General features: G+C 34.3%; 1 protein-coding gene across 1 annotated transcript; it reads right to left on the minus strand.

The window, feature by feature from the left end:
- Positions 1-25182: 25182 nt before the first annotated feature.
- Positions 25183-58881, minus strand: MGST1 (microsomal glutathione S-transferase 1). Its single transcript, XM_044679881.1, has 4 exons — positions 58576-58881; positions 43825-43976; positions 37249-37343; positions 25183-25790 (listed from the first exon to the last, which is right to left on the minus strand). Exons 2-4 carry the CDS (start codon positions 43948-43950, stop codon positions 25544-25546), a joined length of 468 nt encoding a protein of 155 aa, XP_044535816.1. The 5' UTR covers positions 43951-43976; positions 58576-58881; the 3' UTR covers positions 25183-25543.
- Positions 58882-72089: the final 13208 nt, after the last annotated feature.

Consider the following 72089-nt stretch of genomic DNA (forward strand, 5'->3'; position numbering starts at 1 on the left):
TATACCAGTGTTGATGAACCTATGGCACGTGTGCTGAGGGGGCTGCTACCCTCCCCCTCTCCATGCAAGCCTGAGGACATTTCTCCCATCACCCACCCCTCTGCCCAGCAGCCCAATTGGAGTGCTTCCTCCCTCCCCTGTCTGAGGTAATGGGAGGAGTCACATGCCTTGTGAGGGTGCAGTTTGGGCACTCAGTCTCTAAAAGTTTCACTATCACTGCCTATACAAATCACTTAATCTCCCTAGATCTCAGTCTTGGCAACTGTTAAATGAGAAAGTTTGACTGTATGCCCTCTAAGGTCTATACTAAGTTGAAATATTGATGAACTGTGACTTAATACAAAGGACATAGTTTTATGCCTTTCCTCCTAATTCTATTTAGTTCTCCCAATAGTATGTCCCCCTAGAACACATTTTATTGTGAATTTACTAAGAGCTAAGGTAAAGTGGAATCCTAAAGTATGGATCTATTTTGTAAACTTTATTCATCCTTTTCCACTCCACATTAACTCTTACTACAAGTTTACTCTGCTTAGGTCATCAGCTAGAAGCGAGCTAATATTTTGTGAAAAATTTTCAAGGAATCTTTGACCTATAAGATACCACCATCCGTTTAGTGTAATTAGTTTAATTTAACACTAAAATATATTGGTAAACTTCTTCTGTGTCCCCTGACATTTGAAAGCATTCCTTTTGATCTCTATGAATTGTGTTGTTTTATGATAACTTAATATAAAGAATTTCACTTAATGAAATTATAGTTCAGGAGATAGTCAATTCATTTAAATTTATACTTAAGGGACTACGAATTGCTTAGATCCATCATAGCTACTTCTCCTACTATTATCAATGGCACTAAAACAAATTAAAAGTCTTTGTATTGATAACAAATTTCTAATTTTTTTAAATGTTGATTAAAAAGGAGAGTTCTATGTATGAAATTTTACTTTTGACTAAAGTGCATATGTGAGACCTGTTAGGAGGTTACTCAAACAGCCTGGGTTCAAGGTAAAAAGAACCTGAATAAGGAAATGGACAGGATGTAATAAGAAATTTAAGAGATTTAGGGATGAAAGAGATTTTAGTACAACTACCTTATTTTATAGATGAGGAAACTTAGGTCTCAAAATTTAAGTGTCTGCTCTGCTGTCACAGAGGTACTAAGTAGCAGAAATGAGATTTTTAACCTAGGTTAACATGGTGAGAAAGTCAATGCTCTTCCTGCTGTATGGAACTGAGAGGACTTGGCAAATGATTGGCTAATGTCTTCTATAGTGAGTGCCTAGGAGAAGCATATTGTGTTTTTAAAAGAAACAGGAGAAAATTTGAAAGTAAAGGTTGATTAATGTAGCTTGGGATGCATTGATTGCTGTATTGGCAGGAAATATAGATATAGTAGTCTTAAGAGGCAGTAGTAAGTATGGATCTGGGCCTCAAGAGAGAGGTTCAGGCTTGAGATAAAATTTAGTGGGGGCAGAGGGTGGCAGCTGTCCAAGTAGAGGTCAGAACTGAAGCAATGGAAATGGATGAAAATGCCAAAGGTAGAAAGGAGGGGAAAGGTAATGGAAGGAAAGGAGAAGTAACAAGAGGAAAGGGGAAGGGGGAGAGAAGGTAGGGGAGAGAAGGAGAAAGGAGAAAGGGAGGGAATGGGAGGATAAAAGGAAATGAGGAAGGAAGGGAGGAGAGGAGAGGAGAGAAGGAGGAGTGGAGGGGAAGAGACAATTAACATACTTCTGAGGGGTAACTACATTCAGAAATCCAGAAAGGAATATCAGACAAGCAGGAAAGCAATAGGCATTTATTAAACAATTGCTACATTTCAGATAATATGTTAAGAACTTGGGATACAATTACAAGCAAAAAAGAAAGACAGTCTCTGCCTTCAAAGAGCTTTTATTCTAATGGGGAAGAAAAACCCTTAAGAGGGACCTAAAAAAAAAACAGGAGATGGGGAAGGGAGGATGGAAGAAATTATCAGTATATAGTTATGATGATGAATTCTGGTCCAAGGACAACATTGTGAAAGTTTGGAAATTTTGAAGAGTTCAGAGTTACAGAAACCAAGAAATTCAAAAGTATCACACAGAGAGATGGCTAACAACTTCTCTGAACTTGTCACCTCATCCTACAAAAGAGATATAATACCAGCCTCTTCCATCGTTATTAAGTATTAAATATAATAATTTATGAAAAGTCCTTTGAAAACTAGGAAATTATGTAAATATTATATAATTTAATGCTATTGTTAACAATGGATATATGCTCCTTTAGGGCAGTGATTTTGTTTTTTTGACTTTGTATCCCCAGAACCTGGCTGGATAACTTGCATATAATAAGTGATTAATATAATATTATATGTATATATATATTCAATTGAATCATTACTAACCAAGATAATTTTAGGTATCACCATGAACTTTAAATCAGTGTGCTAAGACATGTGGTGCCCCTTAGCCCAACCTCTGACATTCTACGGCAAATTTCCCCATAGGAACACATGGCACAGTAAAATAACTTTGCTGCCCTTGCAGACTAACATCTGTTAATAGCACTGGTTTCCAAAAGAAAAGCCACATAGGGACATCTAGTGGCAACTAAAAAACAGCAATTTGTTCCAACAAAATACAGGCATTTCCAAATCACTAACTCCCCGGGTACTTCAGATACATTTATTGAGCTTTACCTAACACTCAAGCAAATTAGGCTTTCCATTTGAAAACAGGCAAAGGTCAGAGCAAACTGGCAGAGCTAGAAGTCCTGCTCAAACTAGTATAGTAAGGCCTCTGTGGACAAAATAAAGGAGACAATTATGGCAGTAGTGCTGTTTCCTTGGAAAAATCTTAAGTTCAAGGTGAGGGAAGAGGGGACGTTCATTTTCTGAGTAATTGCCTCATTTCTCTGGTCTGAGTTGATTGCAGGCATACCTGACCATTGGCAAGGCAGGAAATATATATCAGGGTTCACTGACTATATTCTAGAAAGTCTTCTAAATTTGGGGATCTATGAATTGGTGTCAACCAAATATCTAATAAGAGTTACTTATAAGCCTTATAGTAATAAGCCAGAGCAAAATTAAAATGATCCAATCAAAGTGACACACCTTAAGTCTTGAGGGGGAAAATGGGCTTTTTCTGAGCTTCAATGGCACCACGGAAGCTGAAATGCTTGTAATAACATCTGATTTTCATTGTCCAAGTAGCGTATTATGTGGTTGGACTTCTAATATCCATATTATTGACTTGTTAAGGACTTTCCCACCATGGTACAGAGCAGAGTATCCTAGAGAAGGAGGTACAAGTAGGACCTAGAACTCTGAAAGGTGGACGATCTCTCTTTCATCTAGTGTGTCCAAGAGGACAATTATAACTATGTACCACACATCAATTACCTGAGTCCTATGGCAATAATCAAGGGTTCAGAACAAATATCACTTGCCCTGATTGTTCTTAGTAAGAGGGTATCAGCTTACTCTCAGTAGCTTGGCTGCCTCCCATTAACTGCTGATTATACTAACAGACTTGCATAGCTCTTATCTAAGTGAAGAGTAAAGGGAAATAGAAATTATACAATAGATTAAATAACAGAATACATTAGAGGAAATGGCCTCTTAAATTTGGGAGTGAGATAAAATTCTATCTTAACTCAGGAAAGAATGATCTAGGTGAGGGGAAGGGTGTCTACTCTGCATTTTCTAGGGTTACTGGCACTGAGGATCAAGACACTGACTTGGAGACTTTTCCTTCATGTCCACAGATCAGGGTAGAACTCTTGTCCAGCATTCAAAAGTTTAGGCTTTCCTTTTGGGCTCTAATTCCTTTCTGAAGTGCCCATCTCTCAAATGAGTCCACAGCATTGTTGGTTCAGATGGGTTCTAAGAGTCATATTTTTCTCTTTATACACCTTTTTTTTTTTGTCCAGTTCCTTGAGGAGCTCAATCTTTTTCCTCCCCTATGTTTTTAATGGCCAAAGTTTACAAAACCAAAAGAAAAAGATTGCACATAAATGAAATCACAAATTTCTTGCATGTTTAGATTATTTTTTCTTTTTTTATATATAATATACCCCAACCACGTCCCACTTTTTTCCCTCCCACAATCACAGAAGGCATCAAAAGGGAAAACTACAAATTCATACAAATTAAGTCTTTCATGTTTTCACCTTTCAATTCACTCTCTGAAGTGACAGAATGACTCTAAAGAAAACAGTCACAAGTTACACTTCTAGTATTAATTCTGTAGCTATGTATAATGTTCTCTTGATTCAACTCATTTCCCTGTTCATTATCCCAAGTGGTCCTTTAAAAGTTTTTTTGTTTGTTTTAATTAGCCTGTTCGTTGTTTCTTATGACAGAGGACTATTCCATCACAATCATACCACAGTTTGTTTAGCCATTCTCTAGTTGATAGGCATTCTCTCAATTTCCAATTCCTTGCCACCACAAAAAGAGCTACTAGAAATACTTTGGAACATATGGATGGATTCTTTTCCTTTTTCTATGATCTCCTTGGGAATAAGACTCTGTAACAGTTGTTTTAGAACTCTGCATGCAAGTCCAAATTACTCTCCAAAATAGTTGGATCAGTTCATAGCTCCCCAATTTTCAACATCCTCTCTAACATTTGTCATTTTTCTCTTTTATCATTTTAGTGAGTCTCATGGTCATGAGATGAAATCTCTGAATTATTTTTGGTTTGGATTTTCCTAATAAATAGTGATTTAGAGCATTTTTTTCATAAACCTACATATGGTTTTGATTTCTTCTTCTGAAAATTATACATTCATATTTTTGTCCATTTATTAATTGGGGATGGCTCTTATTCTGAAAATTTGATGATGTTTTCTATATATTTTATAGATGAGACCTCTGAGAGATTGAATTTTTAATCCCCACACACCAATTTTCTGCTTTCCTTTTAATTTTGGCAATATTTGTTTTATTTATGCAAAAGTTTTTTTATTTTATTGTGCTCAAAATTATCCATTTTCCATTTCACAATGCTATTCATATTTTGTTGACTCAAATTCTTCTCTTATCCATATTCCAATAGGCAACTTGCTCTCTCTTCTTCTAACTTACTTATATTTCCTTTTATATCTAGATCATGTATCCATTTTGATCTTATATTAGTAAATGGCACGAGATATTGATCTATATCTAATTTCAGCCAAACTAATTCCAATTGTTTCAACATTTTTAACCAAATAATAATTTCTTATCCCCCAAACCTGGATCTTTTTGTCAACTCCAAGATTACTATCATCTTTTATTGTTGTGTGTCTGTTCTGTTCCCTTGATTTACCTTTTAATTTCTTAGTCAGTACCAGATAGTTTTGATATCTACTGCTTTATAATACAATTTAAAATCTGGTATTGCCAGACGTCCTTCCTTTATATTTTTCTCATTAATTCTTTTGATATCCTTGATCTCTTGTTTTCCCACATGAATTGTAATTATATTTTCTAGCTCAATAAAATATTTTTGGTAATTTAATTAGGATGACATTGATTAAGTAGATTAATTTATGTAAGATTGCCTTTAATTATATTGGCTCCGCCCATCAACGAATAATTCATATTTCTCCAATTATTTAGATCTAATTTTATTTGTGTAAAAAGTATTTTATAATTATGTTCATGTAGTTCCTGTGTTTGTTTTAGCAGGTATACTACCAGGTATTTCAAACTATTTGTGGTTATTTTAAATGGAGTATTTCTTTATATCTTTTCTTGTAGACTTTTGTTAGTAATATATGAAAATGCTAGTGATTCATATGGGATTATTTTATATCTTGCTACTATGCTAAAATTATTGATAGTTTCAACTAAATTTTTTGTTGAATATCTAGGATTTTCAACATATATGATCATGTTATATGCAAACAAAGATAGTTTTATTACATCTTTTCCTATTCTGATACTTTCAATTTTTTTTCTCATTTCTATTGCTAAAATTTCTATTACCACATTAAATAATATTGGTGACAATTGGCACTCTTATTGTACTTCCAATCATATTGGGAAAGTTACTAACTTCTCTTCATTACAAATAATATTTGCTGATAATTATAGGTAGATGCTTTGAATAATTTTAAGAAAAAAAATGTATATCTATGCTTTCCAGTGCTGAGGATGTGTTTTGTTATGAAAAGCTTTTTCTGCATCTCTGGATATACTCATATCTTTATTACTTTTTAAATTAATATTTTCAATTATGTTGATAATTTTCATTTTATTAAACCATCTCTGAATTTCTGGTATAAATTCTGTTTGGTCACAATTCATTATCTTTGCGAAATATTGTTGTTGTCATCTCTTAGCTAGTATTTTATTTAGGATTTTTGCACCCACATTTATTAATGAGATTGGTCTATAATCACTTTTCTTTTCTTTTCTTTTTTTTGCTCTTCCTGGTTTTGGTGTCAGTGGCTTTGTTTCATAAAAGGCATTTGTTAAAACGCCTTCTTTATGTCATTTCAAATAATTTATTTAATATTGGAATTAGATGATCCTTAAATATTTGTTAGAATTCACTTCTAAATGCATCTGGTTCTGATGTTTTTTTTAAGAAGTTCATTTGTTGCTCATTCAATTTCTTTTTCTAAAATATGCTTATTTAGATATTCTATGTCTTGTTTTGATAGTGTAGGCAGCTTATTTTTTCCATTCTCGTTAATTTTTTTCGTATAACTGAGCAAAATAACTACTAATAATTGCTTTAATTTCATCTTCATTGGTGGCATGTTCACCCTTTTTATTTTTTATGTTAGTGATTTTTTTCCTCTTATTTTTATTAGATTGGCTAAAAAAATTTCATTGATTTTTCTTCATAAAACCAACTCCTAGATTTATTTATTAAATCAATGGTTTCCTTGTATTTAATTTTATTATTCTTACCTTTAATTTTTTAGGATTAATAATTTAGTGTTTAGTTAGGGATATTTAATTTGTTTTTCCCCTATATTTTTAAAACTACATTCTCAATTCATTGAGCATTTCCCCCCCTCTATCTTATTAATATAAGCATTTAGAGATACAAATTGCTCTCTAATAAATGCTTTTGTTTTAGAAGGTTGATTCATTATTATCACTCTAAATTATTTACTGTTTCTAAGATTTGTTCACCAACCTACTCATTCTTTAAGATTAAGATGTTTAGCCTCTAATTAGTTTTCACTTTTTGTTTCCATTTTCCCTTATTATATAAATTTAATTGTATTATAATCTTAAGAGGATGAAGTTAATATTTTCTACATTTAATTATAATGTTTCTGTACACTAATATTTGGTCAATTTTTGTAAAAGTGCCATGTCTTGATGAGAAGGTATACTCTTTTCTGTTCCCATTCAATTCTCTTCAGATATCTATCATTAACTGATCTAAATTCAATTCATCTCCCTGCATTCTTTCTAATTTTTTGTGTTAGATTTATCTAGTTCTGTGAGGAGAAAATTGAAGTCCCTCTTTTTTTTTGTTATATATCTAATTTGTAACCCAATCAGTTTTTCCTCAAAAAAATGGAAGCTATAATATTGGGTGCATAAAGATTTAATATTGATAATTCTTTATTATCTATCTTACCTTTTAACATAATATAGTATCTCTGTTACCTCTTTTGATTATATCTATTTTAACTTTAACTTTGTCAGAGATCATGATTGTTACCCCTGCCTTCTTTTGTCAGCTCAGGCTCTATATATTCTGCTACAGCCCTTTATTTTTACTCTATGTGGATCTCTCACTTTTAAATGTGTTTCTTGTAAACAACATATTGTTGGATTTTGTTTTTTTGATTCAGTCTGCTCTCTATTTTTCTTTTATGAGTGGAGTGAATTCATCCTATGCACATTCAATGTCATAATTTCTAGTTTTGTATTTCCCTCCATTTTCTTTTTCCTCACTGTTTGTCCTTCTTTTCTTTTTCTTACATCCCTCTTTAGATACTAGAATGTCAATCTTAAGGAAAGATCTCCCTGCCAGCCATATGGCCTTTCCAAACCTTACTCCTGACTCTCCAGACTTTCTCTACCATATTTTCTTTCTCTAGAATACCTGCTTCTCCCCCTTTGAGTTTCCTTTATTTCTTTTGCTGAAAGAAGCCTCTAGATAGGGAAAATATATGTGCCTGAATACTTTCTATGATTTTTTTTCTGAAGCAAAATTGCACAAAGTAATTTGCTATCACTATTTCTTTTCTAATGAAATCAGTCAGTCAACAAGCATTTGTTAAGGTGAGAATTATGGTAGTAAGAAATTATGACAAAACCCCCACAGATCTTGTCCTCAAAGGATTAATATTCCAATGATAAGTCCATTATAAAAAATTGTGTATATACAAGATATATGCAATGTAAATGGAAGGAAGGAATCTGGGAGGGAAAGTCCTAGAGATAAAGACCAGGAGAGGCCCCTTTTAAAAGGTAGAATCTGGAGGAAGGCAGGAGTTCCAGGAAGCAGAGACAAGGAGGGAGAAAATTCTCGCCATGGAAGACACTCAGTGAAAAGGTACAGATTCAAGAAATGGTGTGTCATGTGAGAGCAAAAACAAGAAAACCAAAGTTGCTGAAATATTAAGTATATTTATGGAAATAAAATCCAAGGCATCTAAAAGAGGCAAAAAGAGAAGAGGCTTTGAAGGAATTAAAAAATCAAACAGAACATTTTATATTTGATCTTAGAAGTAATAGGGAACCATTCGAATTTATTGACTAGATGTGGGATATCTGTAGATTTGTCCCTTAGGAAGACATTTTGACAGCTGAGTGGATGATGATATAGAGAGGAGAAAGATTAAAGTCAGGGAGACCCAACTGTTCCAATAGTCTAGGAATGAGTTGATAAGAGCCTACAATATGGTGATGGCTATGTGAGTGGAGACAAGAAAACTTATAGAAGAAATTTCTGTTGAGGTAGAAATGAAAAACATTCAACAACTGATTGTATATGTGAGATTAGTGCAAGTGAAAAGTTGAGGATGACATCATGGCTGCTTATATGGGTTATTGGGAGCATAGTGATGAGCTCAACAATAATAGGGAAGTTTAGAAGAAAAGAAAATTTGGGAGAAAGATAATAAGTTCTGTTTAAGATAGGTTGAGGTTGAGATGTCTGTGGTACATCCATTTTAAAATGTCTAATAGACAGCTGGAGATTGAAATTAGAAGACAGGAGAGAAGTAATAACTAGAAGATTTGAGAATCATCTACATGATGATAATAATTGAATCCAGGGAAACTGATTAGATTGCCAAGTGAGATAATATGGAAGGAGAAAGCAAGAAGGTCTAGGACAGGCTTTGGGGTTATTTCCGTAGTTAGTATGACCTAGAGGAAAATCCAGCAAAGATAACTGAAAAAAAGAGTGGTCAGACAGAGAAGAGAACTAAGAGAGAACAGTGTCACAAAACCCTAGAGAATATCCAGGAGTGGAGGAAGTGACACTGTCAAAGGCTACAGAGAACTTATGAAGGATAAAAATTTAAAAGTCATTAAGAGTGGCAATGAAGAAGTCATTGATAACTTTGGAAAGAGCAATTTTATTTAAATGACAAAGTCAGAAGTCAGATTGCACAGGGCTTAGAATTGAAAGAGAGGAAAGTATACACCAATTTTATAGTTTTCTCAAAGAATTTAACCATCAGATTGAGGATAGATATGATGATTGCTCCAACAATGAAAACAAAGACAGCTAGGTGAAGCAGTGGCTAGAAAGCCAGATCTAGGGACAGGAGGTACTTGGTTCAAATCTGAACTCAGACAGTTCAGTATTGTATGATTCTGGGCAAGCCACTCAAACCCAACTGCCTAGTCCTTAAGCTCTTCTGCCTTAGCACTGTTACCTAGGAGTTCTAAGACAGAAGGTAAAGGCTTAAAAAAATCAATGAAAACACAGAAAATGTAAGTGAAACCCTGAGTTTGTCTTTTGTTTCTTTGATTCTTAAAGATAGAACTTGAAAGACCTAGTCGCATTTCCCCCTATTAGTATATATACACTAGATAATTGTTTACCCTTTAATTTGTTCAAAAATGTTTACTTTTAGCTTGACACCAAAACACTATTGGTTCAGGTTTGATTTGTGGATGAAATAAGGCACTCTAAATCGCTGAACAGTTTTAAAATGGAGCATTACTTTGAGCTAACCCAGTAAGGATATACAGAAAGTATACGGTGGCATTTATCATAACATATATATATATATATACATATATGTATATATATATATGGAAACGTTTCTGATATTTTCTTCTTTTTGCTTGTTACACATATTTGATCCACTAATGAATAGACAGCTGAGGCCATAGGTCTTATTGTTGGTTACTTTCTTGAATTTTGCCTTCTATAAATTTCTGCAGTTGTCTGTAATTCTTTGTCCTCATTGTAGCCACCCTGTATCATGTCTTGCATGGTAGATATATGCATCTCTTCATTTTTAGTTTAAAGCTCTTTAAATCAATTTCGCAAGGCTTCAGGCATGTACATTCTAACCAGCTCTTGTTAGACTTATGTCTTCTATTTCTACTAGAAACCATGATTCCCAAGAAAAGTGAATTAGAAAGGAGAAACAAACTACATTCCATATTTCACTGGGCCTGCTCTTTCAAACTACATTCCATATTTCACTGGGCCTGCTCTTGTCATCTTTAAGCCCTGGGCAATGGAGGCCAACACTTGTTTTCATGATTATGATAACTCAGTGGAACACAATGCATTTCTTTCAGTAATTCCAAAAGCTACAAAATGCTTTTTATTTATAAGTCAATTTTCAAATATTTATAACTTTAGAATGGATATATTCTTTACTCTGTTTGAAATTTCCTGAAAGAAGCTAAGGCAAATTTTGATGAAATTTTTAGATGAGAGAAAAAACAATTAATTTTATAAATGTCAGTTAAAATATAGCAGAAAGGTACAGATTAGGTAAAACGGTAAACAATTTGCTACAGCAGGAAGCCTATCCAAACAGCTGTTCCTTTTTCTTTTTTATCTTGAACAAAACATATAATAAAAAGGCATTGTATTATAAGTAATTTAGGAAAGGTTAAGTTTATATACCTTAACCAAGGTAGTATTTAGTTCTTGAACATATTTACAACTTTTTATGCCATATACCTGATCCTATGACTAACATATTAATCTTGTATAATAATGATATATTAAAAGAATCACTTTTTAAAAAAATAATTATTATTAATATCCTTGAACTATCTTAAGTAGGTATAAAAAGAAACATTGTAATTGTGTTATTTAGACTGGAGAAGAGAAGCTTTAGAGAGAAACTGAGAAGAATGTGATTGACAACAGTCTTCAAAAGCTTGAAGGATTATCTGTTATGCGGAAGAAGGATTGGATTTATTCAGCTCAGGCTTAGAGGGGAGAGCAAGGGCCAAAGGATAGAAATTATAAGGGAAGCAGATTTCAGCTCAATATAAGGAAAAGACTATTAACAATTAGAGCTCTCCAGAAACAGAATGACCTGGCTCATAAGATTTCTCATGGTTTTCAGTTTTTACGTCAGAAAGGTTGACTATTTTTCAAAGATTTCAAAGTTATGTTTCACCATTTGGATAAGAAGGAATGAAAGAAAAAAGGAAGTATGTATTAAGTGCCTATTATTATGTGTCACCTACTATGTCAAATACTTTACAAATATTATCTCATTTGTTCTTCATAACAACCCTGGGAAGAGATAAGTGCTATTCTTATCCTCATTTGTAAAACTGAAGTAGACAAAGTTTAAATGACTCACCCAGGGTCACATATGAAGTAAGTCTGAGGCCAGATTTGAACCCAGGAACTGTTCACTCAAGGTTTAGCATTCTATCTGTTGTGTTATCTAAATGTCTTAGGCTAGGCTAGGCTATAGCTACATATCTTCTGGAATCCCTTCTAATACTGAGATTGCATCAGAAACTTGAGAAATGGTATAAAACAGTGTAATATAATAAAAAGGTGTAGGATTTAGGGTCAGAAGAATAAGGTTGGAATAAGAAGCTCTGCTACTTAATAACTGTATGTTTTGGAGTGAATCATTTCCCCCTCTCTGGACCTCAGTTACCTTATCTGTAAATTGAGGGAATTAGATGAGCAGATTTTAAGAGTTGATTTGAAATTTGAATCCTTTGATAATATGGTCCTATATCTTTCCTCTTGGTTTTCACTTTAATTCTGCCCTAATCTAAAGTATTAGAATCCTTTTCTCTTATATATGGCATGTCCTACTTGGGCACATAGTTCCTCTCCATTTTATGGCTAACATTTTATACAGTACTATCAAGGCTTTCTGAATTATATTTCCCTTAGGGCCTGTGTCTGCTGACTAAGAAGGCCCCAAGGTCCAATAGCTTATCTTTATTCCTGCACTTGGGCTTTCAAACATGGGAGATTGAGGACAAATTCAGGCTAACTTCCTAACTTCCTTCCTAAAGCTGCTTTCTACTACTCTGCTTTCTATACTCCTTTCCCTGTTGAATTCTACAGTTATATAAAATGCTTAAGAAATAAAATGTCCTGAGATCCTGTAAGCATAGGGAGGGCCAAAGGGTCAGCTAAATAAAAAATCAGCCAAATACTTCCCACTTGATTCTCATATCTGGCAAGACATGCAAAGGGACTGATGTTAGGCTTTCTTTCCCTATAGTGCCTGGCTTTCTAGTAGTTACATTATAATCCACTGAAGAACTTTAACTTATGCCATTGTCACAAGAGTTATGTGCCGGGGCAGCTGGGTAGCTCAGTGGAGTGAGAGTCAGGCCTAGAGACGGGAGGTCCTAGGTTCAAACCCGGCCTCAGCCACTTCCCAGCTGTGTGACCCTGGGCAGGTCACTTGACCTCCATTGCCCACCCTTACCAATCTTCCACCTATGAGACAATACACCAAAGTATAAGGGTTTAAAAAAAAAGAGTTATGTGCCCTCTAGAGAATGAAACTTGAATCTTTCTGAGTTATTCAGCACTTCTTGGCTTGTACCATGTCTTAGTGAATAGCCATCATCATTCAGGTACTCAAGTCATCAGTCATCCAAGAACAACTTTCCAACATTTTATTGAAAGCACGAATGGATGAATAGAAACACATTTGGAATTGTATTAGGTGTCAGTTAAAAAAAGAAATACATTTCCTGACTTGACGAAACTTACTGTTTTAATAGTGAGAAATACACTCATTCTATTTCCATCTTCTTTGGTAGAAGATTATGTTAGATAGAGACTGAGAAGAATAAAGGGCCTGAAACAAATAAAAAGGGAAAGGTGATTATTAAAGAACTGATGGGACACAATCTTGTGGAATGTCAGTGATTTAACTTGGGAGAAATTGAGGGAAATTAGAAAAAAGAACAATCTCCAAGCCCAGATTCCAGGTCTGCATTCCAGATTTGGAAGAGGAGGTAGTTATATACGTGGAATTAGACACAGGAAATTAATTCAAGTGAGAATGATAATTTATTAAAAGGTGATGATTGGCTCTAAAATTTGTAAACTAGTGTTTGAGGTTGAAGTATAAACATTTTCAAAGCAACAAGGCTGAAAATCTCAGTGGTTAAGGAGTACAGATGAAAGTGTGCAGTGACTTGTATCAACTATACTGTGTTTATATTTCTGCAGTAGCTAAATGATTGTTATCTGTGTTCCAAGTGTAGGCTGATCTTTCTTCTTGAAGAGAAGGTCAAGGGACTGAAAGAATGCTTCTCCATACTCCACATTCTTTCTTGAAGGGAGAATGAAGTATTCTTAAAATAAATAGAAACAAAGTTTCTATGGGAGAAAAAGTGGATATGTTACCTTTGTTTGAATGCTGGAGAATAGAATATTGTAAAACAGAGGATACAATGAAGGAAAAGTAAGCTATAACATTTGAGCTTTAAAATAGGTTTGATAATTTATACAATGACACATTGTGAAGACAAACAATGCTATATCTAACCATGTTGCAGAGGAATGAGACATGTGACATTTAAAAAATTGGTTTGAAGTTTGAGAGGGACAGCTTGATGGCTCAGTGGATTGAGAGCCAAAACTTAGAGATGAGAGGTCCTAGGTTCAAATCTAACTTCAGATATTTCCTACCTTTGTCACATAACCCCCATTGTTTAGCCCTCACTCATCTTCAACCTTGGAACCAATACACAGCATTGATTCTAAGTTAGCACAAAGTAAGGGTTAAAAAATAGATTTGAGGCTCGTCTGGAAGAGGAAATTGCTAGATGTTCTAAGAAGAAAGAAAATTTTTGTCTTCCAAAGAATTAAGTAGTTGAGCCCCAAAAGTTATTTTGGTATGGATCAAATGAAGAGGAAAGTATTAGGAGTAATTGGTGATTTCTTATTCCAGATTAGTAAGGAAACTATTTGTTGATCTCTTTGTTTTTACTAAAAACAATAGAGACATCTGTTGTCTTCTTAGGACATGATACCTAAGGCTTAACAGATAATTTCTCCATACTAGTCAAAATGAAGGACAATTACCAACTTCTGTGGATTATATATAGGCACAAGTGATATTCCCAGAAGGAACCTAAAAACAAGTATTGCCTGTATTTATGAAATCTTTGGCAAGTAACTGAATATCATCAGAGAAAAGGTTATGTATTAATACTTCACTATTTTCTATTGAAGTTGTGGTATAAAGAAGAAAAATTTAAAAATTAGGTAATTAGTAACTGGCTTGAAGATGGTGCCTGAGATTGGAATTTCAATTTCTGGACTATGACTGAAAAAATAGAACTGAATGATTCCTCTTTAGAGATGGAGTAAAGGCTAGAAATGATAGCACGGGACTGTAATCTTTGCTATTGTGGATATGAGGCTGTCACATTGCTTGAGATAGAGGTTTTTTGAGTTTTATTAGCCTAAATCAATTATGTTTCTACACTAATTTCTGTAATGTTATTGCCAGTAGGTTGAATAAGGAGGATTGAACCAGTCCAAATTGGAAATGAAGCAGATCAAAGCTACCATTGTAGCCAGAGAAGAACTGGATTTTGGGTAGCCACTGCAATTCCAACTTGGTTGAGACAGGACCAACCAATTTTAAAATAAAGGTGGGGTACAACAACAAATGCCAGTCAAAATATATTTGTCAGACATCTTCTAAATCTAATTAAAAGGGACATAAGCTAAAAATGAAAGGAGATGGTCAATATAGGTTCCCTCAATTAGATACCTAGAGAATATCCACAAAGAAGTTTCAAAAAAAAAAAAAAAAAACAGGGAGCTGAGACACCCAGATATTCACAAGAGACAAAATCCAAGAAATGCATTAGTAATAAAATCTGACTTCATATGGCTTTACATAAATAACCAAAAACAGTTGAGTCATCAAACAAGAGGAACTAAAGGGTTTAATACAAAAAGGACAAATTTGATCTTGTAATTGTCACTAAGACTTGGGAGGCTGAAACCATTATTTAGGCTTGGTATACATTATTCAAAAGAAAAAGGGTGTGATTAGATAACATATTATATCAAGAAACTACACTTAGTTAAGGAAATATAGTAACTATAGAGAAAAAAAGGAAAGAAATTATTTATGTGAGTTTGAAAGAAAGAAAAAACAAAATAATCCCAACAATGGAGTACACCAAAGACCACTTGGTCAAGAAGAGAAATTGATTGTATTGAGGAAATACATTACAAACCAGGGTAGAGAGGTATTTTATAGTAGTGATAGAAACTTCAGTTATCTAGACATGTTTTAAATATCTTTTCTTACAATAGCAGAGTTGCTAATAATGACTTAATTTGGCTTATTGTCAATTTCACCCTTCAAATGAGAGAAAACAGCAGAGGAAAGGTGGAGAAGAGGGTACATGGACCCATTTGATCTGTACCAAATTACTCTCCCAACAACATTGTTATAAAGCTCCAAATAAATTCTGAGGCAGTAGAACCCACAAATGTATGGGAGTGAAAGAATTTTTCAAGCCAAGATAACTTAGAAGATTGTCATGGGTGTTCTGTCACACTGAGGTGGGAGTGAGGTCCAAATCATAATGCCAAGGCAGGTCCCACCTCAGGAAGCCTGCACATGTGTTGGGGGTGGTTGAATAAGAAGCAAAGACTTCCAGATCTTTCTGACAGCTACAGAGAGTAAGGGGCTCAGAAGAAGATTACGGAGTTTCTTGTGCTGGCTCTAGGAGCAAGACTGTTGCATTGCCCATACAGTGATCCAGGTCACATTCCCAAGTGAGTCGCAGTGGAAAGAGGAACACTAACACACACCAGTACTTGCAGCCAAAGGGCTCATGGGCCTCAATCTTCAGGCTTAAAAAAAGTGCTTGTGGTTGTTCACAGCACAGAGCACAAAGTGGAAGAGTATTAAACAACATCTCTTCAGATCATACCACCTTGGAAAAATTGATCTTACAGATTCTTCTGAACAAGCTCTGAAGGCAAATATGCAAAGACTTTGAAAAGTGCCCACTTCACCACAGGAACAGAGACCACCTGCAATAGTTTTTTAAGTTAAAAGACTAGAAAGAGATTGGACGATGAGCAAACATAAAAAAAAAAAACTCAACATAGAAAGTTACTTTGATAACAGGGAAAACAAAAATGCAAACTCAGAAGACAGTGAAGCCCCAAACCTCAAAGTAAAATATGATGTGGTCTTAAGTTCAAAAGGAATTACTTGAGAAGCTCAAAAGGGAATTTTAAAACCAAATAAGAGAAGTAGAAATAAAATTGGAAATTGAATGGGAATGATTCAGGAAAATCATAAAAAATTAATAACTTGGCAAAAGAGTCACAAAACAAAACAAATAAAAGGACACCTTAAAAGGCAGAATAGGCTTATTGGTAAAAGAGACACAAAAATTCACTAAACGGAAGAATTTCTTAAGAAGCAGAATTGGCCCATTAGAATTACATTCAGATTCTTTCCATTTCTCTAATTAGTATAGCTCACATTTCTGGAATTCTGATAAACAATATTAGTGATAATGAACCCTCTTGCTTTAACCTGATCTTGTTGAAAATGCCTCTATTCTTCATCCCTTACAAATAACATTGACTCCAGCTTTTAGACAAATATTATTATTGTGATAGTGAAATGCTCACTTAATCCTGTGCTTTCTAGTTTTATTAAAAGATGAATATTGGATTTTGCTAAAATTGTTCAGCCTCTCTTGGTATGATAATTTTCATTATTTTTGCCATTAATATCATCATCTATCATGTTTATTATTTTCCTCAAACTGAAACAATATTCCTGTTATGAATCCAAGCTGGTAGTCTCTTACATATCATATTATATAGCCTTTGTCAAAATTATATTTAACATCATGCTTCAGTACTTATTAGGGGGTATTAGCTTTTTGTTTTCCTTTTATTCCCTTCATCTTTTCTCAAGGATCAAAACCATATTTGTCTTATACTGTTTCAAAAGTTCCCTTTCTATTTCTGCTAACAGTTTATATCATGTTGGAGTTGATTGTTATTTTAATGTTTAATATCAGTTACTTATAAAGTCATGGAAATTGATGTTTTATGAGATGAAATAATTTATGGCTTGATTCATTTTTTCTGAGATTATTTTCTATATTCTCTAGTTTTCTCTCTGAAAATCAAGATGTTTTATATGTTTGTAAATATTCATTGATTTCATTTACATGATCAGATTTGTTGGTTGCCTTTATTTAATTTTCTAATATGAATTTGCCTATTGCATTTGGGGGGATGACCCACTTCTCTTATTAATTTACTTTATTATGATATATTTTTATATTTTCCAGATTACATGTCAATACAATTTTTCAATATTCATTTTCTGATATTTTGCAATCCATGCTCTTTCTCTTTGTTCAACTCCTTTCCCCTGTCAAAGAACACAATATGCTATAAGTTGTATTTATATTATCACATACTATGCTTCAATGTTTATCATATTATGAAAGAAGACTCATTTTACTTTAACTAGAGAAAAATTCATGGGGAAAATAAAGAACAGTATTTTTTAATCTGTATTCAGTCTGTTCCTTCTGTGGCAGTGGATATTCTTTTCTTTCATAAGTCTCTTGGAGTTGTTCTGGATCCTTGCCTTGCTGATATTAGTTGTCATTAACAGTTGATCATCATACATTATGGTTGTTACTGTGTACAGTGTTTGCCTGATTCTGCTCACTTCACTTTCCATCACTTTATAGGTCTTTCCAAGTTTTTTTTTTTTTTGCTATTTCTTATACCACAATGAGTGTGAGGTGGTACCTCAGAGTTGTTATAATTTGCATTTCTCTAATCTATCAATTTTATATTTCATAATGTTCTCTGTGCCTTATTTTGGCCTAAATTCTACCCTGGTCCATAAATCTGATAGGTGAACTATTGTATACTCTCCTAATTTGTTTATGGAATCACTCTTTACTTTGAATGTAGCCATTTTTACTTTCCCATCTTATATGGTGTGAGGTGTTGGTCTATGTCTACAGGCTTCTATTTTATTTCCCAATTTTCCCAGCAGTTTTTTTCAAATAGTGAGTTCTTCTTCCACAAGCTTGGATCTTTGGGTTTGTCAAAACTAGATTAATATGGTCATTTACCATTGTGTGGTGAATCTCTAATCTACTCCATTGTTCCTCCACTCTATTTCTTAACCAGTGCCAGGTTTTTTGATGGTTGCTGCTTTATAATATAGTTTGAGATCTGAAACAGCAAAGACACCTTTCTTATATCCTTTTTCTTTAATTATGTTGATATTTTAGGTCTCTTTTCATCCAGCTGAATTTACTTATTTTTTAATTTTATCTCTATGAGATAATTTTTGGGTAGTTTGACAGGTATGACACTGAATAAGTAACTTAATTCAGGAAGAACTGTTATTTTTATTATATTGGCTCAACCTACCCACTAGCAATTACTGCTTTTTCAATTCTTTAGGTCTGATTTTCTTTGTGTGAAAAGTGTTATAATTTTGCTCAACTCTTAGGTATGTGTTGGCAGGTAGATTCCACATGTTTTATATTGTCTATAGATATTTTAAATAAGCTTTATCTTTCTATATCCTGCTGTTGGACTTTATTGGTAGTAAAGAGAAGTGCTTATGATTTTTGTGGGTTTATTTTATATATCCTGCAACTTTGCTAGATTAATTCTTTGGTTGATTCTTTAGGATTTTCTGAGTATATCATCATATAACTGCAAACAAAATAATAGGTTCATTTCCTCATTGCCCATTCTCATTCCTTCAAACTCTTATTGCTAACATTTCTAGTACAATAATAAATAGTGGTGATAATGGGCATCCTTGTTTTACTCCTGATCTTATTTGGAGAGTTTCTAAGTTATCCCTAATATAAATAATGTTTGTTGATAGTTTTAGATAGATGCTATTTATCCCTTTAAGGAAAGTCCCATTTATACCAATAATTTCTAGTATCTTTAATAGGAATGGGTACTGTATTTTATCAAAAGTTTTTCTGCATCTATTGAAATAATCTTTTGGTTTCTATTGATTTTGTTATTAATATGGTGAATTATTTTGATATTTTTCCAATATTGACACATTCTTGCATTTCTGGTTTAAAACCTACCTGATCATCATGTCTTATGTTTATGATATATTGCTATAATCTTGTTAGTAATGTGTTTACTATTTTGCACTAATATTCATTAGGGATATTGATCTATAGTTATGTTTTGTTTTTGCTCTCCTTTTGTTCTTCCTGGTTCACTAATCAATATCATATTTATGTCATAAAAGGAATCAGAAAGAGTTCTTTCTTCAGCTATTTTTCCAAATAATTTATATAATATTTTTTTTACCCCTTAATTTTGGTGTATTGTCTTATAGGTGGAAGAGTGGTAAGGGTGGGCAATGGGGATCAAGTGACTTGCCCAGGGTCACACAGCTGGGAAGTGGCTGAGGCCGGGTTTGAACCTAGGACCTCCTGTCTCTAGGCCTGACTCTCACTCCACTGAGCGACCCAGCTGCCCCCTTTATATAATATTTTGATGTTTGATAGAATTCACTTGTGAATTCATCTGGCCCAAGGGTTTTCCTAAGGGAATTCGTTAATGGTTTGTTCAATTACTTTTATGAAATGAAATTGTTTAAGTATTTGCTTTCCTTTTCTAATAATCTGGACACTTTTTACTTCTTTAAATATTCATTTTTTACCTAGATTATCACTTATTGGCATATGATTGGGCAAAATGCCTCCAATTCATAGCTTTAATTTCTTTTTCATTGGTTGTAATTTCATCCATTTTATTCTTAATACTAATAATTTGGTTTTCTTCCATTCTTTTTTTGATTGAATTAATCAATGATTTGTCTCTATTTTATTGATTTTTCATTAAACAAACTCCTTATTTACTAGTTCAATAGTTTCCTTACTTTCAGTTTTACTCATCTTGTTAATTTCTTAGGATGTATAATTTGGTGTTTATTTGAGGGAGGGGGTCAAATTTGTTATTTTTCTAGGTTTTTTTTTAGTTACTCAGACAATTCATAGATCAGTTCTTACTCCATTTTATTAATATAAGTATTTAGAGAAAGAAAATTTCCCCTAAGTAGAGCTTTGACTGCATTCTCAAAATTGTGGAATGCTGTCTCCTTGTCATTCTCTTTAATGAATTTGTTGATTGTTTCTATAATTTGTTCTTTAAATCACTCATTCTTTAATATCTGTTGTTTGGTTTCTAATTTATATTTAGATAGAAGTCATTTATCACTTTAAGAAAGGTTCAATTTATTACAGTTTTCTAATATTTTTATAAAGAGTGGGTATTGTATTTTGTAATGTGCTTTTCTGCATCTATCAAAATTATTATATGGTTTCTGTTGGTTTTGTTATTGATATAGTCTATGCCAATAGTTTTCCTAATATAGAGACTTCCCTGAATTTCTGGTATAAAACCAACTTGATCATAGCATATGATTCTTGTACTATAATTTTTGTAATTTACTCACTAGTATTTAATTTAATATTCTTTCATCAATGTTCATTTGGGAGATAGGTCTATAGCTTTCTTCTTCTGTTTTAGCTCTTCCTGGTTTAGTTTAGTACCATTATTGTGTCATAAATAGTATTTAGAAGAATTTCTTCTTTCCCTATTTTCCCAAATGGTTTATGTAGTATTGTAATTATTTTTTTTTTGAATGTTAGAATTTGTTTTGAATATATCTAACCCTGGGGCCTTTTTCTTAGGGAGTTTTTTGATGTTAGTTTGATTTCTTTTTCTGTTATGGGGATATTTAAATATTCTATTTCCTCTTTTTTAATTTGAGTACTTCATATTTTATAAATATTCATCTATTTTATTTAGATTTTCAGACATATTGGTATATAGTTGGGCAAAAAACTTTCAGTAATTGCTTTAATTTCTTGTTCATAGGTTGTGATTTTGACTTTTCCATTTTTGATACTGGTAATTTGGTTTTCTTTTTTTTAAATCAAGTTAACCATGATTTATTTATTTTATTTTGTTCCCCTGCCACTCCATTAAACCAATTCTTTTTCTTATTTTTAAGTTCAATGGATTTTTTACTGTCATTTTTATTAATCTCTTCTTTGATTTTTAGGATTTTCAAATTGTTGTTCAATCAGGCATTTTTAATTTGTTCTTTTTCTAGTGTTTTCAGTTTCATGCCTGACTCGTTGATCTGCTTTTTTCTCCATTTTATTGTTGCAAGAATTTAGAGATATGAATTTTCTCCTAAGTATCACTTTTACTGCATCCCATACATTTTGATATGTTATCTCTTCATTATCATTTTCTTTATTGAAATTGTTTCTCTGATTTGTTCTTTGACCTATTGATTATTTAGGATGAGATTATTTAGTTTCCAATTAAATTTTAGTCTTTCTGTTGCCCTTTGTTGAGTGTGTTTTTGTTGCATTATGGTCTGAAAAGTGTGCATTTAATATTTCTGCCTTTGTACATTTGTTTGTTAGGTTTTTATGTCTTATTATGTGGTCAATTTTTGTGAAAGTGCCATGGACCTCTAAGAAAAAGGTGTATTCTTTTTTATTCCCATTCAGTTTTCACCCAAGATCTCTAATATCAAACTTTTCTAAAGGTTGTTTCTTCCTTAATTTCTTTCTTGTTTATTTTTTGGTTTCATTTATCTATTTCTGAGAGGGGAAAGGTTGAGGTCTCCTACTGGATATGTTTTGCTTTTTCTTCCTATAATTCATATATTTTTGCCATTTGGTGAATATATGCTTAATTTTGATGTTATTTTGTTGGCTATGGTGCCTTTTACCAGGATGTAATTTCTTATCTTGTCTCTTTTGATTAGATATATTTTTACTTTTGCTCCATCTGACCAATTTATTTTGTTTTTTTCTTCAAACCTTTGTTAAAGGTAATTTTTATAGCATTGTGATCTAAAAAAAAGATGAATTTAGTATTTTAGCTTTTCCCCTTTTTGTTGTGAGGCTTTTTTTTGTCCTATTATATGATAAAATTCTGTGAAGATGTCATGTTCTGCTGAGAAAATAGTATATTTCTTTCTATTTCCATTCCTGTTCCCCCTTCAGTATTCTTCATGAGTCTATCAAGTCTAACTTTTCAAAAATTTTTTTCATTTCCTTAATTTCTTTCTTGTTTATTTTTGGTTTGATTTATCCAATTCTGATATTTATCTAATGTCCCCTACTAATATAGTTTTATTGTCTATATTCTCTTATAACTCATGCAATTCCTGCTTTAGGAATCTAGATGCCATATAATTTTGTCTATATGTGTTACTTCAAAGTCTGTGGTTCCCCTTATTAATATGTAATTTCCTTCCTTATCTCATTTGAATATATAATTTCATTTTTGTTTTGTCTGATATCATAATTGCTACCTCCATTTTTTAAACTTTATATGAACTTTGTTATATTTTTTTCTAAGTAAGTAGAAAAATGTTACTTGGTAGTTTGATAGGTATGGCACTAAATAAGTAAATTAATTTGGGAAGAATGGTAATTTTTATTATGTTATCTCATCCTACCCATGAACAATCAATGTTCTTCCAATTGTTTAAATCTAGTTTTAATTGTTTGGAAAGTGTTTTGTAGTTGTATTCATATAATTCCTGTGTTTGACTTTTCCTTAGGAAGTTCTTTGATGGCTTGTTCAATTTCTTTTTCTGATGTTGGATTATTTAAGTATTTTATTTTTTCTGCTATTAATCTAGGCAATTTGTATTTTTGTAAATAATCATCCAATGTTTTACCCCTTCTGTCAATTATGCTGTTCTAATATTTCTTTTGAGGCATTGTTTTTCTGTGTTCTTTTGAAAGGATAGTTGGTGTTGTTTGAGCATTTCTTAATTTGCTGATTTTGCCCGATCTACTACTGTCACTGTGGTGGTGCTGCTACTGTTGCTACCATTGTCTATGCCTTCACCATAGACTGTCTTTTGCATTTTTGTTGCAACTAGTTCTACCCTTTTCTTAAAAAGAAATTCTTAAAAACCCACTAGTGTAGTCAGCAAAAGATAAGCAAAATATTTCTAGAAATTTTTCTAATATTTTGTGACTTTTTGTTGCTTCAATATATAGACAATTTTTGTAAAAGTAACATGGAAAATTAAAAATATGGAAATATTTCTGTCCCATTCAGTAACTACCAGAGTTCAATCATGCCCATCTCCCCTAAAATTTTAATAAGTACTCTAACTTTTTTCATTAATTTCTTCATTAGCTTCCTACATTTGAAAATTATACATTTAAATCTCCACAATTTTACTTTCTATTTTTCCCTTCAAGTGGGATTAATTTTTCCTTTAAAGATTTAGTTGCTATTCCATTCTGTACCTATATATAAGTATATATGAATATTTTATATATGCTATATATAATATGTATTCATAAAAGGATATAAAGTGCCAATATTAACTCATTATCTGTGAAAACCTTTAAGCATAATTCAGTTTCCCTACGTATCTCTTTATAGCAGAATTCCCATGAATTTTTTTTAATTGATAAGAAATATATTTTCCTCCAGAATCTATTTACATTGTGAAACTTTATGTTTTGTTTCTTATAAAAAAATTGTTAAATTCTTTCTAATCCCTTTCAGTTTCTTCTATATTGTGTTTAGTTTAATTGTATTTATTTTCATGGTTATGATTGTTAGTGTTCATTTCTCTCTCTCTTCTATCCTCTTGTACCTTTTCATTTCTTTATCCCTCTTTTTCTTTCTGACAAAGTGAAAAAGAAAATTTCTAAATCTGAGAATTCTGACAGTGACCTATTTCTGTTCCTTTTTACCTTTTCTTTTCCTATTACCCATCCCCAAACATAATTACCCTTCTTTCCTTCCTTCCTTGCCTCTCTTTTTTCTATCTCTAATCCTCTCACCCCTTTATTCTCCACTCTTAAGTATTAAAAAATTATTTTTCTTATGGCTACTCCTCCTTCTCTTATCCTGCATTTCCTCTTAAACCCTCTTCTACTTTTTTCATCTCTTCCTATTTACCTGTTTATCTAAATGTATTTTTATATTATACTCTTTGTATTTGAGGGTGAAAATGTGTGTGTCATTTGTACATGAATAAGTGAATGAATTAGTGTTTGTATTTGACCTTCCTTTGTCATATATGTATATAAATAATAAATAAACCCACTTAGAGTGGGTTTAATGGGATGCCATCACCCCCTTCCTACATATTCATATTAGTCATTGCTCTTTTCCTCTTCTGAATATTCCTTTATTCCTTTCACTTCCTTCTTAATTCTATCAAAACAGAATAAATAACTCCCATAAGACCTCTGCCTTTCATATTTAACTTATGATCCTTGAAGGCACTTGGATTCTGAGAGGACATATGTTTTCTCTCCCTTAATGCTTTCCAATCATTCAAATATATTTACTTTCCTGTTTGTTTTGATTCTTATATTTGCATTTTAGATTTTTCCTTGCTTATAGACTTTTTATTAGGAAGCCGTCTTTTTTATTAGGAAGCAGAGTTATATTTAGTATTGCACAATAGGTTATTCTTGGTGGTAAGCCCTTTTTTTAAAAATTTGTAATCTTATAATTCAAGCTCTATTATCACTTTTATTACTTATTGCTAAGTCTTAATTGTTCTTTCTTGTGGTTCCTTGGTACTTTTTTTGGTTCTTTGAATGATTTTTTCTTTGATGCAGAAACTCTACATTTTGTTTATGATATTCCTGGGAATTTTCATTTTGAGTTTTCTTTTAAGGCCATCCTATTTGATTTTTACCACCATAAAAAATGAAAAACAAGTTAGTCTATTTTTAGTTCTTTATTGGCATACTTTGGCCTTAATAGCAATGTAACTCAAACAAAAACCATTACATTGCATGTGAAAAAGTTTGAAAAGTTAATAAAGGTCATGTCATACATGCAATGTTTTAAATTCATCAATCTGATAGTAAAACAAAACAATAAAAAAATGAAGGGTCATTATGGAAAATCTCCAATAAAATGCTAATCTAGAATCAAAGATGCCATTAATGATGATATTCAAAAGAATTATCTCCTCTATTTCTACTTTTAAACCCTTGGAAAAATTATTCCTTTTAGATTAAGAAGAATCATGATTTATATTAAAAGGGTAACCTAAAGGTTGAATCTTGTGATGGTATCTGTTACAAGTATAATGTACTCTTCAACAATCTGTATGCCATTGAAAAAGTAGTTCCATAGCCAATAAAAAAAGCCAACCCACGGTTTGGCTGTGGAAGAGGTGTCAAATATGCAATTGAATGATAGAATCTAGATGCAACAAAGATCCGGAAATGCCATAAGGCTGTGGAGATGTCTGGACCACTCAGGGAATACAGGAGGCCAATAGCAAAGAATGGGATGACATTTTCAAGGTCATTCAGGTGGGTTCTATAAAGAGAAAAGAGTAAAGTCATAAAAATTGTACTTTTGGGAAAAAAGATAGCTAAAGAAAAGAACAACTCATCATTCAAGGTCTGAAACAGATTATATTACTATTTTTTTGATCTAAAGATTTCATGTTAGGAATGATTTATTCTGTTCACATTTTATTGAATCATTTTTTGACTCAAAATCTCTTTCATTTGTTTCCTTTTATTTTTATGTTACAACATAAATAAATAATGTATTAATAACTTCTAAGAAATGAAAAAAATTTTAAACCCTTACCTTCCGTCTTGGAATCAATACTGCATATTGGCTCCAAGGCAGAAGAGTGGTAAGAGTAGGCAATGGGGGTCAAGTGACTTGCTCAGGGTCACACATCTGGGAAATGTCTGATGTCAGATTTGAACCTAGGACCTCCTGTCTCTAGGCCTGGCTCTCAATCCACTGAGCTACCCTGTGGGAGGCCAATAAGAGAAACAGAGTCTCAAATAGATAAAAATCTGAGACTCCTCTTTTTGACCCCTTTTATGATCCACACCTTTTCTTATTAGAAAACTTTAAGCAATTAGCAAACCAACAGTCAAGAGGTTAACATTTTCCCCTTTGGTCAGGAATGCAGCTGCTTGGTTTCAAAAGTTGTTTTAGACAGTCAAGGCTAAAAAATTCAGTGACTTCCTGACCCAGCAAAATATTCCCAGACTTAACTGATGATGAGGCAGCTACAATCCAACCTTGTACTCTTATCTTCACCTTGAAGTTTCTGAGGTTTCTGTGTGTTGTATAAGCTAATTGCAATGTCTGCAAAGCTATAAAACTCTCTGTGCTTTTGGGTGAAAGGGAGTTTGAATTTTCACATATAATAAACTTGTTACTCAATGGCACTTTGGAGAAGTAGCTATGAGTAAACAGTCAAGATTGTCTCCCATGTCCGGTTCCTTTATCAACTAAGCCATCCTTATCAGATTATCAGGAGATGATAAGTAATCTCAACACTACCCAGCTCCCAACTAATAAAAAAAAATTTTGAAGGGCCACAAAACGTGTTTTATAAAATGTGAGTTAAATACTATTTATAAATGTAACATGCTATCTATAAGTAATGTAAAATACTATCTATAAATGTTTTTCTCTGCAAAGAAAGAGAAAAAGATATTCATCATTCTCTCCTAAATTCTGCCATTAGTGATGCATTTTCACATTTACTTTTATCATCAGTAGAGAGCCTTATTATGTCTGTTAAATGGTTTTGGGATGATTCATAATCTCTAATAAAAAGTTTGCAGAGTCTGATATTTAAAATAGTATTATATGAAGAAATTTCAAATTATAGAATATAAACACACACACACACAGTGTGTGTGTGTGTGTGTGTGTGTGTGTGTGTGTGAGAGAGAGAGAGAGAGAGAGAGAGAGACCAGATGCTGATTTGGGAGAGAAAGGCATAGCAAATGCAAGCTTTGGGGGGGGGAGACTGGGGAGGAGGTAACCAGATCTACATAGCCACTATTTTTGTAGTTTTGATTTTTGCAAAACCTGGGATGATTTGAAAGGGAAACTAATACTTTAAAGCAACAGTCGGCAACCTTTTTGGCCATGAGAGCCATAAAAGCCTGCGGAAGGAGGAGGATAGAGATGGAAGGAGCTGGAATATGGGGCAGGGGCTGAAGGGCCCCCTGGGGCACATCCTGGGGTTCTGCCTGGGCTGGCCGGTCAGGACATGGAGCCAGATATGGCTCGAGAGCCATATGTTGCAGACCCTCCTCTAAAGGATAGCATAAGAACAAAGATGGATGACACTCTAAAACTCATATTAGAATTTAAGGTGAGAATCTCTGAGTAGCAACAGCAAAAAAGGAACTTAAAGAACAAACTTAAAATGTATAAGGCCTCTCAAACTAACTGGCTGGTTCTTGATGAAGCATTTACATCACAAAAGAGCTAAAGATGTTCTCTGGAGCTATCAAGAAAATAACTTGACAACTTTCCCTTTCACCATATAGAATTTGAAAAGTTAATATGGTATAAAGAAAATGGAACAATCTCTGAAATCAGAGAGTCTGGGTTTGAAGGCATCTCTGAAATTTACTATCTTGGTTATTTTAGGCAAGATACTTAAGTTCTTTGAGTCCCAGAAGGAAGTTAGTCTAGAAAGTCTCTAAGATCCCCTTTAGCTATAATTCTAGAAACTGTGCTATGTAGAACTAAAAAGATGAATTACTTTCTCTAATGGATGGTTCATAGGCACCATATTTTGTGGAGGGGAAAAAACAAACAAACAAGCAATAGAACATCCAGGAGAATGATGAATGATTTTTTAAGAGTTTCAAAAAATTCCATGTTATTAGAAAAAGATGATTTAAGAGGGGTGTGATATGGTCACTGATTATAAATATAAACATAAGCATAGAATACTAGAAAGATCACTTAACCTGAAGCAAAAAGAATTGAATCCAAGTTTAGCTTTGTCACTAACCACCTAAATAACTTTGGGCAACTATCGACTTATGAAACCTCACCATAACTTAGTTGTCAGGATAATATCATTTTTAAGTTTTACAGTTGGAAATATCTTTAAGTCTATTTTTTATTTGTTGAGTTATCTCAAAGAAGAGAAGTTACAATTTGTTTTGATTGATCTTAAAAGGTAGAAGCTTGGGACAGCCCTCACCCCAACACCTTAGGAACAGAGCCCAACTTTAATATAAAGTTCAAAAATAAAGAAAAAGGGGTGTGGAAAAAATGAGTAAACAACAACAAAAAAACCTGACCACAAAAATCTTGTAGGGTAACAAGAAAGATCAAGATATAAATTTAGATAACAATGAAGTCAAAATGGCGACAAAGAAAACTTGTGAATTGGGCATAAGCCCAAAAAAGAAAACCTGGAACAGCTAAGAAATTTATTTTCAAAATCAAATAAGAATGGTAGATGAAAAATTAGGTAAAGAAATGAAAGCAAAGGAGTAAGTTTATGAAAAGACAATTAAAAAGGTAACTAGATGGCTCAGTGAATAAAGATTCAGACCTGGAGTTAGAAAGACCTAGATTCAAATCTGGCCTTAAAACACTTCCTAGCTGTGTAAACCTGGGTAAGTCACTTAGCCACAATGCTTTGTCTTTCCTATTTTTTTGCCTTAGAGCCAATGTTTGATATTGATTCTATGTCAGAAGGTAAGGGCTTTAAAAAAAAAAGATCAATTAATAGCTTGCAAAAGACAAAAATACTGAAAAAAAAACACCTTAAGAAATAGACTTGGACAAATTGAAAACGAGTTCCAAATGCTGACTAAATTCCAGAGCTCCTAGGTCAAAGAAAAAATACTTCAAATAGTAAGAAAGAAACCAGTCAAATATTGTGGATCAACAGTTTGGATCATACAAAATTCAGTAGCTACCAAGTTAAAGGTAAGCAAGGCTTGGATATTCAAGAAGGCAAAGGAGGTAGGAGGATGACTAAAAATAACATACCCAGAAAAACTGACTATTAAATACAAGATTCAAGAAAAACATAAAAAAGGTAAAGATGAAAGACATCATAAGTGACTCAATAAAGTTAAACTGTGTATATCATGATACATGTAATTTCTAAGAGATTTATCAGCATTAGGTTAGTTAGAAGGAGTCTACGCAGACAGAAGGTATGTAAATGAGTTGATTATGTTGTGATGATGATTTAAAAAACCTGGATGAGCAAGAAATAGAGATGACCTTGGAGCATAGGGAAAGGAGGGGAACCTCCCACATACACCTCGCTCTCCCTCCCTAGTATTGCTTCCCTCCCCAACACTCCATTTGTTACCTTTCTACTTCTCTATAGGGCACGAATCAATTCTCTGCCCCAATGGATCTGATTGTTCTTCCCTCTTTAAGTTAACTTCAATGCACTTAAAAATTAAGTATTTCCTCTCTCCAACCTCTTTACTCTACCAGGGTATTGTCTTCTCCCCTATTCACCCCATGCACTTCTTTATGGAATATAAATTTACTCCATTTTGTCTGTTTTCTGATTTCTCTTAATATTATCTCTCTTTCCCCACCTCCAGTTTTATATATATACTTATACATAAGCACACACAAACACACACACACACATACATACACACACACACACACACATATAGATATATATATCTTGACATTTCATCCTATGCAGTTTGTCTCTGTTCCCTCTAAGTAAACTTCTAGTTACTATGTTGATAATAACAATTTTTAATATTTACCAATATCTTCTTTTCTTCTAGGGAAACAAATTGATTGAACTTGTTGGGTCTGTCCATTAAATAAAAGGGATTATTTTTGTTTGTTTTTTCCTCTGCTCTCTTAATTACCTTATGGTGATTCTCTTGAGTTCTGTGTTTGGGCAACAAACTATCTGTTTAAGTCCAACTTTTTCTTCATGAATGCTTGGAACTCTTCAATTTTATTGAATGATCATACTCTCCCCTGAAAGAATATATTCAGTTTTGCTGGATAGTTGATTCTTGGTTGTAGACCCAGTTCTCTTGTTTTCCAGAATATTATATTCCATGCCTTCTGGTCCTTCAATGTAGATGCAGGCAGATGCTGTGTTATTCTAACTGTGGTTCCCTAGTATCTGAATGACTTCTTCTTAGCAGCCTGTAATATTTTTATCTTGGTCAGGTATTTTTTTTATTTTGGCTATAATATTCCTGGAAGTTGTCAATTGTGGATTAAATGTAGGAGGTGATCTGTGGATTCTTTTAATTTCCACTTTTGACTCTTGTTCAAGAATGTCAGTGCAGTTTTCTTGAATAATTTCCTTTAGGATGATGTCTAGGCTTTTTCTCTTGTCGTGATGTTCCTGTAGACCAATAATTCTTAAATTGTCTCTTCGAGATCTGTTTTCAAGATCTTTGTTAGTGTTAATGAGATGTTTCATATTCTACTCAAATTTTTCATTTTTTAAATTTTGTTTTATATATTCTTGCTGCCTTGTGAAGTCATTTGCTTCTAGTTGTTGAGTTCTGTTTTTTAAAGACAGAATTTCATCCCTGGCTTTTTGGTCATCTTTCTCCTTCTGGTCTGATTTTCTTTGTAGATCCTCTTTCTCCTTCCTTGCTTCATTTTCGAGCTGGGCTATTTTGCCGTTTAACCTTATTTTCTTGTTTTAGTGCATATATTTCCTTTTTCCAATTTTCTTCAGCCTCTCTTGATTGTTTTTTGAGTTCCTGAAGTTCTTGAGTTAATTGGATTTTAAGATCTTCCAAAGCCTGTGTCCAATTCACTGGAGCTTCCTCCTGTTCTCCTATTTCATTTGCTCTTTTTTCACTTCCTGGAAAGAAGCTGTGAAATGTAATTTCTTTTTTCTTTTTCTGTTGTTTACTCATATTTTTCCCTTCTCTGTTCTGCTAGTTTAATCAGATGTATTTAATGATCTTTGATGAAAGATCTTCCTCCAGCTGGCAATGGATATTTGTAGTTACTTTCTCTGCAGTCTATGGGGAGAGATGTATAAGTTTCCCTGCCCTCTGAAGACTTCTCATCTAACCAATTGATGGGATTAGGCCTAGACTGGTTTAGTCTGTAGCTCTTAATGTGCCCTAAGGCCAAAACCTTGAGAGAAAAAGGGGGGACAGGATGGAGTGTTTTTGCTGAGCTGTCCAGCAGTAGGGTCCCCCCTCTGCCCTGTTGTTAGATTTGGTTTTCTTTCCTCTCGAAGCTCTTTGTTTTTTATCTTGGTGTAGTAAAGTATGTAGATCTGAAGTTTTGCTCCATCTAAGCCACCATCTTCCGAACATTGTTTCTGTGTTTCACTGCCTTTCTCCCCCAGCCACCTCCCTGCTGTCTGTGTTCAACTCCTTGAGTCCAGAACCAGCAAGGCCCTCTTTCTGGGCTGACGTGTTTACATGCCCAGAGATTTCAGGGGCCTCTGGAAACAGCGCATAGCCCATGGGGGAGGGGACCTGGGATTCCCCTTTTATACCCTCAGACCCAACAGTTCAAAAATTCAAGCCTTTTTCTTGGTATACCTCTTGAGCTGTCCAGCAGTAGGGTCCCCTTACTCTGTCCTATTTTTAGGTTTGGTTTTCTTTCCTCTGGAAGTGCTTTGTTTTCTGTCTCATTGTGAAAAGGTGTAGTGGTCTGAAAATTTGCTCTAAGTGCCATCTTCCCAGCCAAAGATGAAAATAAAATAATCCCTGTTCTAAAGAATTTTACATCCTGCTGGGGTGGGTTGGGGGGGGTCACATCATGTGTGTGTGTGTATATATATATATATATATATATAGATCATATACAAAATATATGCAAGATTCCTTATGAAAGAGTAGTCAATATGAAATGGGTCAAGAGAGTTATGAAAGACTTGATGCAGAAGTTGTGCTTGATCAAAGTCTTGAAGTAGAATTCTACTTCAAAGGAAGTAACGAAATCTAAGAGGTAGAAGTGAGTAGCAAATACACTCATGGAATAGCAGATAGTAAAAAGTCATGGATACAGAAGAAAAAATATCATATATATATATATATGTATATATATATAAGAAATAGAAAAAAAAAGACTAGTTTGACTAGACCATGGAACGTAGGAAAGGGCATAACATATGAAGCTGGAAAGGTAGATCAGGTAGATCAGGTCTATGCTGTAAAGAGCTCTAGATACTCTCAACAGAGGAGCTTATAGTTTATCCTAAGGGATAAACAGAAGGAGCAATTGAGATTTCTTGAGGATGTTGGGGCAAAGTGACATTGAACATGAAATTTAATAATATTATTTTGACAATTGTATGGCAAAGCAGTGAGGGAGGAGAAAGTCAATGCAGAAAACTAATTGGGAAGCTATTGTGATAAATTAGCAATTCTGGGTCCAGGTGAGAGGTGATGAGGGCCTGAATTTGGGTGGCCATTTAAGAAGAGAAAAAGGATGAGATGCAAGAGCCACTATGAAGATAGAAATAGGGAAAAAGGTAACTTTCTTGATCTATGAGATAAGAGAGAATAAAGAATGAAGGATAATGCCAAGGTTGCAAACCTGAGAGAGTAAAGGATGTTAGTACCTTTAACAGAAAAACAAAATTTAGAAGAAGGATGGGCTCTGAGGAAAAGATAATGAATTCTGTTTGGGATATTGAGTTTGAGATGCCCCTGGGACATCAAATTTGAAATGTCCAAAATGCAGTTGGTGATATAGGAATAAAGATTGAAAAAGAGCTGGGGAATATATAGATCTGAGAGGAATCTGCACAAAAAACATAATTAAACCCACCTAAGCTGATGGGGTAGGTCACCACACAAAAGAATATAGAAATCAATCTAAATATAAGGAAGAAAATGTAACCCCATCGTTATTATAGATACTTGGTAGGATAGAACCCATGATGGGAATTTGGAAAAAGGGGGCAGGATAGAAGAGAATTGCATTTTGAAAATATGTATTAATGAGAAGAAATCTAGTAATTTTAGTGTAGAAACATGATGGAGAGTATTTAGGTGGGTCTCAATACTTAGTAGAAACAGAAGTGATATTATTCTAAGGCTACACTACATATAGATCATGTGGATAGAAATAATTAGATAAGGGCTTAGAAAAATAGACCAGAAACTACACATTAACATCTAATATTACTCTAAGTAAATGCTCCAACTATCCAGTCTGCCTCTACTTCTTTGTCTCTGTTTCTGTTTCTATTTGTGTATGAGCATGAAAAGTAATTGCTAATTTTATGACTTCTTTTAATGATAAATTCATCCTTGAAAAGGTAGAAGTGACAAGTAGAAGTTATATCTGGGCATGTCTTTTTTTTAAATCAAAAGTACTAATAATAGATGTCAAATTTCCATGAGATGACAATCATAGTGGAGAATAAAATTTATAATATAACTATTATAGCATCATCTGTGTTAGTTGTTTCAGCTTTGAGAAAGAGAAAGCAAGTAAATCTCCTAGACAGCTACACACATCTCTCACATCTCTGACTATGATTTTCTATCTAAATTAATCTTTTGGAGAGAAAAGATGGTCAGGAGAAGGGCAGAGGTACTTTTGTCCTGCATATGTTCAATTCAGTTTTTAAAAATATTTTGCACCTAAAATGTGCAAAAATTTAAAACACTAAAAGATAAAGGATAGGATTGGACTTTCTGAAAATAAAGTAGATTTTCTAGTTACATAGAAGGATAAAAAAAGAAATTTATAAATGTCAACTAAGAGTGGGAACATCTGTTATTGGTCCAAGAAAGAAAAGACATGTTATGGTGGTAGGAAATACCTGGCTAAGAAGTAAAAATAGACACAATCAAGGATTTAATGGCTGAAATGGTTTGTCTTCTCCAGAAGTCTTTAGACAAAAATAAATGACTTTATGTCAGCTATGTAATAAAATGGATCTTTGTTCAAGTATTATGGGGAAATAAGTCCCATTCAAATTTGAGCTTCTATGACCTAGGGGTTCTAGTGAACTACAAACTCAATATAACTAAGTAATGGGATGTAGAAGCCAGAAGAGTTAATATGATCCTAAGTATAATTAATAGAAATATGATATCAAAAATGCAAAGCCCTTGATATGATATCAAAAATGCAAAGCCCTTGGCATACAACATATAATGCAGTCTACAATTTGGGGTGCCACATTTTAGAAGGGAAATTGACAAGATCCAGCATATTCACAGTAGACTGGTGAGGGGAATTGAAATGCTTCTGCAAAAATATCTTAGTTATCTTCAAATATTTGTATAGCATGTGGAAAAGGAATGACCTGTTCCCCCTTGGACCCAGAGAATAGAATTAGGGACAAGGGGCAGAAGTGACTGGAAGATAAATTTTCCAGTTCATCAAATGGTAAGGGAAATTAAAAGGCTTAAACAGCTGCTGGTCATAAATACATAATAAAAACAGGAAGGTGGGTTTGCTGGAAGCAACATTACAACTCCCTCCCCTGGATTTAGCTTTTTCCCTATTTCAACATTTTCTCTACCCACCTACTGATATGTGTGGACAGGCAGAATCAGTACTGATAGACCGGGGGACCACAGGACCCCAAGAGACTTGTAAGTTTTATTGGGAGAGCAGGGGTTGATTAAATGCAGTCTAGAAACTCAAGACAAATAGGAATGCATTGAGAATGCTTAAGTTATAGTGAAGCTAAGCTAGAGTAAAAGCTCCAAAAGGAAAATATGAAACTGATGATCAAGAATTTTTGCTTGAGTGAAAAAAATTAGGGCTGGCCACACTTGAAAGACAGACTAGAGAACTTCTGTGTTCTGCAGAGTTTTCAAGCCAATATTATGGGGAAAAAATAAAGACAAACCTGGCCTGGAAGAGGAAAGGTGGGAAGGATTTTGAATTTTGTTCCTTCTTTTAGGAGGTTTCTTATGGTCTATAAATGAATGGAAGGGCTGATGACCTAAAAGAGTCACACCACAAAGTGCATTCTATTTTAGAAGAGAGAACACTAGAGCATCAGCTAAAGCCAAAAGCTGGAAACAGAAAATCTCTACAACCAACCATACCTGGAAATAGCCAGGAGACATTCTTTACTTCCAAGCACAAATTATAAATCCAGCAGAGTCAAAGTATACGGTGGAGACCAGGAGGGTATGCACCCAGGGGAAGTAGTACTTTGTCTTCACCAGAATTTAATGCAGGGCTTATAGCCTCAGAGACTGAAGAATGAATTATGCTTATGTATGTGGATTCTGGCCTCTGATTCTCAATGTACACTCCTTGACTATAGTGTTTAACAACACGTGTTTCCCTCCCCATGTGTTCCCTATCTCCATGTCCTCCCATAATATGCCTCAGTGACATATGTGCTCTAGATGTTTGCCTTTCTGTGTTTGTCCTTCCATCCTTGTCCTTTGGGTATATATGTTCACTATGTTTCTGCTTCGATGTCTGTTCTGTGCAGGTATCCACTCCTTCCACTCTTAGGGTAGTAGGCTAGTGTGCTCTACATGTATAGGGGAAATGTGTTTTGGCTATTTTTATTAACATTTCAAAAATACTTTCATTTAAAATATGACCTATTTCTGACTAATAAAAGGAAACATACAGATGAATCATTAATCTAAAGAAATGTAGACAACCAATTTCCATCTTAATTTTTCTCTACAAACTAAATATTTTTATTATATTAATCTGTGTGAAAAATCTTAAAACTCCAAATATATAAACAAAACAACTACATTGAAAATTCTGAATGTATCACAGTTACTCTTATAAATCGGTTTGAATTAGAACAAATAAAAGTGGAAATAGAAAGAAGAGGAGAAAAAATAGACTTTGATGTTTCCTAAAGAATAAGAGGTTAAGATGTACCTTTCATATGGAAATCTGGGTGTAGACATCATGTTTATATTCACTTAAATTTAAAGACTTAAAGTTTTTCAAATGATATTTTATATATCTTAATAAGTATATTAATTATATTTTTGAATGAATAGATCACCCTTACAAAGTCACATGAGTAATTGCTGTCAGTATTTTAAGCTTGTACTGAATTAAATAACTAAACTGGAGGCAGGGGAAGAGTGTACCTTATTTATTCAAATATAAAGCCAACATTCACATTCAGTAGCAAAACTAGACATTTTTAATTCACAAGAAAAAGTTTCTTCCTTTTGTAAGCTATGAACAAAAAAGGTTTCTATTCTCCATCTTCTTGTAATGGGTCATTTTTTTACCTCCAGAGAAATCAAATCGAAGCAGTTTGGAGAAGTTGATTGTATTTTTCTGAACCCTGCCTGAATCCTTCCTTCCCATTGCCATTTATATTTTCCCTATGAAAACTAGCACCTTAGAACCCTCTAGAGAATGTCTCTGCAAATTTTGCTAAAATACATACTAAATGTAGTTGTAGTGCAGTACAGAGATTATGGAATGGTACATGGTGTACAAGAGTACGGTACAACACATTACCAGCCAAGAATTCTGTAAGAAGTGGCATAAAAGGATGTTATCAAAGAGACGCCTGCTGTTTTTCTAACCATGGGCAAATCCATCTTAGTTTCATCATCCATAAAATTGGAAGGTTTTGTTCTATGGTCTCTGATATTCCCTTCAAACTCAGTATCTATACTCCACAAGCCTATAATACTGGATAAATAAGTATGGCAACAGTAAGTAATAGTAGTTGATAGTCTAAGTCTTCCATTAGCAACCATATACTATATCAAGAGTTCTAGAGTAAAGTCCCAAACATTTTGAATGCATCCCCTATGAAAGGTTTCATGAAGGTCAAAGGCAAGAAAGGCACATAATGAACAACATTAATGGGTTGGGGCCAGTGGATAGTGTATCCATATCAATGAGATAACAGATTCATCATATTTTTCAAAATATGGAGACTTACAGGTTTCTAACACTCTGTGATTTTCTACTTTAATTTAACAATCTTAGAATGGATGATACAACTTTTCTTCCTTCAAAGCTCTGTGGAACTCCAATTACTATCCTAGTATTCTTTCAACTGTAAAAGCTTTCAAGAGATATATTAACTTACCTACGCACACGTTCAACTCTTTCATCTGTCCGAATAAACTTCTTACCATTCTCCCCTTTGCCAAAGGCCAGAGCATCTTCTGGATTGACAACAACCTATTCCAATATACACATGAACACATACAATGTCAAACATGGAGAAATGTTGAACCAAACTGGGAATTTTATTTATTATGCAAAATAAAGCATTCATCTCATGAGATTAAAAAGGTCAGTAACGCTAATATAAATTATGAGAAAAGATATAAGGAACAAAAACAAACTAAAATGTCCAAAAGGATGAAAAATGTTAAGGAGGGAATCAGTTTTAGAGAACTCATAACTCAGAATAATGTATTATATGTATTAGACAAAATATAAGATTGAGCAATTCAGTGAAAATTGATTCAACTTCCCATATATATCAAATGAAATTTCCAGAGAATTTAGGCATGCTCTCCTCCCTAGATATACAAAATCACTACATGAAGTGAAGTTTCTTATCCCTTGAAATTTGAGAGTAAACAAAAATTTCAATAAACTTGTGCTAGGCACTGGGACACGTAAGGGGATAGAGGGAGGTGGATAAACAATCCCAACCCTCAAACAATTTACATTCTACTCAGGACTATAGTATATACTCTCATAAAGGAGGGAGTATATGCATATGTGGTTGGAGTGAAAAGGTTGTAGTAATAGAGATATCAAACAGTTGGAAATTTTAAGAAGAGAGGAAGGATATGAACAACTGATGGGCTAAGAGAAGGCTTTATGGAGGAAACAGAATATAAACTGAGTGCTTAATGAAAATAATGCTTTATTTTATTTAATATTTATTTAATTATTCATTATTTAATAAAATAATGATTATGAAAGTTGGAAAAGAAGGGGCAGCATTTTCCAGATAGAAGTGAAGACCTGTTTGAGCATTTGGAAATAGGAGATGGAATGCTAAGTTCAGGGAACAGCTAGTCCTACATTGCTGTTAGGCTGAGATACAGAGTTTATGATGGAGAATAATGGGAAATCTGGAAAGTTAGATTGCAGCCAGGTTATGGAAGACCGGTTTCTTTGTTTATAAAATGAGGAGTTTGTACTTAATTCTAATCCCTTCTCTATATTTATTATTTCCTACTTATTCTATACGTAGCTTACCTTTTATACATTTGCTTTCATGTTTCATTATAAGCATCTTACGGGGAGGGAGAGACTCTTTTGCATCCCTAGTATTTAGCCCAGTATCTTTTAATATTTATTGATTTTTACTTGATGGAGATGGCTTCTGAAATCTTTTCTGCCTCTAGGTCTCTGATCATAATCCTAGATCTTTGGTTTATTTTCTTATGAACTTAAAACTATATTTTAGCAGGACCAGATCTCAAACTGCATATAAAGCAGCAATCATCAAAACAATCTGGTATTGGCTAAGGAATAGAATGGTAGATCAATGGAGCAGATTAGATATACAACATATGTGGGTAAATGACCTTAGCAACCTAGTGTTTGATAAACCCAAAGATACTAGCTTTTGTAATAAGAACTTGCTCTTTAACACAAATTGCTGGGAAAATTGGTAAACTATGGTAAAAGCTAAGTGTAGACCAATATTTCATACACTATTCCAAGATAAAGTCAAAATGGATATATGATATAAAGAATGATACCATAATTAAATTAGGGGAACACAGACAAGTTTACCTGGCAGGCCTCTGGAGAAGGGAAGAATTTATGACCAAACAGGAAATAAAGAATATTTTAAGATGTAAAGTGAATAATTTTGATTTTATTAAATTTTAAAAAATTGTATAAACAAAACTTATCTAACAAGATTAGAAGGGAAATAACTGGGAAAAATTTTTTTAACAAATATCTCTTGTAAAGGTCTAATTTCTTAAATTTATAAGAACACAAGCCATTCCCTGACTGACAAATGGTCAAAGGTTGTGAACAAACAATTTTCAGATGAAGAAATCATGGCAATCAATAATCATATAAAAATGTTCTAAATCACTTGTGATTAGAGAATTGCAGATTAAATAAATGCTGAGGCACCACCACACGCCTATCAGATTAGCCAATATGGCAGTAAAGAAAAGTGGTTATGTTGGAGGGGATGTAGCAACATTAGGACACTAATGCACTGTTGGTGGAGTTGTGAACTGATCCCACCATTTTGGAGGGCAATTTGTAACTATACCCAAAGAGCTATAAAATGATTTATACCCTTTGATCCGGTAATGCCACTACTGGGTCTGTATCCCAAAGAGATAATAAAAAGAGGAAAGGACCTACTTGTACAAAAATATTTATAGCATCTCTTTTTGTGGTGGCAAAGAATTGGAAATGACAGAATGTCCATCAGTTAGGGAATGGCTGAACAAACTGGTACATGTTGGTAATGGAATACTATGTGTTATAAGATGATTTCAGAAAAAGCTAGAAAGATTTGCAGGAAATGATGCAGAGAGAAATAAGCAGATCTGGGAGAATATTGTACACAGTAACTGCAATATTGTACAATGATCATCTCTGAAAACTTGGCTACTCTCAGTAATGCAATGATCTGGGACAATCTTTAAAGACTTATGATGGGGAATGCTATCCACCTCCATAGAAAGAACTCTTGGAGTTGTCTTTCACATCAATGTATTTTTTTTATTTTATTTTGGGGTTTTGGTTACGTGTGACTTTGCTCTTACAACAGTAATCAGTGTGAAAGTGTGTTTTGCATGACAATTAAAAACCTTGCTCCCTGTGCTAAGCTATTAAATTTTTATTTTCTCCTGGAGACCACTAGAGGGAGTCCCTGAAAATTTGTCAGGAAAGAAGTGACATGGTCTGCCCTTGTGCCTTAAAAAGCTAATTTTGGCAGCTATATGAAGATTAAGTTGAAGACAGGAAAGAGTGGAGGCAGGCAGAAATATTAAAGGATTATTGCAGTTGTCCTGCTGAGAGGTAATGAGATCTGAACTTGTGGTGGTCCTTTCAGTATACGATTAAGAAAACTTGTCAATTAATTAGATTATATGATGTAAGGGAGAAGGAATCATTAAGGATGACTCTAAGATTGTGGACATTTGTTACTGAGAGCATGGGGGTAGGTACCCTTGAAAGAGACAAAAAGGAGATCTGGAGGAAGAATAGAGTTGGGAACTAGGGGAAGGAGAGAGATAAATTCAACATTGAACATGTTCACAAAATGGCATAACTTTAGAGTTGGAGACGATTAGTCTAGTTCATCTGGTTCAATCTACATATGAAAAAAAATAACCTCATCCATAGATTTTTCTTGGCAAATAATGCTTCTCTGCACTTTCTACTCATTGTTTATAGTTCTGCCTTCTGGGACTAAGCAAAACAAGTCTAATCTGTTCTCCAACATGACAACTCTTTAAATACTCAAAGACAAGCAGCAACCTGCCCCAACCCATTCTTCTCATATCTGTGTTAATCTTTCCCAGTTATTTTAAGTAGTCATGATGCATGGCATGATCTAGGCCCTTATTCCTCCTCCTCTGAATGTGCTCCAATCTAGAATTGAATATAAATTAAGAGACTGAACTAGATATATATGGGAAGAGTAGAGTGGGATGATCACTTCCTTACATCTGAATACAACATCTTTCTCAACGCAGTTTAATATTGTATTCACTTTCTTAGCTGCCACATTATATTTTCAACTTGTTTTGAGCTTAGAATCTATAAAACTCACAGATGTTTTTTCAGACAAATCCTACCTTGACCACTCTGCCCTCATCCATCACTTTCTAGGTTGATTTTTGAACTCAACTATAATACTTTTCATTCATCCATCAACGTTTGATCTTGTCTGATCGTCTGACCCTAATTTTCACCTGAGAACAATGGTGGGTACACATCCACCATCCTTCCTTGGAAGACAAGCAGCTACTTCAAGCTCAGAGATCAGCTCCCTCTTCTTTAGGAAGAGGTCCAGAGTTATAACTTAGCTCCAGGGGGGACAATTGTTCTTTTTCTCCCCTTTCTTTTCCAAGGTACATTCTTCTACCCTCCAAATCATTAAAGCATGACAAAATGACCTTCAACTTCTTCATATTATTTCTTTATGATCACACTGAAGCCCTTCTCTGTGTGTGTGTGTGTGTATGCATGCAGTAAAATCTTCCTTGATAACCTGGGATTGTTCCAAGTTATTCCATAAGTAGACAGTTATCATTTAAGCTCCTTTCAACTTTTCTTCTAGAAGGAATATCAACTTGTACTCTTAGTGTAAATAATAATTACTTGGTTATAACAAAGAAACAGCCTAATGTTCTCTAAGGCATGAGAATCGCCCTAGACGGCACAATTTATGCAGTGAAAAATTTTCCTTTCTTTGAATACATTCTGAAAACCAATATCCTCAGGTCCCTTGTAGTTCTTTCTAGTAGTTCTGAGGATCTCATCCTCTCTAGGCTGTCCTTCAGATCTCCTTTACCATGCCCCACATCTCCAAACCAAATCTTCATATTGATCCTGGAATTCAGATGTGTGCCTGTATGTTTGTGTTATGCACGTGTACTGTGCATATATGGGCCAGACCTGTGCTTTCATAGATAGGAGGATCTCTAAGAAAAAGGGTATATCTATGACTAGATACACATATGTGGGCATAAACACATGTACACAAACACACAAAATACACATAACCACATGGCTCCTCTCAAACACCCAGACTGTCCTTCTCTGATTCTTCTCTAGGCTAACTTTTAGACTTCCTCTACTGTGCTCAGGTCAGGTACAATTTTTTCCATCCCCCAAGTCCCATCCATTGTAAGCTTCCTTTTGTGTGTTGTCTTCTGCTAGAATGAAAGTTCCTTGAGAGCAAAAATTATCTTTCTTTCCAGTTTTGTTTCCCTAGTGCTTAACATAGTGCCTGGCATATGATTAATTCATAACTATTGACTGATAAATGACCACTTTCCCTGGATAACTTGCTTCCCTTTACTATTTCCTTTTTGCTGTACTACCTTGGCAGCCATAGTAAGTTTCTTTTCCATTGTTTTGCCATTTTCTTTAACCTATTCCTCTTAATTTCTCTTTCTCTTATTGCATATTTTTAACTTGTTCTCCTTCTCTTCCTTCATTCAATAAGTACTCTTTTTTCTCCTCTCCCCAGCTACTCCTATTTGACTCTTTCTATGCTATACTCCCATTTACACACATATAAATAAATATGTATTTGTGTGTTGTACATATACAATATAAATATATAAATACACATCTATCCACATATATAATGTATATGCAGAGAGAGAGAGAGAGAGAGAGAGAGAGAGAGAGAGAGAGAGAGAGAATGAACTATCCTATACTATCCTATATTGCCTCCAAGTTAGGGGATTATAAGAGGCAAGCATACATAATAGTTTATAACAGTAAACAGTAGGATCCTAGAGTTATGGAATACAAGATAATTATAGCATGAGTGTAGAGGGGCCAGGAGTGAGGAAAGGGAATAAGTAAAATAGGATCCAAAAAATATTTTCCTATTTCACCATTTTCCAAGGGTTGTCCTTAATAAAGGATCTTTTAAACAAAAATAATTTATTATCCAATTCTTTATTAGATTATAGAAAATGCTGTTTGCATATAATGTATATGCTACATAATAATTTTAATTACATTAAAAAAAGAAACTAGGTTGGTCTAGAAGTCAAACAATTTGTTCAGGCCATAGGACAACCTGAATAGTATAATGGGAAAAAAACACTAGATTGGAGTCATAGTATCATATTATAGAAATTGAGTTAAAAGAAATTTCAGAAATCATTTAGTCATCATCCATGGAGTAAGTCAAAGACTCAAGAACCTTCTAATATTTTCAGTCTCTAAATCCAGTAGTCTCTCAGTTGTAACATGGGTCAAAAGACTTGGAGTCCAATCCTGGTTGTGACATTTAGTGCTGTATGTAATGAGACTTTAGAGAGCCATTTATAGCAAATGAGGTCAGTCAAGTGTCAGAGGTAGAGGAACCAGTGGACCAACACAGGTACTATATTGCCTATATGATTTGGAGTAATCATTTTTAACCTTGATGGGTCTTAGTATCTCCCTTGTATACAATAAGAGAATTAGAGTGGATGATCTCTAGCTTACCGCTCAAATTTATGTTCATTCCAGTGACACCATTAGATGACTGAAAATGACTTTTTTTCCCTAATCTCTAATTTGCTAAACTTGGCTCTTGAATCACAAGATTCTTAGTTGTTAAATTGGATATTCCTGGGGCTCAGAGTTCTGTGCAGCATGACAAAAGGTGAAAGCTACAATAGAGGTGGTTGAGAGGGTGGGTGGAGGAAGCATTTCTAATAAAATTTATAAGTTTTAGGATCAGAGCACTACTACTATAACTATATCAGATCCAGCTGTACAAAAATGACTGCCTCATAATTAGGGTGAGAATATATTCCATTTGTGACATTAAACAAAGAACTACTGAGCTAAGAAAAGTAACTGAAGATCATTATTTCAAGAAACACAGCATTTGAAAGTAGAAAAAGGGAAAAAATCACTTTTGATATCTTCATATTTTAATGGGTATTTCAGTTGGTTCTGCCACATTACTTTTCTTATTTCTTACCTTTTTTGTTACTCTCAAGAATCCTGTAAAAGCACTCATTGCCATCATTTTTAAAAGGACAATGGTTGCATAGGAGGTAAAAGCCAAGAAAACCTTGTTGTCACTCAGTTGGGGAATTTCAGCCATTTTGTAACTTGAGTACTACTGAAGTCCTAAAAAAAGAAATTGGGTATTTTTAAAAAGATAATAATGAAAATAACATTGATTAGACACTTGATTTTCTTAAGCAGAAGCTGAAATAATCTACCTTAAAAGAAAAACAAAATAAACAATAAACCCAATCTGAATTACTTGAAAATCTATGTATCTTGGCTTCAATAATAAGTAAGAATATAATTCTTTAAATTTCAAAATATTGGTTCTACCCTATTAAACACAAGTATGATAGATCATTTTATATACTTCACCAAAGTGAGAGAACTGCAAGCAAGAAAGAGTGATAAATAATTATTATAAATGAATCCTCTCCAACAATAGAATAGAGTACTCTGGAAGTAAGTGAGCTCCCCATCAGTAGAGCCTGTATGGCTACTTATTGGTGATATTGTAGAAGGGAGTCCTCCTCAATGAAGAGTAAAAATAAGTGAGTACATCTTTACCTTCCACATCTAATATCCTATAATTATATGAAAGTATATGAAATATATGAAATATATGGAGTCATACTGAAAGTAAAACCTAAATCAAAATCCAAGAAACATTTATTAAACACCAAGTGTGCACAAGGCTGAGGAGTCAATGACAAATAGAAAAACAGAAGGGTCAGAAATGTTAGATTATTCACTTGATTTACCCAAACATAACAAATAATTCTACTCGTCATTTCATTTTTAGTGAAAATAATAATAATACATGTAAATCTTCTCACCAGGAAGGTCTATGAGTCTATGAGTCTAATGAGGTTCAAGAACTCTGTCTAATTATGCAAACAAGAGATTTATATTTATATTTGATAGAAGAAAACCCCTATGCAAAGGGAAAATTTTTTCCTTTTATTTTCCTCTTAATTCAATTTTACCCTATAATACAAAATAATCAAACAATCTTAACAATTGATCTATGTTTAGGGGCAATCACAACACTATGTACAGCCATTTGCGCAATTACACAAAATGATATAAAAAATTGTAGTATTCTTAACATCAAGTCAATTAGGCTCAATATTAGTGACAACTGGACTTAAAAACCCCACATCTAGCCTTGCAGGTCTGTTTTGTAAAGGAAAAGAACTGAAAATTAAGGGATACCCTTTAATTGAAGAATGCTAGAATAAATTGTTAAAAATTACAGTAACGAAGTGCTAATTGCTATAAGAAATCATGAGAGGGATGGTTTCTGTGAAACCTGGGAAGGAAAACCTAGACAATCTGATGTAGATTGAAGTGAACAGAAGAACAATTTAGATGGTGAACAATACTGTGCAAACAACTCTGGAAAAACTAATCACCTTTGCAGAGGACTCATCTCCATCTTATGATAGGGAGGTGATGGAATAAAAGTACAGGATACAACCCATGTGTTGTTTTTTTTCTTAATATAATAATTGTTTTACCAGATTATATGTCAATAAAATTTTTCAATATTTGTTTTCTGATATTTTGCAATCCATGTTCTTTCTCTTCCTCCCACCCTCCACCCTTTCTAAGTGTAGATAATTTGATGTAGATTGAACATATATTAACATATGATACAAATTTCCATGATCATCATGTTGTCAAACAAGACACATATTGCTTTCACTAGAGAAAAATGCATGGAAGCAATAAAGTGAAGAATGGCAAGTTCCTATTTGCACTCTGACTCCATTTGTTGCTTCTGTGGTGGTATGTACCCTTTTTTGTCCTGAGTCTCTTGGAGTTGTCCTGGGTCCTTGTCTTGTTGATAATAGTTAAGTCATTTTTACAGTTGATCACCATCTATTATTGCAGTTACTGTGTACAATGCTCTTCTTGCTCTTCTCACTTCACTTTGCATCACTTCCTACAAGTCTTTCCAAGTTTTTTGTGTTATCTTGTTTGTCATTTTTTACAGAAAGCAATATTCCATTACAATCATGTACTACAACTTGTTCAGTCATTTCTCAGTTGATGGATATCGCTTAGTTTCTAGTTCTTTGCCACCACAAAAAGAGTTGCTATAAATATTTGGTACAGGTAGATTCCTTTCCCCTGTCTTTAACCTCTTTTGGATTCAGACCAGTAGATTCAGACCAGACTAATAGAGATAATTGTTGGGTCAAAGGCTATGTATAAATTTGATGGCCCTTTGGGCATAGTTGCAGATTGCTTTCCAGAATGATTGTATCAGTTCACAACTCCACCAACAGTATATTAGTGTCCTGATTATTCTATATTCTCTCAAAAATTTATCATTTTCCTTTTCTGTCATATTAGCCAGACTGGGGTGGAGGGAGGATACCTCAGAGGTGTTTTAATTTGTATTTATCTAATAAATAGTCATTTGGAGCCTTTTTATATGACAAAAGATAGTTTTAATTTCTTTATCTGAGAATTGCCTGTTCATATCCTTTGATCATTTGTCAGTTGAATGACATATTTTTAGAAAATTGACTCAGTTCTCCGTATATGTGAAAAAGGAAGTTTTTGTCAGAGAGATTTGGTATAAAGATTTTTTTCCAGTTTGTTGTTTATCTTTAAACTTGGTTGCATTGCTTTTTTTCTGTGGAAACTGTTTAATTTAATATAGTTAAAGTTACCAATTTTGACCTATGAGTTTTTTGAAAATGCCAAAGTTGGGAATTGTTTTGCATAACTTTTCATATTTGTAACAAGAGGTTTTTTTAATCAGTCAATAAGTCTTTATTAAGCACCTATTGTATATGTCACTATGTGTACTATGATATGTACTATATCAAGCACTAGAAATTCAACAAAAGGCAAAAGACAATCTTGCTTTCAACGAGCTCATAATCTCCGACTGAGGGAGACAATATTCAGACAACTAGATATAATTAAGCTATACATATGATAAATTTGAAATAATCAAAATAAAAAGGCACTAGAATTAGTGGAAACTAAGAAATGCTTCCTACAGACATTATCTGGGATTTGAAAGAAGTCAGGGAAGATAGACAGTAGGATAAGGAGGGGAAACATTCTAGGTTTGGGGGATAGTTAAAATCCCAGAATTGGGAGTCATAGTGTTTTATCAGAAGAACACCAACAGGGCCAGTGTTGCTGGATTGTAGAATATTTGAAGGAAGATAGGATATAAGGGGACTAGAAAGTTTGGGAGAGCAGGCTATTATGAACTCTGAATGTTGAACAGAGGATTTCATATTTGATCCTGAATGTGATAGGAACATATCAGAGTTTAATAGGAGATTGACAATGTGGTCAGACTTTCATTTTAGGAAGACTTGACAACTGAGTGGGGTATGTATTGGTATGGGGAGAAGTTTATGGCAAGGCCACTAAGGAGCAGGCTAATGCATCACTCGATGTAAGATGATGAAAGCCTGAGCCAGGGTGAGTGGCAATGTTAGAAAGAAAAGGATTTATTTGAGAGAGGCTGTAAATGTAGAATCAATAGGTGTTGGCATCAGATTGGCTATAGGATGTGAGAGAAAATGAGGAGTTGAAGATGATGCCTACATTGAAGATGATGACAAGTCTGGATGACTAGTAGAATGGTGGGACCCTCAACATTAGTAGGGAAGTTAAAGAGCAGAAAGGTTGAAGAGGGAAAATAATAAACTGCCATGTCGAATTTAAGATTTCTAAGAAACACCAATTGCAAGATGTCAAAAAGGCAGTGGAAATGAGAGATTAGAAACAGGAGAGAGATGAGGGGCTGCTAGGTGTGGGGGGAAGGAAAGGGGCATAGGCAATTATGAGAACATTCATTTTTCTTCATTTAAAAAATAATTTAACCAAGCTTCTTGTCTTAGAAAACTACACTGCACTCTTCTGCTATTCCTACCTAATATCATTCCTCTAACCTCCAAGGCACTCCAATTCTAATTCCTCATTGTTCCATAGAACTAACCTTTGGATCTTAAATTCTTTATCAGTAGACCACAAGGTACTACCCAAAGGGGAATGGTTTTGAAAAAATGGAAGCCTGGTATCTCTCTTCATCAAATCATAGATTGATTGTACTTATGTGTATAGAAAATGTATCCACAGTATTAAAATTATAGATCTTTAAAGACTGAAATAGAATCCATACAAAGGGATAATCAACTAGCTTCACTAGAAGCAAATGTAGGGCAAAGAAAAGCTTATTTCACCAATATTTTCCTTTTTTTAATCATAAAAATTACTATCCTCATATCTAGCTTCTGGCATCACAAAGTGAATAACCAACAGTTATGAGAGTAATATGGAAGACATAAGAAAAACTATATGTTCCAACAAAAAGTTGTAAAGTAAAAAGTATGTGTAAAGATTGAATGTAAAGGATGGTGGGATCCTTCACTGAAGATTCATTGCTAATTATCTTTCAATATGATATCTCTATGAGATTATATTACAAAATGAGCCATGACACATAGATAAGCAGGCAAGTAGAAAATAGTAATGATGAGTTTTATGAACAGAGAGATTTTTGCACAATGTAGAGGTTAAGACATTTAGTTTTCTTGTATTGAAATGATTAAGGAACTGAGAAGGGGATAATAAAATCAGCAGAGAAAAGGATTTATAAGAAGAAGTACTATGCTAGTATCTCCTTATCTGCCTTATAATTTTCTTTCAAAACTTAAATTTGGAAGTGTTGCAGGGTAGCTTGGGCATAGCTACATGGTCTTCAAAGTTAAATCTGGGCTGGGAGTAGGATCAGGGAATGAACAATGATATGAATGGGAATATGAGAAAATGTGGGTTTAAAATAAGTGGAAGTTGGTATAATAGCAGAGGAATAAGTGAGATATATCATGTTCAATTGAGTGCCCTAACTTTGTTTTGGGAGAAATGCTTGCTTCTTTCATTTCTCTTACCCTCCTATCCAATCATATTCAGACCCTCTTATCATAAAGCTTGCCTTCTCTGATTTATTCAAAGCAAAACTTATTGTCTCCACAAACTTTTTCACTATGGATTATGAGCCTTACACATGCTATTCACCATTCCTGAATAAGGAGACAAATTTGTTCTACTAGCCAAAATATGCCACCAATTGTTAGGGAATTTTGTTGATGACAGCCTTAAGGAAGACAGGAATTTGAGCCACAAAGGTAGAGAAAAAAGATTTATCCTCCTTTTCTTACCTTTTGATATGACTAATTAATTTGCATGCCAATACCATAAGACTCTTGGGAATTTCTAGCCCTAAGTCAAATATTGCCAGGAACAAAGAACTATGGTCACAGTTCCAGATCCCAGGGGAGTGAAAAGACTTCCTCTTATCATAGGAACTTTCTGCATGACTTTTCTTAATTATGTGAGGGAGTACCCTAGAAAATTAGAATTGAGCAGGCTGCAGAAGCTAGTAACAGAGAGTAGTATCCATGAGATAAGTGGAGTGAAGCATCTGTAAGAAAGGAAAGAAACCCTAAAGTGGCAGGAATAACAAGGACATGCTATCAAGTAGGAAGCAATGAATATATAAGAAAATGTCAAGGTGTGGGTCAAGCAAAGGAAAGTACCTGACATTCAGTAGACCCAGAGACAGAACAACAATGTCATTGTCAGAAGACAGTAGTTTTTCTGAAGTCATAAATTGCCTCTCTACATGCACAACCTGATTACATGTTTCTTACATCAGTTCAACTATGGCTTATGTATACAGGTATACATATAAATGTATTTTTCATTTGAAGTATTTATTAAGGGTCTAATAATAGTTGACTATACTATGCACTGGGGATACAAAGATAAAAGCAAAAGAAAACAAAAACATACACACCTATAAACATGTTTTTATGTATGTACATGCATATAAAAATATATATGGGATTTATGACATAAATAGATAAAAAAACAATTAACCTTAAAAGGGAAGGCTCTAGTTGCAAGAGGCACCTTAAAATGCCTCCCAAAATTAATTGCTTGAACTGAATTTTAGAGGAAACCAGAAATTCTTGGAAATGGTGGAGAAGAAGAGGGAATATCTACACTAGAAATTAGGTGTATTTAGTGATTACAAAGGCATGAAGATAGGAAATGGAACATTATGTATAAAAAAAATTAGGTCAGGATACCTAGATCAAAGAAAGTAAAGAAGGAAGTAGCATGAAAGCAGGCTGGAAAGTATGAAGGAACCAGATTGTCAAAGAGTTTCACATGCCAAACGGAGGAGTTTATGTCTGGTCCAGAGGTAATAGAGAGCCATTTAGTCTTCGCAAAGGTTAGAACTCCAATTCTAAGTTGTGTAAAGGGTGAAAAAGGGGTTTTATGAGTTCAATATATTAAAAGGTGGTCACAGGAGAATTGAACTATTATCAATCCTCAATTAAGAATAATCTCAAGTCAAAATTGACTTTTATGGAAGTTTATTTACAATTAGGAAGGTTGAAGGTAGGGAAATTGAGAAAGAGAAACTCTGGTCTGGACCAGAGTCCCGGACAGGATGGAAATTTAGAGGAGCACAGAGGTTAATTAAACAAGGCTTCTAGCCACGAGGCCTTTTACAATTAGAGAGGCAAGAGAGGCCTCCCTGAGGGTAAAGCCTCCAGAAACGCCAAGGGAGGAGAAAGAGAGTCAGCCTAACTTACCCACGTGATAATTCAGAGGGAAGGAGTCAGAGGTCCCACCAGAGTTTCAGCATTCCAACACTCCTCCATATACCAGAAAAGGTCCTTACCAGATGCTCTCTTCCACTGAAGATCTCCGCTGACTGAGGACCTTCCTTTTAAAGGGGTCACTTATGCGTCACTTCCTGTTCCTCCCTCCTAATTTGCATATCCAATCACAATAGATGATTCTCATAGACCACCTAGGGGGTGGGTCAGTTGATTCTGATTCGTCCCTCACTCTAGCACACTTAGGTTAGGACCTCCCAGAATTAGAGGTGTTCTCACCTTTGGTGACTAAATGTAAAGATGGGCAGTGTAGACTTAATCTAATTATCACAGTTGGCAGAGATGAGACTAGCCATATTTGGGTTGTGACAATGGAGAGGACAATGGAGAGATGAATTGTGGTCAAGAGTAGGCTGCCTGCCTCCTCACATTTCCAATTATGACCTATGCCCCAAAGGCACTATCAATCAGGAAATGTATAATGAATGCATAATAATATAAACATATAGTAAAATTTATATACCGATATAAATATAGAATTTTAAAAAAAATTATGGAGACCAGTCATGCAAGAATGTTGAATAATAACAGGTGGACAAATTGGGTAGTATAAATAGCAGGACAAAACGTAAAGTAACCTAGCATCAAGAATCTAGCACATTGGGTCTATCCTCTGGGAATGATCTGTAGAACAACATGAACTAAAGTCACATGGATCAAACAAACCAGTGGAAGGACTAATTATAATTTATGTGTTTTCAAGACTCACTGAGGTATTACACTACCATTAATTTAAAAATTGAGGTATTTTTCCTCACTAAGTAGAAGTAGTATTGGTTAAGAAAAGTGTAAAGAAGAATTTCTAGAATAATAAAGAATTGGTCTATGTATTTGGTGACAGGGATGGCCTCGCAATTATTATGACTTGGGCTCAAATTCTGCCTCTAACACATATTAGCTGCTTGACCAAATCCTTAAATCTCTTGGTTCCAAGAAATTCTCTAAGAATAGAAAAATAATCAAATTATTTATCTATATCAGTAGAAGGAATTTACACACTGGGAATCTACCCACTGGTGAAATTATGAAATTACTCCAACAAAAAAAAAAAAGGAAAGAAAAATTAAGAGAGAATTTAGTAGTGAAAGAAAGGACATTTTTAAAATTAGAATGGACTTTTATGATCATATATTTTAAGAACTACAAAGAACTCCATACGTCCAGATTATCCCCCTCCTTTAAACATGAACCACATAGATATCATCATCCCCAAAAGAATCATCCATGCTCTACTTAAACATGTTCAGTAATGAGGAACAATAGCAAAAACTATAGAATGTCTTTTGCTTAAAAAAGGTTTTGTTTTGTTTTTTAAACACTAAAGATGATTATTTGCTCCATCTGATTTGTGGTTTTTAGGAGAGGTGTCAAAACTGAACAGCTTGAGGAGTAGCTAGATGGTTCAGTGGATAGAGAGCCAGATCTACAGATGGGAAGACCTGAGTACAAATATAACTTCAAATATTTCCTACCTATGTGACCCTGGGCAAGTCACTACAACCCCATTATTTAGCCCTAACAGCTTTTTCAGTCTTGAAACCAATACACAGCATTTATTCTAAGACACCAGGTAAATTTGTTTTTTAAAAAAGTGGTCAGTTGGTTCCAATAGAATATAGTACCTTTAGTTGTCAGACCTGGGATCATTTCTGCCCCTTCCCACACTGTCCTAGCAGTTATGGGTACAAAAGAGAAGAAATGAAATGTCAGTACAGGTCAAAGAAATCAAGAGCATAACATCTATTAAAAGCATTTGTAAAGATATATGTTTCTACATGGCAAAAATTCCTGGCATACACAAGTAGAAAAGTCCAAAGGTAATAAAAATGGGAAATTATGAAACAAAATACTTCCTGTCTCTTTTTGTGAAAATTTATTTGAGAGAGATAGAAATGTAATAAAAACAAAATTAATTTAAGAAAGAGATTGATAGGAATTTTGAGTAGGCAAATAATAGACCATACTGTATTAACACTGACATATGTACCTGTTGCCTCTCCAGATAAAATGTAAGCTCTTTAAAGGTAAAGATTTCTTCTTTATCCTCAGGCTATAGGACAGTGCCTAGCACATTATGTAAGTACTTAAGAAATACATATTAATTGACAAGAAAAAAGAAAAGGACAACATTCATGAAACTTGAATAACAAAAACTAAATTAAAGAAAATAAAATATGAATTCCTATTCTGGTGAGGTGGGGAGGACTCCATGTTCTTTATGGTCATTAAAATGAAGCATAAGATCTTGTAGGTTGTACCATACTTGGCAGCAGATTGAGTCTTCTTTCCAAGGACCAATCTAGTGAACTATGGAAAGGTTCATCATCAGTGTGCTGGGCACATGGTGATGAGTTTTTTGACTATGGCAGCCATAGAACATTGAACACTGTACAGTGGTCTTCAGTTCTCCATATTCATTGCTCCTCAGGCTTCTACAGTACTAGAGTCAATTGTTGATTCTGTATTATAGACTAAATCATATAAATTTGATAAGCTTTAACTTAGAAGTTCCTGTTCTAAATGTGAATCCTTGTCCAATGATAAACATTTACTGGATAATTACTGGAAGAAATCAATTTTGATCAATCTTGACATCCTCATTATAAATGAAACCAAAAGACAGAAGGAAATTGCAGTTAAAGAGATGTCTTCAAAGAAATAGAAGCTTGTATGGCCATATGGTAAAAGCAAAGATAACCAATAGATAGTCTGTGTACTCTATTAGTACACTCTAGTGATTAAAGAAATGCAAATTAAAACAACTCTGAGATACCACCTTACACCTATCAGATTGGCTAATATGATTAAAAAAAAGGAAAACTATAAATGCTGGAGAAGATATGGGAAAATTGGAACAATGCTATTGGTAGAGGTATGAAAAGAAACAACCATTCTGGAAAGCAATTTGGAACTATATCCAAAAAGCATATTGTACAAGTCATCTGTATAAAACTAAACAACTGTATGGAAATACTGTACAATGATCAACTGTGAAGGTCTAAACTATTATTAGAAGGCAAGTTCTCAAGATAACCCCAAAGAACTCATAGTTCTACACTGGAGAGAAAACATTTCCACTATTGTGATCACAAATTGTTTCATATATATTTATAATAATACTTGAGTACTAAAGAATGCTTTATAATTTTCAAAGCATTTTGGTGTTCATTGTCTAATTTAATCCTTATAATAACATTATAAGGTATCATTATATAACACTTTACATATAAGGAAAATGTAGCTCAAAGATGTTATGTAATTTTTGCCTAGTTTTACAAAGCTTCCAAGCAGTGGAACCAATTGAGCTGCCCCATGACTCAGTCAAGCCCATCAAGTATAAGCTGGATAACTATTTATCAGAAATGTTGTATAGGAGATTTTTTCCCAGGTATGGCTGGATTAAATGACCTTTAAGGTCCTTCCAAAAAATCAGATTCTGCTGCTTTCAAGAACTTTCTCTCACTGATAAATTATGTATATGATCAATATTCCTCATCGAAAATTGGTCAAAAGATATGAAGAGGCAATTCTCAGATGAAGAAATTAAAACTGTCTTTAGTCACATGAAAAAATGCTGCAAATCACTATTGATTAGAAAAATGCAAATTTGAATAACTCTGAGGTACCAACTCATATCCATCAGACTGGCCAATATGACAAAAAAGGAAGATGATAAATCTTAGAGGGTATGTTGAAAAATTGGGACACTAATACACTGCTGGTAGAACTATGAACTGATACAACCATTCTGAAGAGCAATCTAGAACCATGCCCAAAGGGGCCATAAGACTTCATATGATCTAGCAATACCACTATTAGGTCTATATTTCAAAGTGATCAGAGATAGGGGTAAAAGGATTAACTTGTGGAAAAATATTTATAGAAGCTCTTTTTGTGGCAAAGAACTTGAAATTGAAAGGATGTCCATCAGTTGGAGAATGGCTCAACAAGTTGTGGTATATGAATGTAATGGAATACTATTGTGTCATAAGAAATGATGAGCAAGATGATCACAAACAAACCTGGAAGGACTGACATGAAATAAAATCAAAGTGAAGTGAGCAGAACCAAGAGAACATTATACATAGTCATAATAGTATAGAATGATCAAGTGTGAATGACTTAACTAATAATAAAAAAGTATCAATCTAGGATAACTCCATGGCATTCATTATAAAAAAGGCTACCCACTGCCATAGAAGGAAATGATGAAGTATGAATGCAAATTGAAACATATCATTCTTCCTTTACTTCCTCCATGAATTTTTCTCTAGTGTAAGGAAGATGTCTTGCTTCACAACATGAAAAACACAGAAATAAGTACTGTGTGATAGATAACACATGTATGTACAAGCTATATCATATTACCTGCTGTCTTGGGGAGAGAGGGAGTTTTGAAAGGGAAGGGATAGAATATGGGTCACAAATTATCAGAAAACAATGATTAAAAATTGTATCAACATATAAATCTGGAAAATTTTTTCTAAACTAATTAAAAATATTATCAATGGCAAATACTTCATTTATTGAACCTCTGATCAATGCATGGCACTGTGCTGAGTCAATGTCCCAAAACACAGGCATAAAACATGTTAACTACGCTCAAGAAATGAACCATGTATTTAAGGAGTCTGGATTTTAATACATGATTATTATATATGATTAAGTCACTTCAATCTAAAATAGTTTATATTAACTGTCCTTTGGTGTAGCAGGCCTTCAGAGGAGGGAGAAAACACAGGCAAATGGGGCAAAGGAGGAATAGTCTGTGTTGAATTTTGAGGTTGGGCCAGCTTTTGCTGGGCAGTAAAGTGGGTTCGAAGGACAGTTAGCAAACTTGCTTTCTCATTCAGTCTCTTGTAAGGGGGTTAGTCTTGGCTATCCAAATGGATTGGAATAGGTACTGCCTTTCTTTTGTATAGCCTCAATATCCTCAAGGCAGTGCTCTGCATACTGTGGATACTAACTAAATATTTTTGACAGAATACTTGTCTTTCTAGAAACTTCTGTGTTCAAGATTCTCTCGAAGATCCTACTCCTTTCCTATTTCCCCAGAGTATCTATAGCAGTAATCTCTTGTTTATAAAGAGTCTAAAGAGGATTCTGGAGCACAGAAGTTATTTCTCCACTTCTGTCATTACATAATCTTTGTGAAATAGAGGAAAGGTTTATGTAAATATCCCAAGGAACATGACTCTGCACTTTCCCACAAAGTATTTTTTTCATACTAGCATGTTATTGAGAAACTATTCTAATGCATCAGGATAAGGAGAATTGAGGTTGCTAATTTACATAGTATATTAGATCATAGGGTCCTAGAGACCCTGAACTGTCATCATCTTGGGAAATGATTTACATTTACTAAACCGTAGTGGAAAGAGCATTTGGAAAGGAGACCATGAGTTCTCTTAGTTTTACTTCTTGCTATCTCTGTGATCTCAGAGAAATCTCTTTATCCTTTTGTACCTCAGTTTCCTCAACTGTAAAATGATAGGAGTGGGCAAAGAGAAACAGACTCAGAGAGCTTAAATAAGTTGACAATAGTCGTATGAGCTATCAAGTGTAATAATGAACAGTTGAACTCAGGCCTCCTGACTCCTAAGGCCATTCCTTGTTGATTTCACTATAAATGCATAATATTGTTAGTCCTTCTACAGCCTCTATTCCTTACATTCCATTCTGGATGTTGTCTATTATGTTTCTCATGGATCATATAGAGAAGGGATATCTAAATAGGAGGTCTTCCCAGGGATGGCCTTCTCTGGAACAAGGGAAATTCAGATTCAGGGTAGCGAGAAGGAAAGAAACTTGTCTTTTGCTCCTGAAGGATATGGCATAAAAAAAAAAACAAAAAACCAGTGTTGATTTAAGAAGTAAAAATACTGATTTTCAAAGGACAACGGTGATATGCATTCCCTACATTTTGGGGGAAAAAGGGCAGGTATGGGCCTTGAATTCATGGGTACAGTGATCTCTCCAAAAGGATACTTCTAGATAGATATGCTATTAGTGCAGATCAATACTTGTTCTGTAATTTACAGTTTTGGAGTTTGTTGGGGCACAAATGGATTGATACTTGCAGATTGGCAGCCGGGACATTCTTAGTGGCTAATCTAGAAGAAACCTCAAAAGCACTCCAGTCCAACCTCCTCATTTTCCACAGGAGCAAAATGAGAGCCAGTGAGAATAAATAACTCTGTGTGCCAAATTCACACAAGTTATAAGCATCAGAGATTTGGATTTAAACTCAAATTGACCGATTCAAGAATGACTGCTCCTACCCCACAAAAAATAAAACCCTGCTAATGCTCCGTTATCCACAGGTCCATTATCTATTCTTATCCATGTAAAGAACAGGTACAGAGATTAGATCTGTGATTTCATAGGAAGAGGAAATTCCAGATAGGAGATCTGCCTTTACTCCCAAAGGTTGGCATCTTTTGTGAAACATATTTTCTTAAAGAGCTGTCTAGAGCACTGAGAGATGTGGTGACTTATCTAGGGTCACCAAAAGAGTATGTGTGAGAAACAACACCTGAACCCAGGTCTCTCACATGAAGAGGTCAGCTCTTGTCTCCACTATACTGTACTGCTTGCAATGATGCATTTTCACCAAATCCTCCTAATTCTTTCTGAGGCTGGCTCTCTGCTCACTCTGCCACACTGCTTCCCTCCTCTCTGCAAGAACCTTAGAGAAACTTCACTTCTCCACCATAGAGGGGTATGTTTCTCTTGGCCAAATTGACTTGCATAATCCTACATTAAAGAAACTTTATCTTCTCCCCTCTCTTCTGGAAAGACATAGAAGCAGTTGGTATTAGCCATCAGATCTTCCCAAACAGGCTATGACCTGCCTCAGGGTTTGGAAGAAGCAGTCTCTTCCTCAAGGACCACTGCATAGGACAGTAAGGACAAGGCGATTTCAATATTAAATGTTAACTGGTTCAGCAGCATTCTTGCTACAAGTTGGCAAATACTTAGATAAAACTTTCCCAACTGTAACCATCTCTTTAGAAACTGGGGAGAAAGGAGAAAAGGGTGAAACTTTTTTATATAAAATTGCCAGGACAAACTTCCAAAATGCTGAGTCAAGGATACAAGCAAATCTCTTTTTTCTCTTTTCCTTTCATTTAATTTAGCTCCCCTCCCTGACCCTCATTAATGATCTGGAGATTACAGGACAGGACAGTTAGCAGCCTTGGACCAGTGGTTCTAAGAAGGAAGTCAGGCTTCTATATTCTTTCCCCTTGCCCAGCCTCTCTCCTCCACCAGTAAAGAGAAGGCTAGTGAGTGCACTTGCCTCCTCACCAAGCTGTCCTAGATTTCCTGGTGTGGGAGGGCCATGAGCATTGGCCTTCCTGTACTCTGTTCATTTACACAGGCCACAGATATTGCTTTGGGCTTATCACAGAGAACAAACAAAGCCAGGGCAGATTTCGGTTCTTAGAATTCAAAAGATAGCAGCTCCCCATTTCAGGGTCACAGAAGCTGTAGAACTTAGGCAACTTCCTGCTATCCCAAGGGGGAAATGCCCCAAAGACAGAATTGTAGCTGTGGTTTTCTGTGGTAGCCAGAAGCAATCTTTTAAGTTCAATGTTGGTGTAGTTAGAAAATCAAGATTTAAATTGCCACAAAAGCATGTCAATATTGAACTTCTTAAGGAGCTTTTGTTTTGCTTTCTGGAATGAAACAAATTGAAAAAACTTGAAGAGAGGGGTGGAAGAAACCCATCCCTCACTACAGTAAAGAAGTTTAAAAAAAATTGATACACTAACTGCAATATAATCTGGGCAGGGTTTGCAGGAGACATCCCCCCCCCCAAGAAACAAATATCAACCTGTAAAAAAAAGTAAGTTTCAACCCTTTCCCCTCCCCTCCGCCCCTACCACTGCCAATACTCCCACCACCCAAACACACCTTCAAATATAGTCTCTTGTTCCTCCCCCCAGTTAGAAATTATAAAACCCTGACAAAGCAAAAGAACCAACCTTTCTCCAGTGAGTTTCACCGACTTTGAGCTTGTGGCTTCAGTTTCACAATACTTTTAGGCTTGTTTGACTCCTCCCCTTATTCAGAGCTGCCTGGAGGCCAGACACTGGGGCTGCATTTTCTTTCTTTTCTTCCTTTTCAATGTTGAGGAGCCAAAGGTTTTTCCAGCTCATACCTTTCCTTTCCATTCAGGACTTTTTATCCTCCTTGGACATATTATTGGCATTAGAGATTGCATTAGAGATCCCATCTTTGTGGATGTTACTTGGTCTTTGAGGCACTTCCTTTCCCCTAACGAGATTCTTCTTCCTCATAATTCTGGAAGGGGAGGAAAAAGAATAAATGTATGTCATTTCCCTTGTAACTATATCATTTTTTACCATAAGTGGGGGAAGGGATAAGGAAAGAGAAAGTTGGTTTTCATTCCTCCTGGTGATTTTTTTAAAAGATCAAAGAATCACACAGTCACAAGAATCTCAGATTTAGAAGAAGACATCCCAAATCATTAGTTAGATTCATATAGGAATAAGTTCCCCAATACGGCGTAACCAATAAATGCAGCCTTCCTTTCAAGATCTCCAGTGAAAGCGAATCCCTATGTCCCAGGAGAAGGAACTTCTCTTCAGGATGCTGCTGAGAGAGTAGGCAAATGTTTCTTCTCTTACTGCCTAAATTTCCTCTTTGCAAATTCCCCAGATTGCTTCTCATTATGCCTTTTAAAGACATCCTTTGACTTGTCCTCTGGATACTTCCCACCTCATCAGTATCCTTGTAGAAAGGAACATGGTATTCCTGATATGGCCCAACCTGGGCAGAGACACTGTAAATGCTTTATACTCGGAAGACAGGCCTTGAAGGGTAATCTAAGAGTCCATGAACCTTTGTTTGACTGTCCTAATACACTGTTGACTCATTTTGAGCTCCTAGTACTCTAAATAAAAACTCAGGTGTTTTTCATACAAACTGCTGTCTTAGCCATATTTCTTCCACCTGGTACTTATAAAGTAAATTTGTTCACCATAAAGGAAAGACATTAAATTTATCTCTATTAAATTTCTTATTCATTTTGGTCCAATATTCTAGACTGTCAGGATCTTAAGCTATCATTTCCGGCTATGCATCATATGAAAATTTGATAAGCCTGTCCTATGCCTTTCTCCAAGTCATTGATAAAAATGTTAAATAGCACGAGGCCAAGCACAAGTCCCTGGAATACTTCACAAGGAACCTCCTTCCAGGCTGACATTAAAGTATTAATAAATACTTTTTGGGTCCAGTCATTCCACAAGTTCTAAATCTACTTAACCACTTCATCATCTAGATCAAGGGTCTCTCAAATATTGATGGTGCACTCCAATCAGCAAAAAAAATTTGGAGCATGCACGCACTATGTGTATATTTATTTACTTATAAATTATATAATGAAGTATATTATGGGCATCATAAATATATACAAAATCAGAACTTTAAAAGATGTGATGAAGATGAAATGAATAATATTTTAAAATTTCTTTATAGATGATACAAACACATTTTTAATTTTGTAAAAAATTCAATCCATTGAATATGGTTCATTTTTTTTTAAATCCCTATGTTTTTCCTGGGGAATAAAGGGTTAGGGAATAAGGGACAGGACAGACTTGTCAATTCTAATTGCTTTGTAGTAACTAATTATCTAGTTAATTTAATCAATGCAACTAGCCAAGTGGGTGAATTTCTTTTTTAAAGACTTTTATTGAAAAATACACAACACAATGAGCAAATAATAGATTTACAGTCAGTGAGCATAGCCATTTTTCAGAAAAATATGTTTCTGTGTGTAGATACTTCTGATACAAATGCAAAAACAACAAGCAAAAATTAATTGTCTTTGATTTCAATTTAGTAAAAACATTTTAAAATGAATCCATTCCTAAGGGGCTCAGTAGATTGAGAGCAAGACCTAGAGAGAGGAGGTCCTGGGTTCAGATTTGACCTCAGATCCTAGCTATGTGACCCTATGAAAGTCACTTAACCCCCATTGGCTGGCCCTAACTGCTCTTCTTCCTTAGACCCAACTACACAGTATTGATTACAAGATGTCAAAGTAAGGGTTTTTACTTTTAAAAAATGCATTCCTATTTCTTTACGTGGATCAGTTTAATGTATAGTGTCATATTTTGTTTTTCTTTTATTGATTGTGGTTATTTGTATACATTTGTGTGTATTAATGTGTGATGGTATTTTGACTTTTGTGGAGAATAGCAAGATTAGTTTGTATAGACAGGCAGTACTATAAGGTCAGAAAAGGACAAAGGATACAGACTCCAATGGGTTTTAAATGATGTGCAGAGGAGTTTATATTTGATTGTTGAGGTAATAGGGAACCCCAGAGGCTTATTGAGTGGGAAGTAAGGAACGGGGCACTAGTTCAAACTTTTAGTTTGGCAATGAGTCTTACACATCTTCAGACTATACTCCAGACTTCGTCTACCCTCTCCCAGCTCTTCTTCTTGAAGCTCCTTCAAATTCTGCCATTCCCACATTGCAAGTAGCCTTCATCCCTACTACCTCGCTCACTAGTTGGATGGCTCCTCCTAAAACCTTCTTTTCCAGGTTATATCTGATTCCTTTTATGTCCTCTCCCTTAGTAAGAATGTAAGCGACCACCTTCTCCTTCTATTTACTTGTATTCCCAGCATTTAATACAACGCCTGGCACATGGTGCGTGTTCCATAAATGCTTCTGGATTGATTACAGGGAGAATGCCCTGCAGTGGGAAGAGACTAGATCCAGTAAGATCAATGAGGAGACCATGGTGATAGCCCACATAAAGAAAGTCATGGCTAGGCGAGTTAAGAGAAGGGAAGAATGGAGATGAGAGATATTGTGCAGAGGGTGACAAGACTTGGCAGCTGATTACATATAGGGGTGAGAGAATGAAAACAATTAAGGATAATACAGAGCTGGTGAACTTTGGTGACCAGAAGGATCGTGGTTGCCTTTATAGAACCAGGAAAGTTTGAAAGAAGAATGTTTGTGGGTAAAGATAATTTAGTGAGATTGCCTACTTTTGCCCGCTCGTCCTGTGTGGCTCACTCTTCTGCCACCAAAACTAAAAGGGGAAGGGGAATAAGACTCTTACCCACCACTGCCTTCCCCATAATCTGAATTCTTTCCTCTGAGAAATACCTACCTTAGCCCCCAGATGGTCTAGGAGAAAGTAGGCAGGTATTCAGCAGCCTGATATGGTAGAACCAATTCATCCGTAGAGTTTATTAAAAATTCTGCAGTTATGGGGGCAGCTCAGTGGATTGAGAGTTAGGCCCAGAGACAGGAGGTCCTAGGTTCAAATCTGGCCTCACACACTTCCCAGCTGTGTGACCCTGGGCAAGTCACTTGACCTCCATTGCCCACCCTTACCACTCTTCCACCTAGGAGCCAATACACAGCATTGACTCCAAGACAGAAGGTAAGGGTTTTAAAAAAAATTCTGCAGTTATATATGCATATGTTCTTTTGGAAATGCAAGGACACTGTTACATGTATTCTACAACCAAATGTATTCCCTGTACGTGTGCCCTGCCATTCCTGAGTCAAATATTACCTGTGTGTATCTTTTTTCCACACTGTGCATATAGGCTGCTCTGCCATGTGGCTTAATAACTATCTCACAAGTTGTTGATTAAATATCATTTGCTTTGAACTACTACAGCTTCTACTTGGCTAGTTAAAAAAAACAACAAACATATTAGAAAGAGTTCTTAATCCATGATTCCAGATAGACATTGACTAATGGCCATAACGAACTAAAAATCTGTGGTACAATTCCAATGATCCCATGAAAAAGTGGGGCAGTAATTGAGTGCTCTACTTAAAAAAAATAATTCTATTTGGCAGGTATTTTCAACATTTAAATAGCTAATACTAAATCAATTCAGTTATCATATCTGTTTATTTAGTTATTTGGGATCTTTTTAAAATGCAAATTCAATCTGCTGTGCATTAGAATTCAATCCTACTCAAGATCAGATATTCTACTTGGGCCATATTGATATTCTTTTGTGGTCAAGGCAGTCAATGAATAACACAAAGACTTAAAAATATTTCAACCACAGCTTACTTTTCCAAGCTTTGTGGCACAGGAATCTAGAGTTTTTACTCAGAATATGTCATTCATAAGTCTTTTTGAGGAAAAATTGTATTCTACCCATAGTCATCTATATGATGTACAACCTAAGTACACTTGAATGTAGAATGAATCAGTATTTAGACTGATCTTTCATCTGTTCAAGATTACAAATCAGGCTTTTAGCTTTCATGACAAAATGTCAACTTTGCCTCCTGTAGAATTGATTCCCCACATCTAAAGCATACATTCAATCAACAACATAGAATGATGACAGTTCAGAGAATTCAAGCATTAATTAACTGTGATGCAACACTTCTATCTGATATTTGAAACACATTATTAGAAATGTTATCTAGTCATTCCTCTTTTATTTTCTAAGGTCTTTCCTAAGCAAATTTCCTAGTTTTTGAAAAATGATACTCATTCCTAATAAAATTCTATAAAAATTATTAAAGGAGTGAATACCTAAAAAACAACATGGGTTCATTCATTATGGGCAAGTTAATTTTGTTTTTAATAAAGTTAATATTACAATATATCAGTAGAAGGTAATAAATATAGTATGCCTGCATTTTGTCTAAAATCTTCACTGTCTCTTTTGATATCTTTGAAACAATATGGTAAGATATAGATTAGATAGAAAATTATGCTAGTTTAGAATTATTTGAATGACTCTACTCAATGAGTGGTTATCAATGGATTGAGATGAACTAGGTGGGAAGTCTCAAATGGAAGGCCAGAGTGATTTGTAACTTATACAAAAGAAGAGACATTATGCTTATATGAGGTATGGACAATGCGAAGTTCAGAGAAATAGCTAATCTCATGAGTCTTAATGCAGTTTTAAGTTTTAATAGTTTAAATAATAAATAATAAAGACAAAGTGATATTCCTAAAGCAGTGTTATGATCAAAATAGCTCCTGCTCATATAAAAGTTTATTTTAAAATAAACTTTAATACCTTAAAAATGAACTAAGGCTTTACACCCTGAGTAAAGGATGAAATCCTCAAAATCCAAAAATATCTTGATTGGCTGGAATAATCTGATGAAATTTATAAGATGAAATTTAATTGAAAGAAATGCAAAGTATTGTTTCTGGGATTAAAAATAATCTGCTGAACTACTGAATTTCTCACCACTGAATTTCTAGACTATTGCAATTGTTTTCTGCTTTAAATCTCTCTTCTTGCTAATTCATCCACTACATTTATCAAAGTAGTATTTCTGAAGAATATCTATGACCATGATAATACCTTGCCCAATAAGCCCCAATGACTTTCTATTACCTCTAAAGTAAAATACAAAATTCCATGTTTAGCCTTTATAATTCTGGCTTCACCCACCCTTACAAACTTTACAGATATTCCCTTCATTCGCTCTGTATGTAAGGTCAAAGTGATCTTCTTGCTGGCCTTCATACATAGCATTTCATTTCTATAATACTTTAAGTCTTTGCATAAACCTCATGCCTAGGATGCAGTGCTTCTTTGTCTCTACCTCTTAGAACCATATTCTTCTGTAAATTCAATTTGAACACTACCTCCTATAGAAGGCCTTCCCTTAGCTGCCTCAACTGTTAGTATCTCCCCATAAAATAATCCTGTCTTTAATATATGTATATATTATATATGTACATATATATATATTTATGTGTGTATGTATAGTCTTCTCTTGTAAAATATAAATCACTTAAGAACAATGACTTTTATTTTTGCCTTTGTATTCCCAGTGCCTAGCATAGTGCTTGGCATAAGGTAAGAACTGAATAAATGCTTGTTGATTGATGGGGGCATCATTCACTGTCATGATCAGTTGTAGGATCTGGTGGAGTTTCATCTCTGAATAAGAGAAGATTTGGAGGAGTTCTGAGAGGGGGTTGGAAAGATGCAGTCATTATTTTCAAATTTTTGAAGGATCATAATATGAAATTGAGATGTGATTTGGATGAGTACTTTTTAGAATTGACAAAAATTCATGATTTGGGTAGTAGTTGGTCTTTAGACTTCCAGCTCCACCATTCTAACATGCTTAAGGCTAAAGTATTAAGTAGTGTTTGTCTAATAAAGTTATTGTCAGTAACTAGTCTTTCCTATCGACACTTAACTTTGGGGTCTTACTTCTTATTCAATAAGGAGTCTTTGTATCTTTGTATGGTGTCGAAGAAGGGATTCTGGACTGAAAGTCAGACTTGAGTTGTTCTACCCAATTCTGACATAGTAGGGATCCAGGAGAGAGTTGGGAAAATGCAATCACTATTTTGAATAATTGTAATTTTATTATATGAAACAAAGATTAGATTTAGATGGGCATTTATTCAGATTATTGGAATTAGTAAATGTTCCCCATGCCTCAATTTCTTCATCTGTAAAATAAGGATAATAATAATTTCCTTACAAATGTCACATAATTGGTGTGATAATCTAATTGAGGTGATGGTTACAGCACTGTTATTCAAACATAAGGAATAATAGCATTCATTCCATTACTACTGGTTGGCACCTGAATACCTGTCAGTAGAAATCTGTGATGGTCTAGATTTGAAAAGGATGTGTTAAAAAAAATCAAAATCCTATCTATTTCTCTATTTATTTCTATTAAACCTTGTACCTGTTTGCCTCAATAATAATCATAGTGGTGCTCCTAGGTTTGGGGAAATGATGGGAGACCTTTGATCTAGACATATGGTATTTCTAGGATGAAGAGTTTAATTGAGCTTAAATTGGCAATTACTAAGAAGTTTTCTTGGATGGTTGAACAGATGTCCAACTGAGCTGAATCAAGTCAGTCCTTTTTAATTCTGAGTAAGATACTCTTTGTCCAACATAAAAACCATCCTTCTAACAGATATTTAATATGACTAATGCTTGGCTCTCTTTCCTCAACACCTGCAATGTTCCTCAACTTTATTTGAGGAATTGCATTGCATTATTGTTACTACTGATAGATTTATTCTAGGGAGACATAGACTTTAGTTTTTAAGACTGTCAAATCAGGAGCTTTTGCAAGAGCAAAACGATCTATTCCATTATTGCACATCTTAGAACTCATGCTTAGAACTATAGCTTGAAAAAGAGGTATTTGGTATAAGCGTTTGCTTGTTTGACAGTTCTGTTCTAAAATTTGAAAGTCGTGCTCCTGTTAAGTGCATATCTGACAATGGTATGCCAGAGCTCAGTCATGCAAAATAATTATTGTTCACGGTCCTTTGGCTTAAGTCAATAGCTCTATGCAAAATGCAACATAATGCTGAGATCTAAAGTTTCTAAATCAAAACTAAGGAAAGGGTGACTTTTTAAACAGGTGTTTTGGAACATTCTCAAAGTTTCTGCAGTGAATAGCTAGTGATTTCTTTAGACCCACAAAATTGGATAATATTTCTAGCAGCAAACCCATCAAAGGAATTACTTTAACCAGCATTCATGAAGTTTGATAATTGCTTAGTAAAACAATCTAAAAAAAGCAAATGATGTTATTGGAAAACTAGCAAATAATGTACTCTATTTGTTCTGTGGATAATGCTAGATAATACAGTGGATAGAGTGCCAGAACTAGGGTCAAGAAAACCTGAGCTCAAAATTAGCCTTAGATACTTGATAACTGTGTGACCTTGGGCCAGTCATTTAACACCTGCTTGCCCCAGTTTCCTCATATGTAAGATGAGGATAATAATAACACCTACTTCTTAGAGTGGTACATATCAAAAGAAATAATTATTTCAAGCACTTAGCACAGTGCCTGGCACACAGTGTTAACTGTTATTATTAAAGCTATCCATTTTCACTTTTTCTTAGGTTATGAGTATTATTATTCCCCTTCTCAAATTTGCTAACAGAAAATTATGAATTTCATCCAGCTAATATGATCAATAAATGCTTGGGATTTTTATAGTGGCTTGGTGATTCTGACCTTTCCAGCAATCCCTGAATACCTAGTCAGGGATTTTAAAAGAGAAACTTGCTTGATATGATATCAGCTCACTGAAGAATAGGCAATGATTACCCCAAAGGATAAACATTCTCTCTGTTGTTTAGAACTTAAGGAATTTTTAAGTGACTTCTATGTGCAATCTAGTCGATACAGTGGATAGAGACAGATCTGAACTCAGGAACACACATGTCTTCCTGAGTTCAATTATGGTACTAGCTGTGTGATCTTGGGAAAGTCATTTCCTCATCTGTAAAATGAGCTGGAGAATAAAATGACAAACCATTCCAGCATCTGCCAAAAAAAGAAAAAAAAACCATGGACAGCATTGGCAAATATTCAGTCGGACAAAAATTTAATAGTAATTTTTAATTTATATTACTATGGTGCACTTGTCCATATTGTGAAATAATAGTTATAATTAATTATTATGAATAATTTGGCTTTTATGGCTGATGTAAAAATATGTTTTATATTGATATCACATGTGTAACTGATATATTGCTTGCCTTTTTAGAGGTTGGGTGGGAGATAAGACAAAGGGAGAGAATTTTTAAGCCAATTTTTAAAAAAATAAATGTTAAAAAATTTTACATGTAATTGGGAAATATTTAAAGAAAAAGAAAAATTTTTCAAAAAATAAATACTTTCAAAAAGAATACCTTGGCTCTTCTACAAAGTCCTACTATAATGCTTTATCCTGGCATGAAAATTAGCTTGGGTTCTTATCATGTTGTAAAGATTTCAAATATGGGAAAGGAAAAGGAAAAAGCATTTGAATAGTACCAACCATGTGCCAGGAACTATGCAAAGTGATTTACAAATATGTTCTCATTTGAGTCAAGATTATAGTTAGCAAGAAAAAAAGCCAAGTGCTCCAACAAACTACCTCCACAAAGATCTTGAAAATTTACTAGACTGAATTCAGATCAGCAAATCCAAGGAAAAGTCATAGTGAGTCATTTTTCCAAACAAGGGAAGCTTAAGGAGACAGAGAGGTTTATGATTGGGATCTGGCTAGGAGACTGCCTTGGCATGCCATATATAGAGCATTTTTACACTCATTGACTAAGAGTCCACCATGATGGGAATTACTAGGGCAGGCAGAAATTTGAAGGAATCCCTGATCTAATACAGGAAAGGAATGGATACCATCTAGAAACTCTGTCTTCCACTCACTAAGAGAGGGTTTGTAATATGAATGGTCATTAGAAGGCCCTAGATGTGTACTGAGCAAGAAATTAATTTCACAAACAACAGTAGCTATAAGATTCTGATCTCAGGAACAGAGCAAAGATTCAGTTCTAGAATCTAGCACACAATAGAAGATTCTCTTGGAATAACCAGCGCAAGAATCCCAGACCAAAGGAGAGCCTGTCGTTTGGACACTGAATCTTAATTCAGAACCTACTTCCCAGCAGGTTATAGTGTATAAATCCAGCAGCAGCCTACTGAAACTCCAGTCAATGGGCAAGTTGACCCATCCAAATCTTTTCTAGGAACTTACAGAGCTCACCACAAAAGGGCAGAGAACACTGAAAGGTTGCAGGTCCTAGCTTGATCTATGAACGCAGGAGAAGGTGCTAAGAGGACAAAAGGCCAGACCAAGTAATTCCCTGGAGAAGTGCTCAGAACTCAACACTCAGATAATGTCTGAAGTTAAGTAAAATGGAAAAATGAGCAAAATCAACTATGGCCCTGGAAAGAGAGCATTTCTCATGTCTAAAACATGTCTCATGTTTTAAAAAGTCACCCTTTTATCTTACATCTCATGAAGCTCATCATTAGTGGGATGGTCATTGGGTGATGAATTCTTTGACCATTACAACTCATAAAGGGGGAATGAAAATTAATACAGAATTGAAAGATTTTAATATTTCTATGTGAAATCATTTCTCCTTTTGGCTCCCAGGGTCCAGCAGAAACAGGCTGGGGATACTCCCAATCTCTACCACCCAGACTATCAAATTCAATTAGGATCTTTCTTTTTCTATTAATATTATTTTTTGAGTTACTATTTATTTTTATTTTTACATATAACAAAATATAATGTATAATATAAAAATATAATACATATAGTTTGTTTAATATATAATAAATTATAATAAATATGCTTACATAAGAGAAATAAATTCTCAGATCAGTTATGTGCAAAAATCTGTTTCATTGTTTTTCCCCTGCTTCCTTCTACCCTTCCTCAAGAAGTCAGGTAGTATGATATAGCTGGTACATTTATTATCATATAAGATATATTTCCTTTTTTGTGTTGTAAAACAAGACACATATTGCTTACATTAGAGAAAAATGCATAGAGAAAATAAAGTAAAAAATAGTATGTTTCAATTGGCATTCAAACTCTGTTCCTTTCTTGGTGATAGATATACTTTTTCCTCATGAGTACCTTGGAGTTGTCCTGGAGCTTGCTTTATTGATATCTTTTGACCATTATCAACTGGAAATTCATATTTATATATATATATACTTGAAAAAATTCTCTATGCAGTTTATTTTATTTTTCTTTCTTTTCTTATCTTGGTAAATGGTGTAATACATTGATCTATATCTAGATTCTGCCAAACTGCTTTTCAGTTTTCACAATATTTTTTACCAAATAGCAAATTCTTATTCTAGAAAGTTGGAACTTTACCTTTGTCAAAAACAAGGTTACTGTAATCTTTTATAACTATCACGTGTCTGTTCTCTTCTGCTGATTTGTTTTTCTATTTCTTAGACAGTATAAAATAATTTTGATCATTATTGTTTTATGATATAGTCTGCAATTTAGTACTGCTAAATATTTCCTTAACCTTTTAAAAAATCACTTCCTTCAATATTATTGACCTTTGGTTTTTTCAAATGAATTTCATTATTGTTTTTTTCTAATTCAATAAAATAATTTGGGAGCAATTTAATTGAGATGACATTGAATAAGTAGGTTAGTTTGGGTGGGATTGTCATTTTAATTACATTGGTACTGTCCACCCATGAACCCTTTATAACTCTCCAATTATTTAAATTTGATATTATTTGTACATAGTGTTTTAAAATTATGTTCCTATAGTTTCTTTAAGATCTTAAAAGGATTAAAATCATGGTGAACTTTGATCCATTTTGAAAAGTAACTTGGCCTAGTCACAAAGCAGGGAGGAAAGGGTATGCTGGTATTTTCCTTTAATGGACAAAGACCTCCCTCCCCTGTGATGAAGCAATGAGGGAGAAATTAAGGTCTCTACGTCTACCTCTGAAATGTACCCCAATGAGAACTGTCAGGAGAGAGCCAAAGGTCAAAGTCAGGCCTTTCACCTCTGTAGTAATAATGACATGTGGACTAAAAGTCATTCTATTCAATTTAACTATTGGTCCTCTATTGTGTGATCTTTTCCTGGGCATACTTCTAGTAGTCATATCAATTTAACATTTTTTCAATAAAAAAAACAGAAGACATAATGAAGTTGCAATTATATCTAATCACTAAGCATAAATTCTCCTCTAAAAGGCAGAGTTGAGACAATTGGTTTAATTTGTTCATCTTGTATTTAAGTGATTATGACAAAAATTAGTAAAAAAGATCCCCACAAAAGTAATTTTAGCTTAAGTACCCACATCTGTTGCAAAAAAAATGTGAAAGTAGATAAGTTCCTTGAAGAATTCTGTTGACTTAATTAAATTTATCACCATATACTTTAATATTCAGTGACTTCACTGCAATGGTGGGCCAAACGATGACTGCAAAACTGGTGATAGAAAATGTGTTTGCAAAGTAAGAAATAACAGAGAAGAAAGGCTTCTGAAATTAGGTAGAAGTTTTTGGCCTATGTATCCTCATTAGTTTCTTCAAGTAAAGAACACCAAATAATATCATTAAAAACAAAATTCATCATTATTATTTTTAATTCAGGAAAAAAATCAATCATTCCTAACAACCCTACAGTCTGGCTTCTGATGCTATAACTCAGTCCAAACTTAATTATCCAAAATCTCTAAATTGCTATATTCAATGGACTTTTCTCTGTTCTTATCCAGCATGACTTCTTTGCAGCACAAAAATATTTACCACTCCTTCCTCCTAGAAACTTTATCCTCCCTGAACTTTTTTGATTTTGTCATTTCTTAATTTTTTTATCTGCTTGACCATTCCTTCACAGTCTCCTTTGCTAGATTACAACTTTGCTGAGTCCTTAGTGTGTTTTTCCCTTTGGGTTTAATTCTGTATATCTTTTTCTTGTTATTTCATTTGATGATCTCATGAAGTCAAATGGGTTCATTTACCATCCCTCCTCTATTCTTGACCATATTGTTATACAGTCCAACTCTATACTCCCTGTCCTCTAATTTCAATTTTTTCTGTATCCTTGTTCTAGTAACACTTATCCCTTGACAAACTTCAGTGCTGGATTGCTTTCACCAATAGCTTCCTCTGTTTTTATCCATTACTGAAGCAAGTCACACAACTGTGCCGATTCAGCTCACATTGCTCAGTGATCCTGAGTAAGTAACTTAATCTGGATTGCCTAGTCCTTTCTGTGTTTCTGTCTTAGAATTAATATTAAGACAGATGATATTGACTTGAATATAAAGAAGGAAACTATAAGTAAGTTAAGTGAACACAGAATAGTTTACTTGTCAGATCTATGGGAAAAGGAAAATTTTAAAACCAAGCAAGAGTTAGAAAAAATTACAAAATGTAAAATAAATAATTTTGATTATATTAAATTTAAAAGTTTTGTACAAACAAAAACAATGCAACCAAAATCAGAAGGGAAACAACAAAATGGGAAAAAATCTTTATAACAAAAAACTCTGACAGAGTTCTAATTACTCAAATATACAAGGAGCTAAACCAATTGTATAAAAATCAAGCCATTCCCCAATTCATAAATGGGCAAAGGACATGAATAGACAATTTTCAGATAAAGAAATCAAAACTATCAATAAGCACATGAGAAAGTGTTCTAAATCTCTAATAATCAGAGAAATGCAAATCAAAACAACTCTGAGGTACCACCTCACACCTAGCAGATTGGCTAAAATGATAGCAGAGGAGAGGAATGAATGTTGGAGGGGATGTGGCAAAATTGGGACATTAATGCATTCCTGGTGGAGTTGTGAACTGATCAAACCATTCTGGATGGCAATTTGGAACTATGCTCAAAGAGCTCTTAAGGACTGCCTGCCCTTCCATCCAACCATACCATTGCTGGGTTTGTACCCCAAAGAGATCATAGATAAAAAGACTTGTACAAAAATATTTATAGCCATGCTTTTTGTGGTGGCAAAAACCTGGAAAATGAGGGTATGCCCTTCAATTGGGGAATGGCTGAACAAATTGTGGTATATGCTGGTGATGGAATACTATTGTGCTCAAAGGAATAATGAACTGGAGGAATTCCATGTGAACTGGAAAGACCTCCAGAAATTGATGCAGAGCAAAACGAGCAGAGCCAGAAGAACGTTGTACACAGAGACAGATACACTG

Source organism: Gracilinanus agilis, chromosome 5, assembly GCF_016433145.1.
Source record: "Gracilinanus agilis isolate LMUSP501 chromosome 5, AgileGrace, whole genome shotgun sequence".
NCBI lineage: Eukaryota > Metazoa > Chordata > Mammalia > Didelphimorphia > Didelphidae > Gracilinanus > Gracilinanus agilis.

Bases quoted from the DNA above. Each gene is read 5' to 3' on its own strand.
- MGST1 (XM_044679881.1), bottom strand. From the start codon at position 43,950: ATGGCTGAAATTCCCCAACTGAGTGACAACAAGGTTTTCTTGGCTTTT. The intron at 37,344-43,824 runs GTAAGAAATAAG...ATATTGGAATAG, and splicing joins TCTTGAGAGTAACAAAAAAG to GTTGTTGTCAATCCAGAAGA. The intron at 25,791-37,248 runs GTAAGTTAATAT...TTCTCTTTATAG, and splicing joins AGAGTTGAACGTGTGCGTAG to AACCCACCTGAATGACCTTG.